Here is a 72089-nt window from a genome sequence, read left to right on the forward strand (position 1 = left end):
ATTCCGATGGTGCGAAAAGAAAAAAAAAGAAAATGCTTGTGTGTATAATCAGAATCAGGATAACGTCGAGTAATTCCAAAATGTCAAAATGTAATCTGAGGCCGTCCACTACCATGCCTCTCATAGCCGTAGTCACGACAACGCTGCAACGCTAGTGCCGTAGTGCCGATCGGGAACGTTATTAAGCCACAACCACACGGGACTAATTGTGCGCGCCTTGCGACGCATCACGCACATGCGAGCGTCAATCGCGCGCGTCACGCAGCGCTTGATTTCGCGCGTGATTTTGCCCGTAAAAGCGACGGAAGCGACCCCTTGCACGCCACCGTGACGTGGCCGGCGTGTATACTTCCGGTGCAGGTTTCGAAACTGGTTGCTCTGGTTTCGGAATTGCGCTGAGACGCCGGTAGTCGCCTCTGGTTCCATGCCGCACAAAGGCGATGTACGCTATCAATAATAAAAACTGGTCGACTGCGTCCATCCTCGGCCAGCACTTTGGCCGGCGAAGCACAAGCACCTTAAGAATAAGCAAGTGACGAGGTGCCTGTGGGTCAAGGTGGCGAGAAATATCATGTCCAGCGCTGCCGTAACAGGTAAGAATTAAATTTTTATTCCGGTGTCATATACGGATCACGTTGAACTACACTCTAGCCCGCTCGGGATCAGATTTCTCGATCGCGATTGCCTAGCTCTTTTTCGCCAAGTCAAGAATAAACTTTCCTCAAACTCAAACGTTCCCACCGAAGGCGACCTAACAGCATTATGCTATGCGCTCACTTGTGAGCGTATCGTGTGGCTGCTCGACTTTCCCTTCGTCACCTGGGTACGGACTCGGAGACACGTACGCTAACGTATATGCTATTACGCTTAGCGAGGCGCTTATCCAGTGTTCCGTATGGTCGGGCCTTTGTACCCCGAAAATCAATGAGCGAAAACATGAGCACAGGTACGTGTCTCCCAGTGACAGGTGTACTGTGTATCTGTCCACGCCATGACCTCCAGCAGCCACCTAAGAGGCGTGTATTAAGCTGTCAGAATAATAACCCTGCTTTTTTGTACTTTGATCACTTCGACTAACTGTTTTATTCAAACAAAAAAATATTCACGGTATGAAAAAGACAACACATTTCATGTCTCACTCGCAGCATGTGATAGTATCATACGGTGACTAGAGCGGGACTGCAGTGTCCGTTGTCTTGTAGGAAAGAGCTCCGTTAGGGTTTTACGTTGCCTCGTTGGGCACGATTTTAGTGCAGGTTTCACTGCAGCTCTCTTGTTCTCCTCGCGTTATTTATTTTGAACGACAGAAGAAAAAAGAAAGTTCTCAGTTCGCTTTGGCAGCGTTTCCGTGTTATTGTCGGGCGAGATAATGTGTCTTTTTTTTTTTTGTCGTCAGTGTGCGTACGTCAGAAATGTAATCGTAGGTTGCCTAACGCAAGGTAAAAATAACTCAAGCGAACAAATCGCGTGACTTCGGCTGCATAATGGATATGTCGCATGTTCGAAGTGCTGTTTCTGGCGTCAATGCAGCGTCTAGCCGAGTGATGGTGACAGGAAAACTCAAGAAAGGGAAAACATCGTACTTCTGTCGTTGCAAAAACTGCATCTCTTTATGTGTAATGCATTCCTGTTGCACAAAATATAAATCATTTTAGTGGGAAATCGACGTTCCTAGAAATGGTGATCTGAATACATTATGCAGTGTTATTCCTGGATTACAACCTCTGTCAGCAACGGCTGCGCTGGTCTTTCGTAAAGTTAGCAAATATTTAAAATTTTCGCGTGACACACCTTTGACCAGAAGGAGGAGAAGGAGAGAAGAAAGCAATTTCAGAAATGGAGACTCGAAAAATTGTTTCTAATTGGTTGAGGTGAAGGAATGACACACACTTCTACATTCCTAATGGAAGTACGGCTCTGGAAGCGTTCCGTTGAGATTATGCGTAAGTTCCCTCTTCTGCCACCATTTGGTGGCAACACCACATGGTGGGGCTTTCTGCTCGTCCCACTTTACCCTCGCACACTTTCACATTCAGCATACGGCGCACGGCGAGGTTGTTATCGCACTTGAACTTAATATGTAACATCACGGCGACGGCGACGCAGAAATGCGTTTAGTGTGTCCATGTAATTGCTACGGGAACCTTTACTAAGTTAGGTTTAATTGCTAAGTTTCGGGAACCTTTACTCAGCCAACGCGGCCCAAAGGCGAAAACATATTTGGAATCCCTGACATCACAGTGACGTACCGGCGTCGTGGCTTCGGCGCGAATTCTAATACTGATAATTCGACCTTTATTTTGTGATCCAATAATCAAACTATTATTTTAATATGACTGCCCGCAAAGTTCTCAAACAACGCTTTATTAGACTAAACTGATTTATTGTTTCGCGTTAGTGTCTCTTTAAGCGTCCATAGGAACAAACGCGCAGTTTAGCCATTTGTTCTGCTAAATTGACTACGGGTATGGCCAGAACTGCTGGACTGGAGGCGCTCGTAGGTGCGCGGAATGCCCGACACCCTCTCTTGGTTGTCGTCTGCGTGGTGCTGCGTAACTGAATCGGCATCGCAGTTCAGAGAAATCTATCTCACCGAGAAGCATAGCCGTCAATTAGATTTGGATTTTAATACCCTAGGTTCGGGGTCCGTTTGCTTACTTGAATGGTGACCCATTGATGCAATCAAACTGCCCAGGAAATTAAAGAGGAACCTATGCAGTAATAACCATATAACTGAAATTTGCCGAAGATAATTGCCAAAGGGCCTTTTTCATATGTCAATCAAATTCTTTTTCATGTGTCCACCAAATGCCCTCACGTATCATACGTGAAAAACCGGTTGACAGGCATCTGTCGACAAGTGCCATGTTACAACTGTACAGGGTGCTTTTTCTGGGATTTCTGCGATACACCTTACCAGCAATAATCAACACAGGTAAAACGAATCTACGCACAATACAAAGTCTTCAGACTCAAACGCTCCGGATCTGTCTAGGCCTGCCTCAGAGTACTTCAACAGTGGCTATGATAGCAATCGCTAGAGACCACCTTGTCAAGACCCACATTGAAATTGAAGTGCTCAGGACTCATATAAGGCATCTAGCCAAGACTCCTCGTCACCCTTAGCCTCTCTAGCAGCGGACAGACCACGCACATCTTTCAGCCAAACGATAACGGCATATGATGAATCATTGCCATCTTGTTTCACTCCGGCTGCGAGACCTTCGATACCTCCATGGTGCCTCGCTCAGCCAAAAATCAACTTCACAATACCTGGCATCTCAAAAAAGTTTGTCTATCATCACCAGCCCTTAAACAGCTCACGCTACTATATTTGTACGAGAACTACCGTGACTCTAGGCATATTTACACTGATGGATCTGTCCTTCCAAACAGCTCCGCGGCGGCAATCGTCATACCAGCGAAAGCTACAACAATCAAATTTAAGACGACCCACGCGACAACGTCGACGGCAGCAGAGCTCGCAGCGCTCCTTACTGCCCTTCATCACATTGGTGATGAACCGCCACACAAGTGGACGGTATTCTGCGATTCGAAGGCGGCACTGCAGTCTCTACTGTCACCTTTACGACGCGGACCGCACGAGCAGCTAATATTTCACATTACAGAGACGTTGCACCACATAAGTGATGCACGCCATGAAATAACCTTCCAGTGGCTTCCAAGTCACTGCGGCATTATCGGCAATCAACGAGCGGATCAAGCTGCCCGCTCAGCCTATATTGAAGAGCGCCACGTCCCAATTCCACTTTCTAGAACTGACGCAGCACGGAAGCTCCGCCTGCTTGCTCGCAGTGCACCGCGTCGCAATGGAATGAGCCACATTTAAGAAATACGCGACTGTACTCACTTTATCCCACACTAAGTCTTCGAGCGCCATCACAGCTTCGCCGTAGAGACGCCATGCTTTTACATCGACTGTGGTTGGGCGTTGCCTTTACCAAAGCCTATGCGTTCCGCATAGGTATGACCGACACCGCAACCTGTGATCACTGCGGCCACGAAGAATTAATTGACCATATTTTGTGCGCCTGCCCGAAGTACAGTCCACAGAGGGAATGCCTTCGCCACGAACTTGACCAGCTGGACGACCAACTGCTATAGGAAAACAAAATTTCACACCATCGAAAGGACCTACTGTCACAGAAGGAGGCCATCCAAGCACTATTGCGCTTTTTGCGATCTACCGGCCTTTGTGAACGTCTTTAACTGGAACGCCTCTTGTGTGTGTGTGTGTGTGTGTGCGTGCGTGCGTGCGTGCGTGCGTGCGTTCGTTCGTGCGTGCGTGCGTGCGTGCGTGCGTGAGTGCGTGTGTGTGTGTGTGTGTGTGTGTGTGTGTGTGTGTGTGTGTGTGTGTGTGTGTGTGTGTGTGTGTGTGTGTGTGTGTGTGTGTGTGTGTGTGTGTGTGTGTGTGTGTGTGTGTGTGTGTGCATTTTCTCTCTCTCTCTGTCCTCTTTCTAACCCCAATCTGCCATCCCCAGTGTAGGCTATCAAACCGGATACTGATATTTGGTTAACCTCCCTGCCTTTCCTCTCTCTCTCTCCCAAATTCTAATTGATGATTAAGTGCGGTTCTTCAAGGGATGTGATTTTTTTGAACTACGATATACATTGAGTGACGCAGCGTCGAGAGGACGACCACCGGGAGAGCGCGCCAGGCGAAGACTACGTGCACTTCCATGCCCCAGATTTCTCTGGATACCCAAGAGTAATGCGAGTAACCCTCTGCGTTTACAGCAGCACGTGATCAAGGTGTTTAAAATAGAAATAATCATGGTAGCCAGGGTATAGCCAATACACGAATTCGCAATTAGACCAAAGAAATGCGCTTCTCTCTCTCCATCTAGCTCTAGCAGGCTGCCTGAATGCTTCCGGTCCATCGTATGCCATTCCCCACCTGGGTCACCACGTTCTCGTCGTCCTATGCTTGAGTGTGCGTCCGATTTCTCACTCTCTCCTTTCTTAACAATGTTTAACTGATTAACAGCGTTTATCGCTTTCTTTTCACTTGTTGCCAAAGCGCGTGCCATGACGTCAACCCTATCACTAGCGCCGACCAATTACGGGCGCCCTTTCCAGCAGGCCATCGTCGAATACTACTCCCCCTGGATGTGTTGGCAGAATGTCCGCCGTTTAAAGAAAGAAAGAAAGAAAGAAAGAAAGAAAGAGAGAGAGAAAGAAAGAAAGAAAGAAAGAAGGAAAGAAAGATAAATGGAAAGAAACTCAGTATAGCTAGGGAGGGATAATTGTACCCTATCGGGTCTAAAATAAAACTTAGCGGTTATCTTAATCGAAAATACAATGCAAACAGTCCTTGCTGTTTTCTTCTCTTGTTGCACGATTATTTTATTCTTTTTTCTTTAATCACATAACCACCGGGAGAAGCTCTTCATCGACTATAGAAAGTTACTTTTGTGCCTTCTGTGAAAATCCCGAAGCTTTCAAAATTTGGTCTTCTTTCATATTCTTTTTTTTTGTTTGGCGATACAGGAATATGTCTTAATTAAGCAAATGAAATTATTTTCGCCGTATTTATTATTTATTCTTTTTTTACGCATAGGGAGAAACAGCATTTTGTCAAGTTACGCAGCTGCGGAGTTTGGCGACGGCAATTTACGATGACAATGGGGTGCGCAATGCCTTAAAAGCGCCGTGGTTCTCATATCCTTCCCACTCATCTAGCTCCAGTTGTGTCGACAATATTGCACCCCGCAATCCTGTGGCCACGGCTGTACAGCTTGTGCAGCGGTTAGCTGAACCTAGAAGTTCGCCAGGGCAGAATGTGAGAATAATGATAAGGAAAACAGCTCTCAGAAGATTAAGCCTCTTCTGAGTCTCTCAAAAAACAAAAAAAAAGGAAACGTACTTTCAGGTTTCAACGTTAGGATGTCAGACAGCTCATCCGGCACCGGAATGATGCATGAGTAGCACAACATGTGCAAAAATGTCTGCACGCCACACCTCTTTTTTGCATAATGAATACTTACCAACTAGCTCAGCTTTCTGTCGTTCGAGCACAAAATAACACAATATTCACCAGAATAAAGAGTCATTAAAAAGGCATTTTATGTAATAAAATTCACAAACGGATACGCGAACAGTATCAAGAAACCAGAGCAAGACGACAGGAAAAGGTCAAATTCACGCTAGAAAGAATAAATGTCTTCCAAGCCGGGTTTACACTTAATGCTTCTTGAACATTCTCGAGACATAAACATTTCCAGCACATACTAAGTATCCCATCTGCTCCTCGTTCAGTACTTTTTGGCTTAAACAAAAAGAAAAAAAAAGAAAGAGAAAAGGCTATTGTTCTTTTTTGAGTGCGATTTCTAAGTAACACCACCAAAGATAGGTTGCACGTTAGGAACGTTGGCGTGACCACAGCCATTTTTCTTTCTTTCTCACTGCACCAATGGCTAATAAGAAACGAGCCCATTGTTTCAAAGGTGCGGGTTTGCTTGTAGTCACAAAACATTTGGCACAACATTCTTTTAGAAGGCTGCAGCTGAGAGCTGTACGATTCAGCACGATGACGAAGACATGCGCGTCGCAGCAGCTTCGTGACGTTTGTGCCGAGTCGCAAGAAACCACGACGCGCGTCATCAGACGCTGCCAACCGGCGATCAGCCGAACAGCGACGAGGAAGAAAGAGAGACGAATGTGTGGCCTTGTCAAGGTGCTTTCACTCGCGGCCTGATGAGTCCCTGATGTGACGTGCTCGCAGCGTGTCTGGTCCCCTTGCATTTCACTCGTGTGCTCATTCTTTCCGTCGTAAACAACGGTTCCTTGAGAAAGCACACCAGTTGTTACACGTGCGAGCGGATTCGTGTTTGGTAGAAGTAAAATAGTTCTGAAGAACCTTTTCAGCGATGTGTAACCGCTTCTTGCGTCTTCTATTTTCGCAGCAACCTTTATCATTCAAGCAAGGTCAGCCCGTGGCAGCATTCGCAATGCCAGCTATGCTCGGCTAGACATACGTGTGGCGACGGCGCAGATTTCTTGTCAATTTTTTTCTCGACTCTGCACCTGTGATCGGAATGTGTTCCGTTTCACCCAATCCTGGGTTCTGCCACACAAACAGCGCTGCCGAAGTGAGTGACGGCTTACGATTTCCGCCAATCAAAGAAAAAAAAAGAAAAAAAAACTACCTTCCGGTGAAACATCCGGAAAGAAGAAGAACCTAATTTCAGGATACCTTCAGTTATTCTTAGCGGTCATCTTTGGTCAGTTGGCACTTGTCCTAAATTAAAGCACACCCTGACGTCGTCGAGCGGTGAAGACTCGGAACGCGGGCACATGTTCTGGCTATTCTTTGGCGCCTGTTTCACTCCTGCTGGCCCAGACGTCTTCGTTGCCTAGAGAACTTCACAAGCGTGCTTGCAAAACGCTGTTGTTGGGTGAGGATTTCGCCTCCTGGAGGAAGAGACAAATAAAAAAAGAGAAGCAGTGTGAGGCAACGCACATGATTTAATGATCATTGCAAGGGTCATTAGTATACATCGTATTGCATTTTTACGATGTAGCAAATTTCATTGCTAAGTCACGGTTCGTTAATTTACTACAGTCCACGACGTTGCACCATCGAGAGCGCAGCGCATGGGACGTATTTTTACATGAAAGTCCATGAAGCATGTGACAATACCGCGGTGCAGACTTCGTTTACTGACACGCATCGTTCTGCAGGTTCGGGACGCAAACGAAACCCACTTTATCTACGCCACTATCAAGAGAACATGTTCATTGTTTCTTTCTGTCTTTTCTTTTTCTTTCATTCTTTCTGTTTGATAAAAATGGCATTTTCGTGATTTCAGGCAACTAGAGCTCGTTATGTGCGACGTGTCGGCCCATTATGAGACGATAGTCGTGCACGCTGTTTTTTTTCCCAAATTGCGGGCACACCACCACATATCTTGCGAACAAGCACCGGTATCATTAAGACGGCGCGCTTGACGATCGCCAATAGTCATATGGTCTCTCAGCGTGATGACAACGTTAAAGAGCGCAAAGCCGCTCATTGTACATAGAAGCGTGTGTTCTTTAGTAGGAACATTAGGGTTCGATCGTTGTGAATTACAAGCTGACGTTTGGTGTCATCAATTTCTTGCTCAAATGGTAGTCGCAAGACTTCGAGCTTCGTGGCCTCAGTTCAAGCTGCTTCACTCGTTTTAATATTACGAGCGCCATCTGTGCTCCGTCGTGCGAAGTATACGAACAAGAATCATAAGGGCGGGATAATACAAGCACGATAAAGCTGCCGTGATACAAGTTCGTTGTAAGTTCCTGCACCAATATGGTTGATCAGCACATCCTTTTTTCTCCTTTTCTTTTTGTCTCACGTTTTCAATAATGTGACAATGTCGTCAGACATGCTGCGGAGGTAAGGTCTAACCCTTTGACAGGGGGCGTTAATCATACGCCGCCAACGTTTACCTATTGCTGCGTAGAGAATAAGAATGTAGCTGAGCGACCCTTTGAGCAAAGATAAACAATGTGGCCTGCAGTGTAGTCTGACTCGTAAATGTTGTCTGCATAGATGGATTTGGATGTATTAGATAAGCATCCCCTTTTAAAAGGGCCGGTGTCTGGTGCAATCAAGTTCGTTATTTCCTTCTTCTGAGACTGTTCTCGGTCTCTGCATGTCAGTGCTTCGTGTTAAACCACCAAATCATAAAAGCATATTATTGAACTAAAGAATAGTTTTCCTTTCCTACTGTGTGTCTTCTACATACATAGCAATAATCCGTGAGCCGTGTTTTTTTATTCTTTAGTGCAGAACCATTTGCCTTTCCCTTACCATCTTTAAAAACCAAGGCCACGGACAGGGTATACTATGTTGCCTTCGATGAATGCTTCCCGAACGCAACGATAAGTCAAACAAATAGCAACAGGCTAAAGTTGCGAAAGACAACAGCGATGCTTGTTTAGTTGTTCGTTAACTTATTTCTTTGCTTGCCGCTTCCTTTGCTCGTTTGTCTGTTTATTAGTTCTGGAAGGAAGCGAAGAACCGTATCGCACCATCCCATTTGCTTCTGCCTGGCGTGCCCTGCGGCGGTTCCTTCGCGCGGACACGAGCGGGCAGAAGCAGAAGGACTGTCCCAGGGCGAAGTTCTCGCTGTCTTCGATGCTCTGAGGCAGCGCCTGGTTGAGGGTCTCGGGTAGGCAGAAGAGCAGCACGCCGGCGATCAGGCTCAACACACCCATCACCATCATGGGCAGGTACTTGTCGTACTCGGTCTGCAGTGGACACGGGAGTGACACAATTTGAGTTATTTTGCTAATCGGGAGTGTGCACACCGTATTCCCCTAAGTTGTGGTAAATGTGAGACTGTGACGCTGTGCATCCGACTGTCTCTATATTTCACGTTACGCTTACAACGGGCCCACGTGTCCTAGGACTCACAGATGCTAGTATCTGAGAGTCTCGTGAGTTTGCGTGAAAGAATCATGACTATATAGAGCTATGGTTCTGGACTTCCCCTTGACGAGGCAATCATTTGTGTTGCAATTTCACGACTAGCCGAGTATTCTGCCACAATCATCTTTCGTTGAATACAGTGAGCCACCTGCAACTGCAAAAATGTCCTGAATGTTATTTAGATTAGCTTTCGCTGTCCCTTTCTGCTATATCCGAGTGGGCGTAATGTTTATAACGAAGGTCTGGTTGGGACACGCCCGAACGAAATGGCAACTTATTTGAGGCAGGCCTGAAAATTTAAAGCTAAATAACCGTTTGAAACGCGGTGACGTACTGTGTAATGCAGGCAGGCGTAAGTCTGTATGCCAGAAAGGGAAGCGCAGAACGCTTACCAAGGACGCGACTTGCGCCCCAAGGAGGCTGCCGATGTCGCCCACGAGGCGCTGAAGGAAGAGAATGCGACCGCGGATCACGGTGGGATACAGCTCCGACGACGTTTGGAATGTGATGTTGTAGCCTCCAGCGAAAGACATCATCGAGATGACGCCCATCACCAACGTCCAGGTCTGGTTCTCTGTCACGTAGAGAGGAGGAGGCTAACGTTAGGACCTTCGCGCGTTTGAAATGTGCGCCCCGAAATTCAAGAGTGCATGCCAAGAAACGTTGCTGTTTCTTCTATTACCATTGTGTTTACTTTGAGGGGTACAGTCCACAGTCAGAACAAATGCGAAGACTCCGTGGTGCAAGCGTATACAAAATCACGCGCAGGTGTGATTAGTGTGTTCATGTGTGACTACGAGCAGAACAAGGTAAAAGGTAAAAGCGAGAGCCAACGTTTCGACAAGTGGACTTGTCTTTTTGGCCTTGAAGAAGACAAGTCCACTTGTTGAAACATTGGCTCCCGCTTTTACCTTGTTTTCGTTTTTCTCATCGTCTTGAATTTCCATCTCCCGCCTTTCTCGTGTTTTCCATGCATGACTATGTAAAATAAAATGTTCACAGCATACACCAAGGATACTTGCTGCTATGACAAGATTCGTACCAAAAGGCGTAGCCTTTGACATTGGTAGCGAACCTTGACTAGTCAGTTAGACACATGTCTAAAGTGACGTCCCGATTGGTGCCCCGATTAATGGAAGATCCGTCTTGCTTTCATAGCCACCCGCTGCCCAATGGCCCTGCTAGTTCTCTTTCAACTTTAGGCTGGCATCAGGTTTTCATGCGCTTTGTCGCACAAGACTAGAGCCAAGCTTCAGCGCCCTGAGAGGCAGACACAGATACCGAATGTGGCAAAGAATTGAGGAGATGACGATGTCTTAATCACCAGAGAGCAAGGAACGCAAGGATTTCGCTGGGCGAATTGAAGACGTAGGGGAAGCACCACTCCCAGTTTATCTCCAACCTGAATATAGAGTATACACCCACAAAGGCTTGAAAATTGCATGTCACTCAATCAGAGTCCCACTGAAAAGAAGAGTCGCAATATTGTCGCGCCACGTCAGAAATAAACCTAACGGCTTGATGTGTTTGTATAAACATAAATAGGTGCTCGACTATACTCTGAGGGATGTTGTGCCCCTTACAGCAAAGTTAACTCTACAAAGGCTTAAGACTGCACCTACAGCTTTCTATGTTTGAAGAGAAAATAGATAAAACTGAAACTATTGTCAGTCCCTAGAATAACCAGTAAAAACTGGAAAGCACGTGGGATAGGAAGGATGATGGTTGCAGCATGGAATATTGTCGCAATCTACGTATTATGCATAAGCCTTCTACGCGACGAAAGCCCTGCAAGTGTAATACGCGCCTGTTATGTTTATACTCTATCTGTCTGAAGCAAGCGTGCCTATAGGGTGTTTTCTTTATCTGCGCCAAATTTTTAAACATTGCTTGTGACAGATAGCACGATTTCAATTTCGGAGCTAAATTGCCCGTTGAGGCGGCCATTACTTCTACGAGAAGTCAAGATGCCTAATTGAGTAATTAACATAATTACTATATTTGACTGTTTAATAAATTACCTTACGGCACTTATTTGAATCTACGAATTGTACCTAGTGAGTTTGCAAGGTATATTGACTTGGGCCCAATTCTGAAGGTGGCACCCGTTTCCAGATACGCGCCGTCAAACTTACGATAAAAATGCACTGTTCCACTTACTTTTCTATGAAAACGCTATCTTATGCACTTAAGCACAAAAGCAACTGGAATACCAATGCATTTCTTCCAGCACATTAAAATTTAATATCTCAAAACTCGTGTAGCCCTGAGCAAGTATACTCACCGGCTATATTTCGTATATTGATATATGCGCGTTAATGTAACTAATTAAAAAAGCTAAATAGTGTAATTGCGTGAAATATTCAATTATGCATTTTGATTTCTCATCGAAGTAATGGCTACCTCATCGTGTAATTTACTTCAATTGCGCTATCTGCCGCAGCCAATTTTTTAAGAAAAGTTGGCGCAGCTTAAGAAAACCACCTGGTATAGTCGTACCAGTTCGCACGATGGCCATGAGCAGGCACACGGCTCCTCCGAGCAGCATGAACCCAGCGTTGGGCCAACGCCGGCCCAGGATGTCCAGCGCCGTGATGCACAGGATGTTGACGGGCATCTCGAAGGCGATGGCGATCGAGTAGATGGCGTACAGGTTGAGCCCGAGTCGGCCCAGGCCGAGAGCGTTCGAGTTGTAGCACAGGCACACGATGAAGCTGCGCGAACGAGATCATCGAATGTATGTGGCGCCAAAGGAGACTTCAGACGTGGGACTTGGAGACACCAGACAGGCATCTGTGGCTAGCTCTATATAGATACTGTTGCCATCTACATGAAACCATTTACGATCTCTACTGGAGCTTCCTCTGTTATCGTTATGACAGCAACAGTACGAAGAACTGTCGGAAGACTCCAGTATAATTTCTATGGCGAAAGTTTGAAGACACCGGATAACACTCTAATTAAGAAAAATTGCTATTTCCTCTTTTCAGTCGTCTTCACATAAGTGCTGGGTGTCTGCACACAGCAGAGGACAGGTTTGTCTTGAAGCAACGTTATAAGAACACCATATCCTCACAAAGCAGGGCACAGACGACACAACTTTACATGACTCTGCGGCCTAGTGTTTTGTATGAAATCTAGATTAGCGTGGCTTCTATCACCGTATCTTCTGCGCAATGCTTTCCCCTTTTGACGTTTTTCTGCCTATAGATGGCGGCCGGTGGAGTGCTTGCGATTTGGGGGATTTCGATTCCGACGCGCTGACCTTGACCTTACACTTCATAATAATAATACTAATAATAATAATAATAATAATAATAATCATAATAATAATAATAATAATAATAATAATAATAATAATAATCAATGTATGTTACAAAAACAAAATTGTCAGGCGTGGTTGTCAGCATACTTTTCTTTCTGTAATCTAATTTTCCTCTGGTCATATGAGCATTCTACGTGCTTCTCTGACAGGTTGGGTCACGATAAGAACAGAGAAGTCGCGTTTCTCCTCCTTTTCCAGGAAAGTAGCTTGTGCTCGCCATTGATATCCACAGAGGTACACGTACTGCAGAAGCCCAGGAGGTCCCACTAATTTTGAGTAGAATCATACAAACAGAACATCTTTATAAAAAGTAGGCGTGTTTGTTTCTTACATGCTAAACTTTGCGTTGTCGATTTAACTGAATAAGTATAAATGTGCCGAAAAGAAATAATTCACAAAGTTGTTTCTGACACGATATTCATGAAGAATGCGCTGTGAGAACTTTCCCAAGTTGACATTTCGTTGAGTTACGCAGACGTCGTAACTTGACTTGCGTGTATAGCTTTCTCAGCATATGAAAATAAAAGCCTAGAAATGTTAAAGTAGTTTTATAGTGTAGAATATATTTTTCTAAACTTGCAAAGGCAACTAAATGAACTGTTTCCAAACGGAATCACAGAGTCTGAAAGGGTTAACCGCCATGACTACATTAGGGTTGCCAACCATTCTGGCTCTAGCGGGACCGTCTCGACTTTTGAGTACGAGTCCCGAGTTTCGACATGACCCAGTCTGGGCGGTCGAATGGCCCGACTTTGGTTTTCTTTTGCTATTATATATAGTCAATAAACCAAATTTACTTTTTTTAATAAGTGACAACTTGGCTGTGTGTTCTTCTCTTTTGTCTTAGTTTGCATAAAAGCGGTTTCCCCTTTGTCGTGGTTATAGTTTTGCTGTAGGGCCTGTCAATTCAGCGTACCTCTATCTGTAGGATTAGGTATGTTAGCTAGGTAACTACAGCACCTTTGTAGACGTAAATCGCGACATGGTAGGACTAAACAAACTGTGCAACTTTGTTGCGCGTACAGACTGGCGGCTTCTGGCACTGAGAGGGTCAGTCTGCACCAGCCGCTCCCCCGCTTGCACCTCCCCCTTCTCTCTCCCTCATCCCGACTCTGTTCACTTGAGAGTTGGCAACCGTAGGCTAGGCATTGGCCCATGAATGAATCTCCGGCAAAGTACGGCGATCTGTACGTGGGTACAGCAATATATACATGCATTAAAAAGCGTGGTCATATTCCACACATACTCAACAGCACATAAACGAAAAAGTGCTAGATGAATAATATTAAACTAAATCATACGGATGCAACACACACAGATAAAGAGAATTAAGCACTAGCTACAATGAAGATATATATATATCTATATATATATATATATATATATATATATATATATATATATATATATATATATATATATATCTGGCCGAGAGAAAATAATGACAAGGGTAAAACACAAGTCTATTTTCACATCATAAATAAGGTGCTCTGTAGTTTAGTTTCGGAATACCTTTTTCCTGTGAATTCTTGTAATACTTTGAAATTCCCGGGAAATTAAACCGCAGGTTATACTAATGCCGATTCTGTCGAGCTGGCTGAATAATTTAGGATGAAGGGCAGGTGAGGTATCTGTTCACTGCACAGGCAATCTTAATGTAGCGCGCATGGAAAAAAAGGCGTGAGGTTTAACATTCGTAAAGTGGCATCCGCTCTTTCATGCTGTTTAGAGTGTGTAATGATGTGGTGGGCTCTTTTCTGTGAACTATGACTGGATTCAAAGAAGCTGCGTCTCTAAATCCCCATGTCAAAGCAAGGGATTTTGGACATTGCCCTTTCGGTAATCTGCTGAACTTCACCATAACACACCAGCGTAACTCAATGGGCAGCAGTTTCAAAAATCATATCTCATGAGATGAGCCTAGTTTCAACAAGTTTTTATTAGCAATGTGCACAGGGCGCTTCCTTCTAAAAACATAAGAATTTTCGACACTTAGTCGGCGCTTAGTGCTGCGTTATACCAGTCCATTGGTCAGGACCAAAACGCTGTTATAACGCAGCACTAAGCGTCGACTAAGTGCCGTAAATACGTGTTCTAATAAAAGAACCTTCTCGACGTTGCTTTTTGCAAATTGTTCAAACTCGGCCGATCTTTTGAAATGTAAGCTTTTAAAGCTTCTTGCCGTTGAGTTACGCGAGTGTATTGCGCTGAAGTTCAAGAGATTGTCGAAGGGGCAATGTCCAAAGTTCCTGGACATTTATCTGCATGCCATAAGACTTCTGACTGTAAAAGAAAAAAAATGGCATTCAACTTTAAGCCTGCTCAAAGAAAATTGGCTTCTGGCTTTCAAGAGGGCGTAGCACGCGCTACTTAATTCGTGCACATATGGGAAATATTAGCCTTGTAATGTCGAGCAGAGTCCAGCACAACACCAAAATATATATGTGAACCAAGCTGGTCGATTGAATTGGATGGATAGGGAAATGGAGCTGCTTAGAAACCGACTGAGCCGGAAAGTACGATATGCTTTGTTTTTGAGATATTCAACGTTGTTCTTTGTCGTTGTCCCCGATACAGAGCACACAGGCAGTGACTCGCGACCGTGCTGGCGCGTTTTGACGACCTGTCGTTTTCGGAGCGGACAGTCCTGGAACGGCGACCTGTACAGTCGTCACACCAAAAGAGAGTGAAGGCACTCTTGAAATTTTTACGTTCGAGTGGCCTATTGGAGAGACTGTAATTCTCATGGACGTTCGCGACTTTCCCTACATTTTTCCCAATGATTTGCTCTTTGTCTCCGCTGTTTTTTCTGTCTTTCCTTTTTCCTCTTCCCCTAGTGCAGGGTAGCGAACCAGAATCTCATTCGGTTAACCTCCTTGCCTTTCCCACCCCGTTTATCTGTCTCTCTAACGCTGTTCTGTTTCCCGAAAACCAGTGTGGCCCTTTGGCAGGATCAATTTTAGCTAAGCTCTGCAGTTCATACAAAATAGGTTATGCCCAGTGACTAGTAGCGCGGCATCGTCAGTATATCTCACTAAGTGCTGTGGCGTCCGAGTGGGAGGTTACTGATGAATAAAACGCAAGGATATCTTTAGAATGTAAACTTGGTTCTGAAACTAAGTGTGTGCAGCGGATGCAGTCTAACTGCATCCATAAACTCCCCCGTAAAGATAACACGAACATGACAAAGTAGAGTAACGCACTTACCAACCAAGATACGATAGAATGACTATCTTGCGTAGCCTGGGATACGTGACCACTGCGACCGTTGTCTTCCAGAATCCGGTCTTCTGTTTTTGGTCGTTGCCCTGCGCATCTTTGGACGCTGGGTCCTGAGTGGATAAATATGCCAGCAAAGTTGTAACTTCTCTCAATCTTAGCAGTCAACATAAAAGTGCCATCAATGTGCACCGCGATAGCCATGAAGCCTGCCTGAACTCAGCTAGGAAGGCTCTCTTTATCGCACAAGCATGCGTTTATGACCAAGTATCATACAGGAAAACAAAAGTGCCTTGAATTATCTATCCGGTAAGGAGGATACCTTATCTCCCATAGTTTATTCCCGCTACGTGTTTATGAAACAGAAAATAAATATTTGAAAATGTAGTTACTAGAAAAAAAGGAAGGAAGGTGCAGCGAATACGCAGACAGAGACAGAGACACAGCTACCTATAGGCCACCTCTTTATCCGGTAGATTATCATGAGGTGAACTGACACATATGGAACTTCAGTTGTGAACTAAATTCATGCATACCCGAGTGTGCAGGCAGTTTCGTACCGTTTAACAATATATACCGCGTTGCAGCGAGTCTGCGTCGCAGAGGCGATGCCATGCAACACAAGGACGTAGCTGGCTTGTTTTGGCTGCCAAGTAAGCCGCGTTCTGACATCTTTGAAGCAGTTTTTAGCCCTGATGACACGCACGAACGAGCCGAGTTGAACACATATCGTTGAGCGAGGGCTATAATGTTGGCCACTGTCAGTCAGACAAATACTGTTTTAATTTTAAATCAAACTTCACGACATTTTAAAGGGGCACTGAGCGCAGCCCAACGCCGCTTGGCTAGCTATAGACCGAATGCCACTCGTTTTGAAGTAAAGCAATTACTAATAAGAATTAACAATTCTATTATTAGTTATTTGTGACGTTGAGATAACCTTCACTTTCATTCAGGGGTTATTGGACGCATGTCTGCTCATAAAAGAATATAAGTAGAGAAACAAGCATTTTATCACACTATTCCTTTAGTAATAGACGGCAGAAATTAGACGATTCCGCCAACAGTAGATCTCGTGAGCGTATCACTTAATTAAGAAGCGGGTCGGAGATCAGTTGAAGCCGGCACCTTCGAACAGCGTCGTCATGAGCAAGCATAACACATATACTGTCTCACTTTGCAAGGCATTTTAATAGCTTGTGACACACATATTGTACCACCGAAATTAAAACTAGTGTTCGCCGCTTCACAGCAACCTTCGAAATCCGCCGACCATTTCACTGCGACAGCAGCTATAAATGGGAAACATGGTTCGCTGCGCGCGTCCGTTCATTCTTTACATTACGCCGTTGTCCTCAAGCGCTCGTCGTCAAGTCATTCCCCGCAGTTGTCAACTTCACCCTCGCCATATGGCACCCACCGCGGTATACCTTAGTAGCTATCGCGTTGCACTGCAGAGATTGAGGTCCCGGGTTTGAACGCGGCGTTTCGATGGGGACGAAAGGCAAAAAAAAAAGTACTTAGATTTAGGTAAACGTTAAAGAACCCCAGGTGAACCGTGCAGAGCTTAGCTCTACTGTGAATGAGTGAAGGAAACAAGACACAAAAGAAAAAGCAGTAGACATGGAGGCGATCCCCTGTTTTCTGTTTCTTCTTCTGGCCTTTACTCATTGTTAGTCTCGCTAATTCAAGAAAACTTCATGGAATAACGAAACGCCCAAACCGACACCCCCGTGTACCATACAGATACTAAAGGTTTCGACGTCTATGCATGCGTTTTGGTGTCCACAGCCGGCAATACTTTATCGGACAATGACCATTGGATGTGTGTGTCGCTAAGAAGTGGTTCAATAGATCGTGGCGTCCGCGGCAAGAGCATATATTGCTGCTGTCGCAGTAGATGGGGGAGAGCCGGAGAAATCGCGCTAGTTTGTTGACTTTTTAAAAGAAACCGAATATTCAGTAAATTAAACGTGTGTAAAATGTTGTTTCAGTTGCCCTTCAATTGTTGTTTCAGTTACCCTTCCGAAGAGGCTGAGGGGGGGGGGGAGGGTGCGATTCAGTGTTGTCGTAGGAGCAGCAAATTGCTTTCGAATTGAGTGCGGCCTTTAATCACTCATGTAGATATAACACCACAAAATACTCTGAAAAGAAGCTTGTACCTGTAATAGTTCGTTGAGGCGCTCCTCGCTGACTTCCTTCCCGTTGAATCGGGCAATTTTCTGAAACGTCTGGAGGGCCTTCTTCTTCTTGCCAACGGAGAGCAGCCATCCAGAAGACTCTGGAAGCCACCTATTTTGTTGGTGCAAGCAGAAAGGCAAAGGGAGTGTGCAAGCGAGTGAGGCACGTGCAAGGGGACTAAATAATCCTTGAATGTACTCGTGCTTACTGTCATGCAGATACTGTTGGTAATAAAGAAAGCAAACAAGTCAGTTTTCAGAATGTTGAATGCTAGGCTAGCTGATATTTTTGACATGAGAACGAATTTTCCTATTTTTCCTTGTAACGGAGCGTCTGCGTAGCTTGTAGGTATACATAACTATGGGTTTGGCTTCAATAAAAGCAGTTGTTAGTTTGCGCCTGTGTTCGCCTTCCTTTCTGTTGTGCCGTACCGTTGCGTGTTATTTCAAGATGGTTCTCAAACAAGTAAAAGGAGTGAGTGAATGTGAGTTTGCTCTTGTGCCAGCGTCTGCAGTGTTGGCGTGGTTCAGAGTGTTGGGGCTCGGCGTATTGAGTTTTGAGGGCTACAGCCACGTTAAAGGAATCCTTACAGAGACACTAAAGAGAAACACTGAATAAGTTGAAGAGGAATGTTTACAGGAAAAGAGGAAGCTTTAGCTCGAAGGCTCGTCTTCTAAATACATGGGAACGGAAAATTAGTTTTTTTCTCTGCAACCACTGCATTGAATTTGATGAGGTTTGTGGCTTTAAAGAAAGGAGGTAAAATCTAGTGAATGTGGGAAGTGGATATTGTATTTAAGCTGGCACCGTTTTTATACAAGTTGCTGGAAATTGCAAAGTGAGAAAACAGAAGAATTCCCAAGTATCAAGTTGACAACTCTGTAACTCAGCAGTAAAAAAACGATACCAAAAGTGTGTGCATGCACGTAAGAGGTCTAAGTCAGTCAAAATTGATGTATTTCTTATTGTACCGTTCTGAAGTATAGCACGAATCAGAGAGTACGAGAGAAACCTCATAATTATCGTAGCGATTTCGCGTAGGCGGTAAATTAGTGTATCAAATTTATCCGCTTCTGATACTCTTACAGATGCACATTACAAAACTACGATGTCTGTTTTGGTGCATAATTACGGATTTGTAAACTCCGTGCTTCAATTTTCTTGAAACTTACCACAATTTAGAATTTTTTTGCAGAACATTCCAGGTCCTACATTGAAATTCTCCTTCCTAGAGTAGCCATTTTCTTTGTCATGCTTTTATTTTTGTCACGCTCTTCTTTCCGTCTTTGCTTCCCCTTTTCCTTCCCCTAGTACAGGGTAGCAAACTAGAGGTTTTAACTCTAGTTAACCTCCTTGCCTTTCTCTCATTTGCATCTCTCTCTCCCTAGAGTAGCCACCGGTGGCATGTGCAGACCAGGTTGGACGAAGCAAAAGTCAAGGCTCGAGCTTCGCGCAGGTTCGCCAAAGCCAGGGCCAGGGGGGTGAATTTTACCCATCGCTAATGTGGTTGAAATTCTTCCTTGAGTCACTAAAATTCAACTATATTTTTCAAAGGCAACAGTATGATTCAAACTGATGAAGCGATTTTTTTTTTCATGAACGCATTGCTGTACGTGTATTTGAACAGGGAAATCCGAGTTGGCCCTGAGCTAATTCTATTGAGGAAACTCTAGGCTCTTTCAGGATGACAATTAGCCCTTTTTGGGAAATCCTACGAAAGAGAACTCAAAATTTGAAATTACCCAATTTCGGCACGTGCATCGCAAAAAAAAAATAAGATGCTACAAAGTATATCAGTCGTAAGGAAAAGGAGGTAACCGCACAATCATCGTGTCCCGTCCACGTTGTTACCCTATGCGTTGGGCGACGAACGGGGAGCACGATGGGCGGAGACAAGGTGAAATTTCTGTCACTTTGCGAGCACTATAAAAGCGGAGAAGGACCGAATTCGCGGAAACACGAAATTGCAATCTGCGCTTGCCCGGATATGTTTCGGTCTGCAGGTAGTGTCCTTCTCTCAACAGGACTGATCACTACCAAAATCAAAACCTCATGACTTCTATGGGTCCATGGTGCCGAATTCACAGTGCTCCTTTCCTAAGTGCTTTTTTTGTCATTGTTTATAGCCGCTTCCGCTAATGATATATCCAACGTTACGATTGACTACATTTTTTAAAGCATGAAATGCTTTTAGTGCCCGTTGTCGGCGACCTTCAAGTGACGTTGAGCCAAAAGCCAAGGCCGTTATCCGGGCATTCAAACGAGAAAATCCAGGCAAGTTGCGACAACAAAAAGAGATAGCTAAATTTGTGCTTCGCACTTTTTATGACTTTACACACGCTGACGACCAGACTATCATCAATTTTCACAATTCACAATTCATTCACAATAACATTCACAATTCCTTTCTCATACGGTATATTCCCTGGTCTAGCAGGTTTCTTACAGTGATATTTAATAAATCCTTGAAAACGAGTAGCGTTCCACCAGCATGGAAAGTTGGGAAAATTATTCCTTTGTACAAGTCTGGGAATAAACAAGACCTATGCAACTACAGACCGATTTCATTAGCCTCTAGTTGCAGTAAACATTTAGAACATGTTGTCTACAAACATATTATTGAGTTTCTTGAGGCCCATAATATTTAATACTTTAACAGTCTTCCACCATGGATATCGCAGTAGCCTCAGCACCACTACGCAAACACCTGAATTTGCTCATGACATCTGCCACGAACTTGACCTAGACCTTCAAATTGATGCCATATTTGTAGACTTCTCCAAAGCTTTTGATACAATTGTACATTCCAAGCTCCTGCATAAACTAAATAGTATTTTAAGTAATCCTAGCCTAGTTACCTGGATCTCTAGTTTTCTCTGAGGTAGGTTGCAATACGTATGTTTAGATTTTGCAAAATCACCTACGGTGGCCGTTACCTCTGGTGTTCTGCAGGGTTCTGTTTTAGGGTCGCTTCTCTTCCTCCTGTACATAAATTAACGACCTACCTAAGAACGTGCTACCAACTAAATTCCGTTTTTACGCCGATGAATGCGTTATCTATCACACAATTACCAGTCATGAAGATCACGCCATTCTCAATAGAGCATTTTCCTACTTTTACACTTGGTGTAACGAGTACTACACATCTGTGTTTTCCTTATTGTTTCAATGTTATTCGTCTAGAAAACGTTTCTGAAAATATAAGTATCCTGGCATTCTATTCACACACGATTTATCCTGGTCCAAACATATTGAAGCAACCTATTCTAAAGCTCTAGCACGTCTAGGTTACCTAAAGCGTTCTCTGCGCTTAGCCACCGCCCCCCCCCCCAAAAAAAAACAAAAAAAAGAACACGCACATAAAATTGCTCACTTATATAACCCTAGTGCGGCCCATCATGGATTACGGGTGCGCGATTTAGAATCCATACCTGAAATTCGACATAAAAAAACTTCAATCCGTCAAAAACAAAAAGAGCTATTAGATTTATATACCGGCGTTGCGATAAGGACTTCTCCCCCTCTTCTAACCTTTCGTGCTTGAACCTCTCTTTGCTAGTAGAGCGGCGCAATGTAGAAAGTCTTAACCTGTTTTACACCACTGTCAACTGTGAACATTGCTCATCAGTGGAATACATTAAGTTCGCTAAAGCGTCTAACTCACGGAATTTTCACCCTCTAAATATAGCACTCCTGTACGCCCGCACTGAAAAATTCAAATATAGTTTTTCTTTCCCCAATTTATTGAATTGTGGAACCAACTTCCCCCTAACATACGAAAACTTACACCTCATAACTTTGTTAAAGCAATCACTGGTTCACGCCCATGATTCCTAGGACCATGTATTATATACCCTGTTTATATGCGTATATGTATGTATTGAGATCATTTTTTTTCTTTCTCATATTTTCTTCACTAATGCTTTGCTGTGTGTCTTGTACCCTTGACTTGAGTACCCCCTTTTGCTGTGTGTGTGGCACTCTTCATTTTGTACCCAACCCCTGCGATAACCCTCTTAGGGTTGCAGTATGTATAAATAAATAAGCAAAATGAACAAATAATATCATCCTGGTAACCAGACAAGACCGCATTGCATACGCTAATGCGCTAGCTACTTCCCAAACAAGCTTTAAAAAACATTACTTCCGAGTTCTTTCTAATGTTTGTTTACGATATCGTTCAATCTGGAACTCCTAGTACGCTGAAGTTTAATTTGTCATTTCCAATAGTGACGTTCAAAAGGAAGATACAGGGGATATACACTTCAGTGTCACCTTTCGGCACTGAGCGCTGTTTTCAACGCCAGCGGTCCGTGAGTTCTGCGGCGCGTCGGCAGCGTCCGGAGCGCCGCGAATGGCTGTTTGACCGAGACGAGATTCGCAATGAGGTTCTGTCTGTGACAGGAAACTACTGCGTCCACGTGGACCAGTGCCCAGTATAGCGTGGTGCGCTGTGGTGCGGTGGGGTGTGGTGGTGTGTGCCGTTACGAACATGCGCTACACCCACTTTAAGATTGTGGCTATAGTACCATCCCCGACAAATCTGCCTCGCCGGCTTCAAGCATTTCATGCTCACATCTACTCTGGATTACGGGAGAGCCAGGATTTTTTTTTTTCTTACGAGCAGCTTCAACGCTAGAGCTAGCTTTCTGTGAATACGGTCCACGGCCTGTTAGATCGCCACGACGCTGACAAATCTGCCGGTTGACATTCGTCCTGCGAATGTGCGGTATAAAGCCCAAGTTCTAAGTCAGACTTTCAAAGCCTCCAAGATTACCTAGCGGGGACAAGGGGACCCAGAAGGTGCTTTTGCATTCTCAGCGGCGGGCGTGAATAACATGTTTACTCAACGGCGTGCCATGCTGTGTATCAGTGAGCTGTACACTCGATCACGCAAAGTGTAACAGCCTTTTTACGGCCAATAAAATCCGTCCGAATGGCACCCACCAGAGGGACAGAAGCAGGACAGCGTCGACAGCGGTGTTGGTGATAAGGAGGCCCCTCCAGCTCTGAATGAGATAAGTGTACCAAGGCAGCGCAGTGGCCAGCACGGACCAGTTGATAGCCCACAGGAAGGCGACGAGCGTCCGCCGCTCCTTCACCGTGTACTCCAGGGCTGTAGCGGGGCACAGGATGGTATAAAGACAGAAGAAGAAGGATGCAGCAAGAAAGTTTCCCGAACCGATATGTTGGGACGACGGCTTTGTGATCCCTTTCGTACACGCAGTTTCTCTCATCCCCATGGTTCCTCATCAAGATAAAGAACTAGAATAAGGACACACATGTGCTAATGTTAGATAAACGAGTCTTGTAGTTCCCCGGTAAGTACAGCACTTAATAATCGAAACGCGAACAATGCAGAAACTACTCTAATACGTCGTTTCGTTTCCAGGTTCTCCTCCACTTATAACAGCAGCCTAAAGACTTCAAAACATAAGCTCACGTCTAGAATAGTTACTCGTAAAAGGCGTTCGTTGCTGTTAGCGCATCATTTCTTTAGCGCTGTACATTGCACTTTGCAAATAATCATCTTATCTATATAGTCGTGTCATAGCATTCGTTCCAGGTGAAAATTGCACGCAGCGGACATGACAGGCATTCAATAAATCCGTGGAAAATGTAAGTTCATCCGCCTGTTCTTACGCCTCAACACATTTATCTAGGCCGCTTTGCGCCGTAATAAGCCGGTGTTCCCAGGCAGTGCGACACCTTGTATGTGGATTCAGCAACACCAAAGAGAGCAAACTGTTGTACAAGTGACCAAGCAGAAAAGCTCTAAGTGGAAATGCTAATGAAAGCCGTCAGGAGACAATGGCGTTCTACCCATCTTCCTATTGCGTCGCATTTCTCACTGCTGTCGAAACGACAAGTTATACAATTGTAGCCATACGGGTAAATCTGCTGGATACTCAGCGCAAAGTACAGCGTCTTTCTCTTAGGCATTCATTCTTCTATGTAAAGATGTCCGCAACATATTAGGCAGTTGCGGTGGCGTCCTAGTCTAATTAAACAGATTACTCCCCTCTGCCATCTCTTCAAACAACCACATGACCGTCTTACCGATGACGTAAATGGTGGTGCATACAGTGTCAGATCCCATAGACGTCAGAAACCTCCAAATCGGGAAAGTTGTGAAAGTGGGAAAGAATGTCCCCAGCAAGTTTCCGGTGGCTCCGATGAGCATGACTAGGATTACTGTCTTCTTCCTGCCTATTCTGGAATCAGTAAAATATAGAAAGAAGAAAACATCACATAGTCATAAAATTGCTTCATAAAATGGTGTTCGAAAAGTTCCGAAGAAAGTTTTAACCCTCTTGGATATCATCAAAACGTTATGCAAGCAATCTATTTAAGCAACCTGTTTGGGCGCGCCGATATCTCACCTGTCGGCAAGGAATCCAGACAGTAAATAGGAGACTATGGACCCAGTGAAGTATGCTGTGTGGACGGCGTACATCTTCCAGCTGTCTCCGCACACCCATTGGTTCTGTTAATATTCAACATAGCGACGAAAAAAAAAGAAGAAATCATGCCAAATATGACACATAGTACGTAAGCGCTTACTTAGTTTTTCTGAGAACTATACTGCAGCACCGTTCACGAAAAATGAAGGCAAACCGGTCGTCGCCAGCAGCGGCCGGCTGGTCTTAAGATTTTTGCAATAGGCTGTACATGCCGAGTGCCCCAGCTGCACACACTTTTCAAAAGACGTAATGACTTCTATTAAAAAGGAATCATTAACCAAGGGATGAACGCCAGGCGAAAAGTGGTTCTGTCTTTATTGACGGTGTACGCTGCACCGAGACAAGATATGCTGTGGACGAGCGAACTCACTTTGTTTTAAATGTCAAGTTGCGTTTTACTGTAGTAATATTTAACTTGAATGGGCACCTTCTTTTCCTGCAGATAAATTTTCTGAGACGCACGTGATTTCATTGCTAATAAATTTCATTGCGTTCATAAAGCGCAGAATGCAATGGGGTATTTTACGAACGTATAGTCACTTCTGAATGCATAGGCAGTGCTAAATATCGTGTAGGACTATCGTTAAGTACTTATGCTAGCATAAACAGGATGCAATCGTAATGATTAAGCCAGATTGTTACTGCTAGACCCACTTATTATCGTCAAACAGTTATAAAGCTGTTCTTCGCGACTTTTGTAGAGCGGCCAAGCACTCTGAAACGACCAGCTAAATATGCCTTAAGTGTTTCAGAGGTTCACGTCTCAGTGGCCGCTGGAAAAAAAAGTACATATATTGAGGGAGGCGTGTGGTGCTTTGGTTCGAACTATACGAAACGTCGGCCATCGGAAATATCCAATCGACTTCGATATACGCTGTATTTCGGAGAAATCCTTCAGAGCCGTGACGGAGCCCGGTTACTCATGTCTCCACAAGGCCCCACGATTAAGAAATGGTTCATCATATATAGGCGGCCAGTACAACACTTAATTTGACCAAGTTCAATATTGTGCAAAAGCAGCGCGTCGTGAAAGTTGCACTATGCTTCGCAAGAATTCTACACCAGCAGGTGAGAAGGAAAGACTGACGATATGCTATGCTGCTATGCTGCCTGCGCACGGTTCATAAAGGCAGCATTGAGCGAGTACGATCGGCGTGAAAGGAGAGGTTGCATAACGCTTCGATAGCCTCTAAGACCAAGTGAGAGGTGGAGCAGGGCCCATTACATCTGTGGTGTAATTCAATGCGTAAGCGACGGGTACCGTTGTTAACCCCCCCCCCCTCCCCCGAAAAAAGAGAAGCTTCCATATATGAACAGAGTAATCTAAATGCAATAATGCAAAGCAAACAACTTTTGTCTCCAATAGCGTCTTTTCTTTTTTTAACTCACCTTTCCTCTGAACACACGCGACGGACAGTGCTGTTACGTTGGCTCGCAATTCGACGACGACCACCTCAAGGGTGTTTAAGGAACAAAGGCAGCGGCGCACCCAGAAGAACGGTAACGCATGCTTTATTGTTGGACTATATCGTGCGCTTCCCAGTGTAACTTCAGGACAAGAGTCGAAATTATTGGGAACTTGGTGCAAGCATTATTGTGGCACTAAAAGAATCAATAAATCAGTCTCGACTGATAAAGTTTACTTTCAGAACTCTTATTGGAATAAAAGGAACACCAATGTGTTGCGCTAGAGCTCCAGCGCTGCTACATCAGTGGGAGGTCATCACTTTTGAAGTAAAATTGCTTATTTGCACAGCTGTGGTCAGTAAAAGTTAATGAAGCTTGTTTACTTTAATATTTGTCTATATTTGGTACACGCTGTAGTCTATCTTTACGGATAATGAATTAGCTATACCAGCGCAGACATCGTCAAAATCTCTGATGCCTCGGTGAGATGTTGCGGAAACTTTTTTCGGAGCGTGTTTTCTTTTCTTCTGGCCTTTCAAGTCTCATGTCACTACAAGAGTGACTTCAGTGGCATTTTAGAGAGAGAGATAAATGATGTGGGAAAGGCAGGGAGGTTATTTAGTTAGTTAATTATTTAGGAGTTAATTCTGGTTTAGTACCCTGTACTTGGGGAAGACTAAGGGGAAATGAAAGACGGAGAGATGAGGCTGAGAAAAAGCAAAGACAAAAATAAATAGAAGCGGTTGGGAATGCCCGTTCGAACTAGAGTCTCTCTAATATAGGCCACTCGAACGCAGAAATAGAAATTTCATTTAGTAATACACCTAAAATATTTTTGCTGTCTTTAGTGTCGCTTCAAGCAAAGAAAACACGGTTTATAACACATTTTTTACACAACCCAAGAATTCGTAGTCTCTGTTGTATATTTAATGGATTTCTCGAGCGTGTAATCAAGCCAACTTGCCATTTACTTAGGGGACTTGAGGTAAGAGTGAAATGGATCAAAGGCTCGTACGGGCCAGCCGTCTGACACGACCGCTTCATCAACAGAATGAGTGGGCACTGATGGCCACTCCCTCGGTTGCCCTTCGTGACGGATGGCAGTACAACTTTCATCCGGGGCGCACGCGAGAAACCAGGATGGCTTGCGAGCTCAAACAAACAACGTATGGGAAACGTCCGGAAACGTTAACCCACCTCCATGGTTACGGTGGTGTATATCTCGCTGTTGTCGTAGTACCATCTCGTGGGGCAGGTGATCCACTCGCTGCCGCTGTCAGTGACCGCCGAATCATTGCTGCTGTATTGGCCATCGGGCTGTTGCCGGAGTACCTGTAAAGGTTGAAAGCGAATTTTGAGGATTTGTTTTACAGCACTGAGGATATGACATATAGCGAGGGCTCCCAATTTTTCATTAGCTTTACCTCTTTTTTTGTATTTTGTCAAATATTTCGAGCACGCAAGAGGATCCATAAGGTACTTCGTATATCTGTGTTAAATGTTCCCGTGTAAGCACTAAGACATCCTAACGATTGCTGACTGAATGGCGACAAGGTCGCCGTCTCTAGCGATTATGCTAAGCAACTTCTGATAACTTCGTTAGCTGCGGAACCTAGTGGAGAGGCTAGAAATGTTTGTATCTTGCGATTCAACGTCCCTTTCTCGATGGACTCGACAATACGACACCTAACCGGATGCAAGAAATTCCAGATCCCGGAAAGGAGAGCACTATAGCGCTATGAGTGATAAATGTGACGTATTACCTTACTTTCTATTAATGTGTTACGTTCTCAAGCGTGCTGCATAGGCGGCGCCAGCGCTACGTTGAGTGTGCATACTCACCTGGCAGCGGCCTCGGGGAAGCTGCGCTAAATCCACAGGTGGTGTCGAACCGTCGCCGGTGTAATTGAGGAAGCACCACTGGCTGGCTGGCGTGATGTGGATGAACACTTGACCGAAGTAGCAAAGTGTCGCGTGCCATGCGGACAGCATCAGCGCTGCGGTGACGATGGTCTTGTTAAAGAGGCCATAGCCTCCAATTTCGCGCAGAACCTTCTCGAACTCCATGGTCGCCCCTCACTGTCACCTGAGCGATCCACTTCGTTCTTCGGTACTAGACTGCATGGGTGAAGCAGAGACGAAGGTCGCTCAATGAATTTAGGCTAAGGGTAATGTTTTCGCGATAATGTGCGCATCCTTACGTATCACTCAATTCGGCGACTCACCGAAACGTAAGCCCTATAGGTAAGTTTCAAGGGAACATTATCCAGCATGATTATACGTGAAGCTTTTCTCCAATATGACTACATGCATTTGTTGAAGTAGCTATGTTTCACTTACAGATGCTGTCAGTGAAAACAATGACATCGCAATGGGGAAACAAAGTTGGTCATTTCTTCCATCACACCCGTTTCCGGTCGCTTAGTTAATCGAGGTAAAATGAAACTGGGAGCTACGAAAGGGATTGATAAGAAGAGTACGGCAACCATGTAACAGACCACGCATCCTTGTTCTCCTCTCCTTGCTCTCCGAATTCCTTACGTTTCATTATTTCGTAACGCTTATGAAAATGAAGAAATATTTGGAAATTAGAAGAATACACAGCACATCAATCGCTTTTGTATTTTTTATCTTTTACGCCAAGAGTTTCTATAGGAAGCCGCCTATTGTATGAAGATGATAAAACTGAGCTACTTAAAGCTAGGCCACGATAGGTGTGGCGCACGATAGGTAGCGCTTGTGCACACTGTCTTTAGAAGCGGCAAGCTTACAATCCTCTTGGTTCTTACTAATGTTCCGATGTTATAGTGCGTAGATCAAATGCGGACTATTGTTCTCACAAAAGCATGCCACTTGAGTTGACCACAAACGAAGTGCAACACAATTTCCTCTCCGGGGCGAGAGTGTTCCTATAAAGCTATAGGCGTAGTGCGCGTAAAGCCCCTTAAACTTCGTAAAGTACTGCCACGCTTTGAAGAATGCCGCTTCCTCCACGCGCACTCTGGCCTAGGCCGACGCCGCGTCGCTATTGGCCTAATAGCATCACGTGGGCCCTCGCGCCGTGCATCAGCGCCATTTTTGCTCGAGAAGCGTCTACGGAGTGGCGAGGAGCGCATTTGGCGCCGTTGCTAAGCTCGAGCAGTGTAGGCGGCGCCACGGTCGAGGAGGGAGCGGGAAAGAGAGGAGAAACGAGGAGGAGTGAAGGCGGAGTAGGAGAGTGTCGCTACTTTACGAAGTTTAAGGGGTTTTAAGTGCGCGCAGACGGACGCGCCACTGGCGGCGGACTTGCTAAATGCACTCGGGAACGGAGGCAGGCGTCCGCCGTACTTTTCTGCATCGTTGCTCACGCTTTTCTGTTTAATTCATGTCTTCGTAGCAAACTAAGCAATGTCCGTCGCATGTATCTAGAGGCCAAAGCTTCAAAGTATGTCGAAGAACAATTGCTGCGCACTTGGACGTTCAAATAGCGTGTATAGGCTCGTGTAAGAGCCACACCCGTGTAAGGGCCGCACCCCCAACTTGGCCGCCGAAAATTTAGAAAGAAAGATTGCCAACGGCGAAGAAATCGCGTTCGGTGCCCCGATGCCACGCGCGCGCATCGGTAAACTTTCGCGCGCTGCGTACTTCCGCGTGCCGCTACTAGATGGCGAGAGCTGCTTGTTGACCTCTGATGCAATGTTACGTCCAGGGATCTGGGATGTGTACAAGTCGCAGGCTGAGGTAGCACCGTTTGCGCAAAAGGTTCGATACCCTGTTAGGGACGCACCTCGTCAAAATTGTGAAATTACGACCCTTTCACGAGTCCATGCGAGAACTTCTCGGCGACATAATTCTAATAATTCTCGTGAGGCCTCATGAGAGAGTGCAACAGCAGCAATGAATCACCACCATCCGGCAGGAAAGTTCTTGTTATCACGCTTTCTTTTGTCATCTCGGTGTTTGTTGCACTCGACCATGTTTACACGGGCAAGCGATGAAGTTCATCACCTCCTATACCAAGGCTTGGTTTGGTTTGTCCGCAGTGCAGTATGCGGGTTAAAGACATTTCACTTAGGTTCTGCGTGTCGCTTGCCGCCTCTGTTGTTTGTCGCTTCATTACTGTGTTGCTCTTACTGGGTGCACGATTGAACGAGTGCATAGTGTTGGTGTGTTAAAGCTGTTGAGGCTTGCAAGGTTCTGATTTTATGGATTTTATGCGGCCGGCCGTTAAGTCGTCACACCAGCTGTCATGCACAGTTCAGGTATTTTAATCTTTTTTATGCGTGGCTTCATGCATGTTAAACTGTCGGCAGTTACTTCATGCAGAACTGTTTTCTTTTTCTTAATACGAGATTCTCGCCTAACATGGCTTGTAAGGGGCCTAAATCACGCTGTGTTTTATCGGAATGATCGCATGCAAGCAGTGGCGTAGCCAAAAAATTCGTTCGGGGGAGAGGGGGGGGGGCGCACCCAGCAACTTGGCCTCCCATAGAATTTGTCGAGGGATCAAGTACATTAATAATAACCGCATTGCCATTGTAAAAGATTCTGCAAACGAATTCTTGAACGCTACGCATCGTCAAGGCTTGTAAAATATGTAATACTTCATAAAAGCGTATGCTCGTATGTCTCAAAACTTGTGCTCAAAATAACTTATGAGTGCTTCCATGTTTTCTGTCTCTTTAATACGTAAAGAAAATATCACACAAATTGTAGAATTATATCAGATTGAAACCAGCAAAGCAGCGCATGACGCTGATATGAAAAATGTAAAGGCCATGAAATGAACAAGTTCAGGACAAATATTTTAATGAAACTTTGTTAACCGCCCTGCTTTTCTCTCATTTGCACCTTTCTCTTTGTGCCATTCAAGAACCTTGTTTACATTTTTGTACACATGCAACGACCAGGCGAAGATCTCAATGAAGCTGTCCTTTGTTAGACTGTACTGCGCAGGAGCTGCTGTCATCGGTCGTGTATTGGGAGTAATTGCACCGAAATTAAAGTCGCAACAGTGAGTGCATATAAAAAGCAGGAGTTCCGCAAAATATTCGAGGGCGAGTGAAATGAAAGTGAGCCAATGCGAATTTATGATAATGGCGTACTTTATTCAAAAGTAGTATCCATGAGCATTTAGACATTTGTCCCACTGACTAAAGAGTCACGTGATTCCCGTTTCACAAAACTCATTGGGTTGCTGCTTCAAAAGTCTGTAACTGACTCTTTCACGTCATAATCCGACACGAATCTGGTTCCCTTGAGCTGTTCTTATTTTCAAATGACCCAAAATTTGGAAGTCACAAGGCGACAGGTCTGGGCTGTATGGCGGATGTTGCAGCGTTTGCCACTTGATCTTTGCCAGTTTTGTGTTACCCACATCAGCGACGTGGGACGGGCATTGTCGTGGAGCAAGATGACCGCATTCCTCAAGTTTCCATGTCGTTTGTTCTTGATTGGGACACGCAGACGATCCGACGTTCTGCAATATCAGAAACGATTGATAGTCTCTCCAGGTTTAGCAAATGGCCGCTGACAACTAAAGAAAGTCAACAACACCTTTCCGGCGGAAATGGCGGCCTTTGCTTTCCTTGGGGGTGGTGAATGCAGATGTTCCCACTGTAAGCTTTGCCATCGTGTTTCAGGCTCGTAATAGTGGCACAATGATACTACTCCGGTTCAATTGCAGACAAAAAGTCGTCACCCTCATTGCGATACCGGATTAGATGAGTCAAGGGAGCGCCGAACCTCTCCGTCGTCTTGTGGTGGTTCAAAATCTTGAGCATCCATTGCGCACACAAGATCCGATAACCCTGGTTGTCATGAACTACGGTGTGACCTGGACCGTGACTGATGTTCACACGCCCTGCCAATTTATCGATGCTTGTCCTCCGTTCTTGTCTAATCAGCCTTTGCACTTGTGTTGGGGTGCCTGCACGGTGGCTTTGGCGCGGTCTTGAATCGTCTTTGCAACGTTCATGTCCTTTGAACCCTTTTCTTCAACGCTTCACAGTGGCCAACGAAATGCAATGTTCAACGTACACAGCAGCCATAAGGCGACTAATTTCTTTTTGGGAAACATTTTCAGCTGCTAAAAACCTCACGACACCGCGCTATTAAATTTTGGAGTGTCCAGTATGCCACGAAACCAAGTTCAACTCAGGGTACGAGAGCATTAAAGGGCCCCTCACCAAGCCGTATAGCAAATTTCGGTTATACGCTGGAACTTGTTACGTGTCCTCTAGGGAATGTTTCGCCGCAAAAATTTTCCGAGTCGGCTCATTATTAGCCGAGATAAAAATATATCGGTTCCGCGAACCCATGATTTCAAAAGGCGGGCTCCACTGCATATATGTGACTCTCTCTCCACTCGCCCGGTCTAACCTCCACAAGCGAAATTCCTTCCCTGCGTTCCCCCCATGCCGGACCTCGAAGATCTCGTGAAGCATACGTCATAAGCCCCGCCTTCAATTTTCCTCGCTTTTTTTTTTTCGGTGCCGCGCACTTTCGTTGACGACGTTGGGCGTGAGCTGTTATCGTTTCGCGCAGCGCACGATTTTACGCACTGCTGCAGCATGTGACAGGACACATGAGCAGCGGTATAATTCAGTGCTATACGAATACTGAGGCCGAACAAGCGGATCGCAGAACATGTTCACGGGCGTTGGAATACGGTAGAAAATGGCATAGTTTCGGTTCCTGCGCACGTGACCGCACGACCGTGGGAACGAGCAGACGAAGCGGAAGTACGTCTCTCTTGCTTCGGTGCGAAGTAAAACAAAACAAAAAAACACGCAGACATTCCGTTTGTGTGTTTTATTATTTCTCTAAACTTCAATTCGTCAATTCAAGCAACAGATCACACTGATAAGATATGTCTTGAATAATTCTCGAAGTCACATGTCACCACGAGCGACGTCACACTGCGGACACCAGTACGTAGGCGCGGGTAACAGGTTCGTCATCCTCCGGCTTAAAGCGCGGTGGCCGCGAGGAGAAGGAAAAACGGCGTTCAGTTTGAAATTCCAGATCTTTCTGCGGCGCGTATAGCGATGTAATTCTTTGCGAACACGATCGTTTGGCGTAATGTATGATGTTTGAGCCGACGTACGCAATGTACGTCGGCTCAAACTGGCCAGATCTGGTGAGGGGCCCTTTGCAGAACCTTTATCCTCACACCAGAGTGTCACTTTTGTAAATGACAGATGACTCTGTGTCACGCGCATGCCTCGCGCATAATGAACCGAACCATTATTGCGCGGGGTGGGTTGGCTCATTTTCATTTGACTCGCCTTCGTGCATTATGAATGCGAGTATACCATGAAATATACAAAAAAGGGCAAAAAAGTGTCACTGGAAACAAAGTTCACTGCACGTATACAGAAAACCTCGCAACAAGATGTTTAAATATACGTGTAAGTCTCCAGTAAATCTACGTATCTAAGGAAAAGTCACTGTATATAATGCGTCAAACAAGGCAAATAAACGTCTTGCGCAACAACAAATTCACAGATCACAGACACATTTCACTCGACTCCCCTTGATGTACCGCGCGCGACAGGAGGCGGCGCACTTCCTCCCCGCTTTTCTCCTTTGCGCACAGAAGACTGAGCCACCATAATAGGCTCACCCATGCCACCCCCGCCCCCTTACGCTTTCACTCGCACATACAGCAGGTCGCGCGCGGTCGCGATGTTATCGCCCTTGGACTTCATACGGAACATGAGGGTGACGTCGACGGCAGGAATGCGCCTAGAGTGTCCATATATTTGCTATCGCAATAATATAAGAGCATCCGGCAGCTGAAGCATCCCGCGGCCCATTATTTTCCGCTAAAGAAGAAGTAATTAAACTGAACTTTCACCATGCGACAATTTGCTGCGCCGCAACAATGCCTTTTTTTTCTTTTGTGGGGCGGGGGCCCGGAAATGAAAAAAAAAAACGCTAGGAAAGCACGTTGGCCATAATCGAATGCCTACTTTGTGCACCTGATGTGGCTTCACAATTACGAAGCAAATTCGTTATTACTCTGCTCGAGGAGACTTTGACGGCACTTATTCGGCAATGTCATGTGTATTCATCGGTAGCAAGATCGCTACAATCTGTACCGGCATCTCATCGTGCGGAGTCATTTGAAATATAAGTCTTCCCGAAGAAAACGTGAGACGCTTGGTCCACAGAGAACCATAGGCATACTGCTCGGTATTCTACACCGGCGAGAAAAGAATATTTGCTGAGAGGTTGCGCTCAAGCGAACGCGTTGCAATCCGTTGAGTCCCCGCAGTGGTGGCGGCGAGCGACCATGTATTGTTTCTTTTTCTCGTCTGCTAGCGAGAAAGCGTCCAAAACTATGCCAGTGAGGCGAAAATCCACTAGGCCAGAGAAAAACGAACGCGCACCGAAGCGCACCGCGCGGTGGTCGGGGCAACACAATAAAAACGCATGCGCTCTGGCTGGTCACGGCAGCTCGCGGGTAGCGAGAACAAAACAAAACAAAAAGAAAAAAGAAGCTTAAGAGCCTCAATGTGTCCTCGCGAATAAAAGTAAAAGTAGACAAATAAATAAGATCGTAGTTACCTTTGCAGGTTTTAGTGACTTCACATTGATGCTTTGGGGCAAGTGAAAAAAAAAATGTTGATATTCTTTTCTGTGACATAACGGCACAAATGAACCACCACGACGCTCGTCTCATTGAACCTCGCTGCGTGCTTTGTCAACTTGTCTGATAGTGTGTTAATTTGGCTTGTCTCGTTGTATGGTCCGATGTACGACTTTAGAGAAGTCAGTGCACCTTTGACGTCAAATGTTTATAACAACATTAAACCCACAATGTTCCGGAGTTGAAAATCTAAAGCACTACTTTGGAAATGTCGATGCAGCATTCGCATCAAAAGTTTATGAGAACTTTATACCCATCAAGTTTCAGAATTGAAATCCGTGCGCTCCGTAGATTCCGCGGCCTTCGCAATATGCCGCGACGAGCCCCCTCGCCATCAAGACGCCCTTGAAACTTAGTGCTCAGATGGGGCTCCTTGCGTTACGATGTGTGACTCCCGGTGCATGTGCGTTGCCACTAAATCCAGCCCGATTTCACAATGTTCGCGCTGAAATGCCTTTTCGAGCGTGAAAAGGACATTTTAGACAAAATCCAGCATGATTTCCGGCGCCGGGGTTTGTTTTGGTCGGCGGCGCACGACAGCACGATCAAAATTTTTTGTAGGGGGGGGGGCTGAAGCCCCATAAGCCTCCCCCCCCCTGGCTAAGCCCCTGCATGCTAAGTTCATTAGAGTGAGATTGCCCGCAGTACGTTCCAATAAAAAAATAAATAAAGGTGGGGGAGGGGTGACAACACTGCTACTGAGCTTCTGTGCCATTTAGTCATTACTGTAAAACGTTGTTATATGTAATGCTGTGGTAACTCGTGTGCAAATCATGAACTCCGTCCTCAACAGTACTGTTCCCATTAGATAAAGCTGGGAGCACAAGGTCAACAACTTGGTTTAGAGTAGCAGTCTCCCGTTTTCTTTACTGCTACTTTTCATCTTTACCAGGTGTACTGACCGGTATAAATACCGAACAAGCTCCAATTCCGTCCTGCCTCGGAGCAGATATCGCACAAGGAGAACATACTGACGGTGAATCCTGCTGCGCTCTCACACTGTTAAACGCTAGCTGTGTCTCGCTTTATGTCATGCACATTTCACGGTGGTTTGAAGATTAAATATCATTACTAAGTCCACCGTGCGCACCTCACCTGGACCTGTTGGCAGCCGCAGTATGCTCCAGCTGTAAGTACTGCACTTTGTACGATTGGACACCACAACTTATTTGCCTCTAATTTTTTCTCAGGTGCCACTCATGCCACGCAATCTTTCTCTCCCCGCAGTATATAGTCCTTTATCCCCGAGGTCGGCAAAATTAGGATCCTAGGCATGGTCATCGAAAAGCACAGAATAAACGGCTAAACCATCACCCGTCTCACGGCAAAGGCGGCCGACGCGATTCGACCCCTCAAACGAGTCACTTCCCGGAAGGCTGGCATGAGAGAGGAGAGCCTAATTAGGCTCGTCCAATCCTTCATCATCAGCCACGCCACGTACGTTGCAGCCTACCACCGATAGCTGCAACACGAACGTAACAAAATCAACGTGATGATCAGAAGAGCGTACAAGACGGCGCGGGGCCTGTTCGAGTCCACGAGCACGACCCGCTTTTTACAACTCGGAATACACTTTCAGCTTGAAGAAATAGCCGAAGCGAAAGGGACCTCTCAACTGGAGCGGCTGTCCATGACGAAAGCCGGGAGCAAGTTACTGGACGACCTGGGAATAGGACGCTCGAACGAGGCGGAGATGAAGCTCCCCGTCCTCGAAGAGGTCCGACGCCAGACCGGAATCGACCCCGTACCCAGGAACATGAATCCCGAGTTCAAGAAGGGAACAAGAGCGGCGAGGGCCAAGGCTCTCTTACAGCTTCGAGTGTAGGCATACAGTCCAGCTATCAGCAAAGTAAAGGACAGCGGGAAAAGAAAACTTTCGTTTTAGGCAACTTGTTGTTTTAAGTTCATACCACCTTTAACATATTTCTTTTACAGGTAGCGGCTGCGCGGTTTACGCGCAACATAGTTCTCCACTGCGTAACGCAAGGCCTGCCAATGGCCAAGACATCAACCCTAATGACGGAAATGTCTTTGTATTGACGTTTCTCAAGATTTCTTACTAAATACAGTTATTTATTTCTTCACCAGGACTTTTCTCAAACTGTCTCATCTATGCACAAACCATCGCCGCTCTCCAAGCCGAGATTAGCGACATAAAAACTAAGCTACAAAGCATGAAACGGCAGATGTTCCTGTCACGACGAGAGAAAAACAGAATGCTGGAGGAGAACCTTGTATTGAAGAGGCAGTTGAAGCAGTTTATTGCCCCTGGTAAGCTTGAAGCTATGGAACGAGAGACCATGAAAGGAACACGGTGGAAGAAGGCAACAATTGAAAAGGGCCTAAAAATGCAACTTTCCTGCTGTTCAAGAGGCTACAATGTTCTCAAAGAAATCGGCGCTCCGTTGACTGCAGAGAGGACCCTCCAGAGGCATCTTGAGGGGTTCAAGTTCCTTCCCAGAATACTTCAGGACATCCTTCGTGCGCTGCGTGACAAGGTATGTTCACGTTCTGTGATAGGCTACATTTTTTAGGCGCTTTTGGTGGTGGACAGTAGAAGGAGAATGCAAAAGATGATGTTTTTAGAAAGTAGTAGGCCTGTAGGCGGCAAGCCAAATTTGAAATCTCCGGCTCTCCTTAGTATAAAAGAGCCCTACAGTCACATCAATTTCAAATAACTTTGTTTAAACATAGTGAGCTGCTCGGGTGCACGCTATAATTTATACGTTTTTCCCATAAACACTGCCGTGATGACCTATATTTGACAGGTTTGAACAAAGAACAAAACTTGTCTCCAGCGTTTACTTCAATTTCTTTCAGGTGGAAAACATGCAGAACTATGAGGACCACGCACTCCTGATGATCGACGAAATGAAGATCACACCTGGGCTTGCTTTTGATCAGACAACAGGCCATGTGATCGGAAAGCCCATTGTTCTATCGAGCGATGGGTCGCTTCCATCGGACACCATGGCTACGCATGCTCTTGTTTTTATGCTGGGAGGCGTGGCCACTCGCTGGAAGCAGGCATTCGCGTACCACTTTTCAGGAAACTCTTTTTGCAGTGCGAGTGTCAAAAGTATTATTTTCGATATCATTGGTGCTTGCGAGGAAATTAGCATAATTTTCGACGTTGTAGTTAGTGACATGGGAGGCGGCAACCAAGGCTTGTGGAAGCTGTTTGTTATTGTCGTTGGCAAGCATTCTAGACGCGGAGTGTGTTGTGAACACCCTTGTGATCCCAATCGAAGTCAGTATTTCATGGCAGACACTGCAAATTTGCTTAAGAATTTACGGAATCACCTCACTCGTGGACAGCCCTTGTCATTGCCCGAAAACATTGCGCAAAAGAACCGCTTGCCATCCACTGAAGTGAACCTCGAATACGTAAAACAACTAGTGGGGATTCACTCAGAACTACAGTTGAATATTGCGCCACATCTGAAGTCAGCTTGTCTGTATCCATGCCATTTAGAAAAATGAAAATGCGGTTGGCATTTTCTTTATTTACCCATGACACAGCCGCGGCCTCGCGTTTTCTAGTGGATAGAGACGACTTGCCAAAGGATGCACTCACAACATCCTGGTTTTTTAAAGTGGTCTTTAAATAGTTCAAAGTGATGACATCTCGAACTAAGAAACTCGCTGTTAGCAAATTTGACGAGCAAAAGTACGATGAAATACTTGTGTTCCTAAGGGAAATCATTGTATTCTTCGAGGTGCATCCGCATTGGTGACGCTAAGAAATGCGCCTGGAAGCCAGTCCAAACTGACATCATCCTATCCACTACAGTTGCCCTAGAACTTCAGCATTACTACCTCGACACGAAAGGGTTTCTCTGTGCCCCGTTGAGCCATTTTGGCCAAGAAGCACGAGAAAACGTTTCCTCTGCACTGAGGTCAAAAAACCCAGTTCCGAGGCCGCTTGAATTTCGCACTGCACTTAGGGCGGCATCAGTGGCGCAGTTCCTTAAACTAAACAAGAATGGCAGTTATGCTCCCGATTCGGGTTTTTTTTTCTTCTTATTGTGAGAAAAGAACGCGAGCACTCTACTGCTAATGAAAAAGCTGAAGTAAACCTCCCTGACGACATCACACTACTAAGTGTGCCAGAACACGAATCATTAGAATATTTAGCTGGCTACCTAGTAAAGAGCGCGCAGAATAGTGTATCTACATGTCCCGCGTGCATGGAAGCGATGACATGCAACAAAGCTAGCAAGCTCACGCAGCTGAAATCATATTCAGAAACTATGCGGCTGGCTGTACCATCACCAGCTATTATACAGTTGTTAGAGACAGCAGAAGGCTGATTTCGAGCGAACAGCGACGCACTTATTCAGAATCATATAACTCTTGCGCAAATAGAAGCTTTTGCTTTGCAAGGTGTAATGACAGTTAACTGCTTTCCTGAATGCCACAAGGTTGCCGACCGAATACCGCGAGTGTTTTTACGAACAAGGATGCACATCCTTCTCAGGAAGCAAAACCAACGAGCAGATGAAAATGGAACCGTGATAAAATGTGGAAGCCGCAGCATCGGAAAAAAGATTCCAATTAGCAATGTAAAATAACAGCAAGGAGTTGTCGGGGTTAGAGCAAGCTGTACATTTTCTTTTCAAATTTACTTTTCCCACTACGTGCACCCTGCACCAGTCCGCGCGATTGAGTTTTTTTTTTTTTGTCTGAAAAGTATGATAGATAATCTGTGGCATTAAGCAGCTAAGTACGTCGTTGCCTATTTTAAACATATTCTTGGATATTTCAATAAAACATGAATAACTTCACTCAAGTTGTTTATGAAAACCTGATGTTTGGAAACCTACTCGGTTTCTTCTTCAAGGTGTCAGTGCAGGCGGGTTGCAGCGTGAGTTCTTCATGCCCACGTATGGTCAAAGGCCATATGAATTCGCAAAAACGAAGAGCGGCAAGAGTTTAGCTGTTCGGGGAGGTCGAGGACCGGTCTGAGATGAGCGTCGGGCTGTCGATGTCGGTTCCGCGGAGTGGTTTCTTGCTGGATACGCACATAGCGACGAGCCGACCACTTCTCGGCTTGCACTCCATACGCACGCGCAGTGAGCTAGCACGTCGCCACTACGAAAATCTTCACCTCGGACTACATTCCGTAGTTCCTGTGCGGCACTTTTCTCTCTCATCACGTCCCAGGGCAGCTCGGGGCCCGGGACCGACGAATCAGAGGCTCCGACGAAATGTAAAACTCTCCGTGCCGAAACGTCTCGTCTCGGGCAGCCGGCCGGGCTCTAAAGGACTTTACACCGGCCAGCTCCGGTGAACCTGCGCTCGAATTCCACGAACCAACGTTCATGTGCGAGACCACCACGTTCTCACGGTCGGAAGCCAGGCAAAGGAGAAGGGGAGTTTTGTATCAAAAGGCGGCCGTTCGAGAAAAAAAAAAAAACACTCCGTTAGCTCCCTTGCGCACACCACCTCCACCGCTTACACCGCAATCAAAGTGATCGCAGCGGAAGGAGCTTCGATAAAGCAATGTAACGCGGGTTATTGTAGTAACTAATTTATGAATCTCTCCTGTCATAAACGCAGCAACCAAATCCTACAGGCGCGCAGTGCGCTGCGCGCCAAAAGTGCGAACGTTGGGAGCGTATGCTAGCTGTACCCAGCCGAGGTGCTGCCACCGTCGGCGGCCGGGAGGAGCCAAGAGAAGGAGCGCCAGCATAGGAGGAGGAGAGAGATATCGTTACATTTAGATCACTTAGAGGCTTCAGGTGGCAGAGGTAATTGGCGCCATCCATCAGGAGGGCGGGAAAGCAACTCCGCTTCTCTTGCACGGTCTCATAGATCGCGCGCGGGCGCGCGCCGATCCAAGAGGCGCCCGCAGGCCGGGCGCCAGCTTAGCCCTCTGCGTGGTTTCATGTTTCGTTATCTGCTGGTTATCGGGAAGCGTGCGCTGCTGTGCGTTGACCGGCGTGAGCAGTTTCGTGGTCCTCGATAGCTGTGTGCTTGTGCTCCTCCGCGATGTTTCACCCTTTTCACGACTCGCACCGCTCGTGCATCGTGCAGTGGTGCACGAATGCCTCAAAAACAGGCCCTGCGAGGTTCTTCCGGGTGCCTGAAGACAACACGTGAGCGCACAGACTCATTGACATAAGAAGGCGCATGTACACGAACGCGGCCCTGTGCACGTGTGTGCTCCACGAGTTTCCGGACGTCGTTGCCCCTTGGTTGTGCTACACTTCCCTCTTACCGATAGAGAAAGCTGACAAATAGATGTTCCTCCTCATTGTTACCAGGTCTATGATTTGCTTTTCTGTGCCAAGTCTCATTCTACAACTTCAGTAACTCGCGCAGCTTTCCCTTCCGCCCTCAGTGATTTTTCTATCTGTCACCTTTCTACAAACGTACTAATGGCTGAAAAATTACTGCCCGTGTTTATGTATTATCTCAGTAATTACCGACGAGAAAACTGCGCGAACAACCTTCGTGTGTAGGTATGATAATCTTCTTTTTTTCTGGAAAGCATCAGCATTGCAAGTGTCCTATATGCAGATTTTTGCCGTTCGTGTTTATTACACATAGGAGTGCCCAGTAGGTATGACTTAGTGCCTTAAGTGACGTAATTTTACTGATAAGCATTGCATTCTTGGTGAAAGAAAAGTCGTGTTTTTGGCTTACTCACCTGGTCTTAGATTGAAGAATAGACATTTCTGCGAATGTTTTTTATGTGCTGCTGCAAAAGCTGACTACGTTCTGCCTCCCCCTAGCCTCCGTTACTCAATTTGTGGCCAAGTGCAAAAAAAGTGATAATGTGTATTTCCTTTTTAGTACAATGTTATTTTTGTTCTGCCATGTCTTTTTTCGTTTTGTTCAGTAGTAATGAACATGTCATGCATTTCATACACTTTTGTGGAGGTTTATAAGTAAGTTTATGCGTTTTTTTCTTGGTATGGGCTCTCGAAAAAACAATGTGAACATTTTATTCTATTTTTATGTATTTTTCATGTCATGGTTTTTGCCATTACCAGTAAATATCACCTTTCTTTACTTGTTATGACTATATCATACACCTCATCCAGTTTTGTGCAATATCTCCGTTAATATATCAGAAGCTCTTAGTGCGCACATCAGACGCTCTTCTATACTTTGGTCTTTAGGGCATTATATAAAAATCTTTTATATATGTGTACATAAAGCGGCCTTCCAGTTTTGTTTAGTTTGATTAGATTTTTGTTATTTCACTATCTGTGAACTTTTATGTTGTTTAACTAGTCACGTACATGTCGTGCATTTGTCACTTCTGTTCATTTTCTGAGCGTGTATCATACCAAGTTATGAGAAAATATTTGTTTTCGGAAACGGAAGTCAATGAAACAAGGCCAAGATCTCTTGAGTTGGAAGTGGAATCTATATGTGCTGTGGCATATGCTGGCATACTCAAAGTATGGACAAGACTGCGCGCCTGCTAACGTATAAAGAACCCGCGGCGCACAACGCACTAGTTCACAAGCCATCCCTGGGGCAACGCGCGGCAGCGCAATAAGAAATATATATATATATATATATATATATATATATATACGCGCCGCGGACAGGCAAAAAGAAAGCAAAAGTGAAGGTGCGCGGGGCATAGAGAAGGAGGGTTGAAATCCGGGCCAGTTGGTACATAGTTGAAGGAAAATACAGTCACAAAAGACAAGAAAATCCAGTCGTTTTGGTGTGAAACTTTGTTCTTGTGTTTTGTGATTGGTTTTTTTCCTTCAGCTATGTACCAAATGGCCCGGATTTCAACCATTATGCAAAACATTTCTTCTTCTCAGGGCGTCTTTCTAATCAGTCGTTGTGTTGTGAACCTCTCTTCTTCTCTTTTGCCTTTTGTTACGTGTTTTTTTTCCCTTTAAGCATGGAGAAGGGTGGAGAGAGAGCGGAGCGGGTCGTCTTAATGAAAAAAAAAATAACAAAGAGCGCTAGGGTGAAGAGGTGCCGCGAGGCTGCGGTTCCTGTTGCCATGGCAACGTAAACAATCGTGTGTTCCGCCATTTTGCCAAAGTATCGCCCTCCTGCTACGGCCGCAACTGAAGGGGACTTTGGCGCTAGCGTCGAAAGAGCGTCTGCTTAAAAACAGCCAATGGCAGCCATGCGAAGATTCACCCCTGCGGCGTGGTTTCTGTCGTGGTTTCGGATGTGCGAGCAGCGGTGGCTTTTCCCCGGGTTTCATCATTTCCCACGTTTTTCGCTGCTGCAAGGTCCAACCGTGCAGCGCTGTGGATTTTCCGGTTCCTGTCAAACGATTGCATGGTAAGTTCGAAATAACTTAAATTCTTTGTTGTGTCAGAAAGCTGTTCATCTACGAATCACTGACCCACTGCCTACCCGTGCGCCTGCCTTTCTATATGGCACGCTTCCTTGCTATAGGTTAGTATTCTAGACCTCATGCGAATGCTTTTGTGACGTTCAGCCGTCGTAATTCTTTCTGGGAATGCAAGTGAACGGCGTAGCTTCCTCTATCACTGCTATGAAATTAAAATGTGTCGCCGAATCGCCGGCCGGTGCTTGCTTGTCACTTCGTCTAGCCGCTCACAAGGCCGATATGTGTAGCTGATGTGGCCGTGTGGTGGCGATTTGCACGGTGTGTCGCGGCACGAGTTTGTATCGGCATTGACGGCGCGCTCATGCCTCCTGCGTACGCTTCGCAACCGCTCGTGATAGCGGGCGAAAGCACGGCCAAAGATGCCACTTGCGCCTTACACTGGCTCACCGGCGTTAGCTTACGAGCCGCTACTCAAGACGCGTTCGACTAACGCTGGAAAGAAATTCGCAAGCTAGCCGCGGTTATCACAGCGCGGTTATCCTTTGTTGGGGCATCGCACATCGTTCTCAACGATGGCGGCAAACGAGGTGCCGGTAAGGCTGCGCTACATCGACAAAACCACCACCCCATATGACCACTCGTGGCCGTGGACCAGCCGGCATGGATATCTTGTTGATCTGTTTTTCTTGTTCATCTTGATATTTGCTTGATTTTTTTTTTCCGCACGTACGCCTGCAGGCGTCGTTGCGCGCAAGGCGAGGCACAAGGGAGGAGTGACTGAGCGCCACGACTCGCGTAGCACGGTTGCTTTTCATGACGTCTCGTGCGCACAAAGAGAGGAGACGAGGAAGTGGCACGGGGCGCACGTGCCGGGCGTTTCGAAGAGCGGGCTGGCTTTGGAACGAGAGATGTATGGTCTAATGGTTAGAGCACCGGGCTCCTGTGCTCGACGGCCGAGGTTATTAAGGCGAGAGGCTCGAGTGGCTCACACCCACTGTGGTCCGGAAAACGCGGCGTGCGGTACAGAAAGTCGTTCGAGTTTGCCTCGTGCAGACATGCTCGCGGCACAGCTCGCGCGTTCATCGTCTTCTTCCACAGCTGGCTCCGCTCATCTTGCCAAAAAAAAAAAAGAGGCAAAGTTAATTAAGAGAGTGAATTCAGGCATTCGAACCCTCGAGGCTTATAGGACTCGAACCCATGAAGTTAATTAAGGCGTAGTTGATTAAGGTAGCGTCAATTATATCACTGAAACCCACGACATTTGGCAGGATAAAATAAGTAAGAAGTAACAACGCATTAAGATGAGATGGTCAAGTTTATTTAATGAATGTCTCTTGAGCGCGCATCCTTTCGCCTTTACCCCTTTTATCGCGTGCTAAAGTCACTGTCAAGTTCTTTTTTTTTTTCAGTTTGGTGGGGCTCTTCTTAAAGAGCATTCACCCAGACAGAGCGAAATCCTGGTTGGTAGGCTAGTAGCGCTTTCGCACTAAAATAAGCTCGAAACCGAACTGCGTTCTGGATTACTTGCGTCGTTCCTTGATACTCGCACCACTTTCTGTAAAACTGCTAGCATATTCGGCAACAGTAGGACCGAAAATAAAATATTCCTGTCCAGTCTGGGACACTCGAATCTATTCAAAGCCCTACAGCTATATTTATTTATAACGAGTATTTCTACTAGGGTATCATCTCCTTACAGACTGACTTTCACGACTTAGAAATAAGTCACAAAATTTCCAAGATCCCTTTTTCTTGTATTTCATATTCTTCCTCTCTTAACTTTGCGATTTTGCTTGTACGCCGCCACCTCACCATTAGAGTGCGTTCGAGTAGCGTTACTAGAGCACGGCCAATTCCGCTTATACGTATAGCCGTGCCAGCATTTAACCCCTTCGATGATTGCCTATACTGCCGATGTAGATGTGTTAAGACAAGCGCGTCAATTATTTGAGAGCGTGTGGACTATTCATGGCGCGTGTAGACGCCACGATTTCATATCGGACAGAACACACAGCTCTTACCCCAGATTAGCGATTCGATAAGTGCGCTGGCAGGCAACCCTTGTGAAATGGCGTGTCGTGTTGCGTCCAGTGGGGAAACGTACGAGGCAAAGCTTAACTGCCCTAATTTCCTCCATGATAAGCAATAGCTTAACAGCAATAACAGAGGCTCAGTTGCAATTAACAGCACGCTGGTGACTGCTCTTTGCGTTTAGGCTACCTAACAGGATATACAAGGGTGTTAGATGCGCTGTGATGGCAGATAGCGCGACGAAGTCTGGTCTGATGGACAGCATTGCGAAACTGGGGAAGAGTGATGATAGCAATTAGGCTATAAGAGCGAGACAGCGAGATAATGCAAGGGGAGTGCCACAGCTCACAAACAGCTAATTAGCTTCAAGAACGCTCTAACGGTTAACACGCTCATTGTAGGCGATTGAAATTTCACAAGTTTTTTTATCAGCTTTAAGACTAGTGTTTATAATCGCAAAGTCCAGCTATTATCGCATACAAAAGATGTGATGCATGAAGTAACACGTAGCCAAGGTATGAGCAGTGGGCTAAAAAATTAAGCCCAATCCTCGAGGCATATCATGAGTCGCACAATACTGCCGTTACGGAACAGGTCATCGACGCTTATGCAGTCGGGCTATAGGCTGTTGCAATTGCAACATGGGGCGGGATGTCGCCATCGTAATCGAATAACATAAATGGCCGAGACATCGCTAGCAGAGCGGGACTCGTTGTCTGCAGATTCGACTGCTTTGCGCTTTTGGCCCGCTGGTGATATAAAGCACTGGACAGGTGGTGATCGTAAGTAGATACATAAGACGGATTCCGAGAATTCAGAATTTAAGTATTTAATATCAAATAATATTTTTTTTAAGTTCTTAAAAGTGCTTTGGTCGGACTCTGCATTCATTCTCTTTAACAATAAGCAGAAGGTCGTCGTATTTTTTTTTTTTTTACGCCTAAATAGCTCCTTTCTTTCTCTGTTTCCTCTGTGCTATCTCTTTGACGATTAATTACCTGATCAGGATGTGGGAGTATCATTATGCCCTAAAAATTATAGCCCGTTGTTGTCGGAGGCAGATCCGCCTCGGCAACACAGAGGTGACTGCAGCGACAAAGTGTTGAAGCCACTTTACTCTTCAATGAAACGTAGTGAAGGTTAGGCGCCTTATCTGGGGAATGCGACCTCGTGTCTGGAAGAAGAGGCAGGAACTGCAGAATTTACAGGCCTTGCTGTTAGCGAAACAGATAACAAATATTAGCACTTAGCGGTTACACTTATATCAGTTGCACTCCTGCAGTATTCGCAGTGATAGTGCATGCGCTAATGGACATCGACGTTCGACTGCATGCATGAATATAACGGATTAATTTACGCCCGATGCTTCAACGAAGACTACGTTAGTCTTAAGAATCCAGTATAGAGGCAAGGAGCTGAGTTCTTGAGTTCAGTACCTTGAGGCGTAATTTACAATTGCGTAAATTAAACGTTCTATACATAATAGGTATACTGAGGCTACCACGTGCTTAGAGTATATCAGTCGCCCTAAGCTACCGTTTGGGTTTAGGGTTGGTAATATAGATGAATAATTATTCGGTTGAATGTGTCCCGCAATACTATTAATCGTCATCAATGCCCACCTTTCATTTAATCGACTTGATCGGTTACTCCTTTTCGATTAATCATTTTCGAGAGTTTGACAGGAGTGGAGCGAAAATTTTGAAATCGTACTGGGAGTAGCGGCGCACGAGAAGTGACGGTGCGGCTGTGATAGAGCGACTGTGGACTGTTTTTCTGAGTCGCGAGTGATGCCGAACCGAGTAGTGCTCCCCCCTCCCCCTCCACCCCTGCACATGCCACCTCGCCACCCGAAGCCGGAGGCTTGAAATGCCTTCGCAAATCAAGTCGTACTATATAGCAACCCACTCTTTGGTCGTCGTGCCACTCCCAGTCCACTAAAGACGGGGCACAGCATACGCGCCCGTTGGGAGAAATTATTTGGCGTAGCGATTGGGGGCGTTCACGTTGATTCCAGCAAACCTACTGCGTCCGAGCGCGTATTCTCGCATGCTGGTTTTGTGGATATTCAAAGGAGGTCTCGGTTTCACCCAAGCGTACCCGCTAAGTGACATTCCTTCGCTCTGTAAAAAAGAGCACGTGGTTTTAAAAACCCGAGCAATTCATTCTCTTTTCCCATATCGAAATTTCTTCCATTTTTTTTTAGTTGGACGTCAGCTTTCACTTTTGCAATTTTTCTGATTTCTTCTTTAACTATACTGTACAGGAATTCACTACTTCGACGTTAAATCTTACATAATTCCGCACTAAGTGCCATATTATAATATACATTGTTTATGTCTTTAGAGGCTCCTACGGCCGACTATATTTAGTCTTTAACAAGTTAAATTTTGTCCTTTATCAAACCTTTATAAATCTGTGTTTCAAACGTGGTTCCGCCTCTCAAACATTAAAATAGGGTCCTACAAAAGCAGGTAATTGTGTTTCAGCCTGTTTAGAAGTGCCCGGAAAAATTTTCATTTGATCAATTAATCGAGGGGAAGCCCTGTATAAGAAGCGACTAATCAATTAAAGGCTAAAGTGATGAATGATTAATCTTTAATCGAATAAAAATTAATGAACCATCCCTATTTGAGTTCCACGTAGCTTTGTCCCGCACTCTATAACGATTGCTTTCGGGGAGCGTAATGCACATAATGGCAAGGATTTCACCACATGCTTGTGGAAATTTGCCCTAAGATGTGAATTGGCGAATTTTAGTCAATTACATGACACATTCCCTATTTATAGGATATTTGCTTATGTTGGCCGGTGCTTATGATGTACCGCGTAAGACGTAACTATTTTTCTCTGTACTGTTATTTTCTTTAAGAACTACTTGAAGTCTTCGCCGAAGCCTCTTGCACATGGGGTACATCAGGATGTAGGAAATATAAAAGCGTCCTTTTAGGCTGTTTTTACGCACATGACAGCAACCGCGTGCGTAAAAAGTAACTGCGTGCACGTGCCAGTGCATATGTTAGTCTTAATGAGAAAGCTTATTGGTAACAACTTGGCTGAGGATATGAAGCTATACGTGCCCTCGGCTTTATGCTATTGGAATATCCTCGATCGCACGCACAGTTTGCACTGCGGTCAGTACATGCTGCTGCACACTATTTTACATGCGCACTTGCCTTACGTACGCGAGACAGAAAACTAGAAATAACCTTCGATTACTTGAATTACTCGTATTCATCCGAGTAAGTTATATTGGCAACGTGACTAGACCACCGAAGTAGTCTAAGGTCCAGGACTTCTCTTTAACAATACTGCAGAAAGACAAGGCACAAATAAGAAGAAGGCCAAGAAACACAAGGACACTATATTTGCATCTTCCCTTTTTGTGCTGTTAAAAATTCAGTAATGCCAACTCGTCCAACTTTGCATCCTTTTGAGGTCTAGGCATGTTTGGGAATAATCTTGATGAATGCTGAATGGGTCCGAAAATATAAGGGTAGATGCCACGTCTTCGTTCCAAGAAGCGCTATTATTTTCGTCTCTATTTGCTTATTCATTTATTATACGTCAAAAGTTCCAAGGATTGGGACGTCACATGACGGCTGAGCACATAGAAAAATGACGGGTCAGATTAGGTGGCGTGACTTGACAGATGGTATTTTTGAGTGGCAGTTTTGAGACAAGGAATTTCGGTGATGAGGGCGACGTTACAGGGAAGGTTATTGCATTCTCGGGTTGTGTGTACAAAAAAAAATTTAAAAAATAAATAAAAGAAGGTTGATATGCACTGTAGTGGAATGCACAATCGCAATCGAAAATACGCGGCCCACGGTTCTGGGCGCAGGAGCAGCTGCGGAGACACACCCCGGTGCTGTTATCTCCATCGGGCGCTTGCTTTGAGGGTGCACTGAGTGACGCCAATCGTCGCCCTCGCTCCCGTGCGGCCAAGTCACGCGCTTGATAAATTTCTAGCGCGGCGTTCGGCTGTTTCGCAGCTGATGGTCAGTGCACAGGAGGGTGCTTCCACTTTGCTTCGTTTGCCGTGTCGCCGTAGTTCTGGCACGGCGGCGGCGGACGGCTTCCGGGCACGGATGGCGGGTTCATCGGTTTCTGCAGTGTGAGCCTAGTAACGCTTTCGCCTTAAACGAGAGTGGACCATCAGTCAGGACGGGCGTTGACGCCAACAAAGTGGCGGCACTTTGCTTGCTACTCCTATGCACCAATACCTTGCCATGGCGTCTTTCGTTGAGAGCCTGCATGCACGTGCGTCCTCCGTTCAAACGACAGGCACGGAAATGTGCCACACACGGGTGCGAGGCACACGTAAACAGGAAGCGTGAAGCTAAATCGGAAGCTGCCAGGCATACGTTCCGTGCGCTTAGCCAAACGGCCGAACGCGAGTTGGCGTGGGGAGGAAGGCAAGCGCACACTGGAGAATCCTCTTTCCAACTCACCGTCAACTATGAAACAGCGGAAAGCCGCGCACTTGAAATGGAAACGAACAGAGTCTGCATTTTGTCCAGTTATCACAGGCCTCATGAGCAACTGGTACATGGGATAAGAGAACACCGCCATTAAGCTCTGGATAAAGGGCTTGAAATTATGCCTCAGTCTGGACACACCGACAGGGCTGGTTATGACTCCGTCGGGGACACCGCCCATGCAAGAGCCCGAACCCTTCCAATCCTCCTATTCAGAACCGACCCTGCAGAAAACTTCATTTCGTGACTAAAGCTATCACACACATACTGTTTTTTTATAAACTCCTTAACTGCCATCTACATACACTTTATCCATCCCTAAAGCTACAAGTGTCGTCAAAACTCCCCCCCCCCCCCTTATGGCGACATTGTTATGCCGCTTGTAACTCGGTATGGCATTTAGGCATACCAAAGCTTACTCGTTCCGCATTGAAATGGGTGATACGCCCATGTGTGTATCTTGTGAATCGACAAAAATTATTCAACACATTTTGTTCCATTGTCCCTGGCACGACGTCGAACGTGAATCTCTACGGACACCATTAAAACGGCGGGATTCTATGTCACTTTCGAAAATGAAGATCCTTAGACCATGGCCGTGAGCGTCGATGACACAGAAAGCAACGAAAGTGTTATTGTAGCACCTCAAGTCGAAAGGTCTCTGCAACTGTTTATAGGCTCACTGCGCTCCTTCAAATGCGCGCGAAATTATGCTCTATCCCCATCTACCTATTTTTGTCCCGGTATCCCCTTCTCCCAGTGCAGGGTAGCAAACCAGACGTGCGTGTGGTTACCCTTCCTGCTTCGATCTGTTCCGTTTCTCTCTCTGTCTCTCTCCCTCTCGTGCTGCCTGATTTACCCTGTCTAAACTCGGAGCGAAATCGCTTCTTTAACAGGACACCAGAATATTTGCGTTAAATATAAAAGGAGTTGTTGGAACTTTCCTTTCTTTAGAATGTATTCCTCGTCTACGTCTCTCCATTTATTTACTCCCCCTTTTCCTCTCATTCAAAGCAAAGTCGGGTTCCGTCCTGGTTAATGTACATGTCCTTCTTGTATCTTCGCGTCTTGATTTCATAAAGGGGCACTAAAGCAAAGCAAAAGACTAAATCAGTTTAGACGGATAATGTGTTATTTGAAAAACTGTTTTGTTTAACTTCGGAATAAGAGGTTGATTATTAAACGAATAAATGGTCAAACTTTCAGTTTTTTTTAAATTCGCGCTGGAATCCCCAACGCCAGTACGTCACCATGAAATCTGGGATTTCGAAGTATATTTTGGTATTTAGGCTACGTTGGCTCAGCATAAAGTTCCCGAAACTCGCCATGTTCAATGTTTGGCTCCTTTAGAACACAATGTAGCCTATTTTTACCGCTAAAGAATTACCTAGGCCTTAGAAGACGCTGTCATAATAAATGACGCCAGAGCGAGCTTATGAGGCAACTTCAAGGAGGCGTCTTCACCCGTTTTTTTTTATCACGCTTTTTCTGGCTTACCAAGTGTCTTATCGTAGTAAGAGTGCTGTTTTTGATATTGTAGAACGGTAATTTAATAATTCAGAAGAAAGCATGTTTTTCCTTTAGTGACCATTTTAAAATAGTTTGATACTTCAAGTCATGCTGCTCCTCCATGCTGCACTTAGTACAACGACCTGGGCGATATAGAACGCTTGATTTGGTAGCGCAAGCGCTTCTTTTCTCAGAGGAGGGTGCTTCTGGGCAGCACGAGAAGACCGTTTTCTTACGAGCTTGCCGAGCAGTTAGGTCTTCCGGAGGAACCACTGGAAAGTGTGCGTGGAGGTGTCGAACGTTACACTCAGATTTCGGCGAGGTAATTGATGAACCCATGGTGAACGCATACTGACAATACCGAAAGAGGCACTCAGACGGAGCAATAAACGGGAAAGTCTGCTAGGTAAACCCTGCTTGTAGCAACACAATTGTCGCCACCACCACAACTTGCTGAGGCCGACCACTCAGCTTCTTCTTTGTAATGAATCTCCTTGTATGTTCACACCTTCATTTTTCTTCGTTTCTAACCATGATTTCTAACCGCCTTGTCGTTGGTGTCTCCTTTAAATGAAGATCTGTTCAATGGCTGCCAACAGTGCCAATTAAATCCGAATAAATCACTGCATTCACTCGGTCCTTCAGCCTAACACAAGACCTTCTTTTCGTGGGCTACGGGTTAAGTTTAGCAATACAGGAATTCGTAAAAAAAAAATTAAAGAAGGCGAAAAAGATGCATGTGACCAGAAGCTCACCACTCGTGGGAGTGAACGTTTCCGACGGCTTGACAGCGGCGACGGCGGCAGCCCACATCCCCCGAAACGAGACTGCAGGTGATGAAACCACACACGCCTTGTGCCGCTGCTAGCGGCGAGTCCTCTCCAGTTTCTCAGCACCAAGTCATGCGCGAACTGCACGGCCCTCACTTTCACACACACACACGCACACACACACGCACACACACACATACACAAGCACACACACACGCACACACACACACACACACACACACACACACACATACACAAGCACACACACACGCACACGCACATACACATACACCTTGTTCCTTCTGGCCGTCTTTTCCCGTGCGAGAGTCGCCGGAGCGTCGTCCGACCGCCTCCACTTTATTACCGTCGTTTGTCGAGTGCATAGTGGCCGCTGTAAAGATAATGTTTACCGTAATTCGGCGGTCGTTGCAGACGATGAGAGCTCTTTGCCTCAGTTTCACCAGCAGGAGCTTGCGTTTTGTTGACGGTTGCGTTCTTTAGCGTGCTCAGCGCGGTGTAAGGCAAAACCGATAAATGGGCAAGGTGGCACGCTCATAATTAAGCAATTCAGTTCTTCCGGTCTCCCCTCTAAGAAGAGTTTCTTGAACTAGAAGTATGCAAAGTATTCGAAGCTATAGAGTCGTAGGCACCCACGGCTTCATTCAATTAACTTAGCCTGTCTCTGAAACGAGATCTACATTTGTCAGAAACAAGCTTTAAGTTTCCCGTGGTACTTACTGAGAATTAAAAATAAAACAACGATACAACGTTCAAAACTTTTTTGAAGCTTACACAAGCCGCCTAAAATTTTAAATTTACGAATTTCCATTGCTGCTAAGCAGTTGTACGAAAGTGCTCTTGTAAATTTTTCTACACGTAAGCGCGACCCGCTTCTCTCGCGTCCCCTCGCCCCCATGGAAACGCCCTGATCAACACGATCGTGACTGCAGATCGAAACATTCTGATAAAAAAAAAAATGAGCGACCCACGACGTTTGCCGCGTTATAACTGTAAGATTAAACACTCTGGTCGGTAAGCATTCCGTTGCACTAAACAAAGTAATAGAAAAGAAAAGCGAGTACCATAAAAACGTTCTCGGTTTCTTTCAAGACTTACGTAGTCACTCCGTGCGAGAGGCTTGTGGCAACTGTAGGGAAGGACTAGATGCTGGTTTAGCGGTCGTGCAGTCTCATGTTTGTGGTTTGCATGGGCTGCATGGGCCTATCTGAGCCCATGCATGGAGGGGTACACTTACAAAACAAGAAAAAAAAAATACAAATATTCAGGAAGCAAAAAAATTACAAACTCTAAAATTGTGCCGTCAACAACTGATTCGTTATAAAGAATCACTACTCTTTAGCAATCACAATATTCGAGTGTTCCCTTCACCACGAGTGCGCGCAAAAAATAAAAAATAAAAAGAAAAAATTTGAAAACGTTACTTTTTGTCTGATGGGGAGATTCAGAGTTTTGATGTCTGGTTAAACGTGATGGTAATGGGTGGAAAAACCGAAGAGGTGGTCTAGTTCGCTGTGGTTGCCCCCTCCATCCGCCGCGAATGCGAGAGGTACTCGGACCAAATACCGGTGCCCCCGGAAACCCACTGGCTCTTCTAATGAGTGCATTAGAAAATTATAAATGCATTAGCGCGCCGGAACGACCTTATCGATTGAACAACTTTACAAGTCTCACGTAATATGGTAGTACGGAAAGACGTGTGCGTAGATCAAAGAAGAAATTTGTGCCGAGGATATTCTAGTCGGGATCAAGAAAAAAAATAGATGGTCATTGAAAAAAGGTACGCGTATTGACAGTGATCTTTATTAGGTTGTTCTTATCCTTGTGATCTTAATAAAAGTCACTCCGTCTAGTATGTGGGCATACGCGTAAGAGTTGTGCAGCACTGTCATCGCCACAAACACGCCTGCCGAAATCAACAACTGGGCAGCTATAGGCACGAGCACATGTGCTCTGGTTCGCAGCCAATTTAGGGGCAGCAGGCTAACGGATCATAATACCTGTCTTGTTATCATGTAGCCCACCGAATTCCTAAGTAACCCACCGAATTCCTAAGTTTGCTTTCGCTAGTGTTTGAGGTTCTTTACTTTAGGTCAAACCCTTCTGGGTTCTCAGCGCTAGCGGTTTTTGAGCTAACCTGCGTCGCTTCTCCACGTAAGCGTTCATGATGTCACCCTGCAGGAAAAACAGAACCAACAGAAATAAAGCTTCATCGTTTCTTCGGGCTGTAGATGAATTTTAATTCTTGTCCTCTCATAACTTCGAAGCTTGGCCCCAACCGGCTGCTTGCGGAGACAAAAACGACTGCCATGTTTCCGAGGCCCCTCAGCAAGAAAGTGAATAAAGCAAACAAGTCGAAACGAAAGACGGATTGCGAGTTAATAGTCAAAACTTGTTACCAAGCTCAAGAATGAGCCATCACGGACTTTGATAAGTTGTATCGGCAGAATTCTCTTCATTAAAAAAAATTCCTCTCTCTTTCTCTCCTTCTCTCTTTCCTCTTATGACCTGGGCGCCTCGAGGTTTCCAGTGTACTGCTTACAAAAGCTCTCCATATTCCTCTTTCATCATATTCGGAATACAACTCAAAACTTGATATCCCTTCTATAGTTCCATTTCTATGATAACCCATCTAAATTTCCCATGACATGTTCCGCTAACAAAGCTACTATACATCATGGCAACATATCTGTTGTGCTCTGCCAAGTTGAAGCACCTCGATGTCATACACCGAGACATCTATCGCTTCGTTTTGCTGAAAACATCAGTCTGTGCCACGGCGCATCGTGAGCTCTTTGTCACAGGAGACTTTCGCTGCAGATGTTGGCAAAGGCAATATTTTGTAAGTCGACTGCCTAAGTATGATATCGCACAGCCCACAAATAAACAATCCGGTGTTGTGTCTGAAATCGTTTCGCTGAGCATGCCATCACCTTTCAGCGTTTACGTCCATGCAGAATAGCCGGTGAAAATGAAATTTCCCCTTTTCGTGACAATATCCAAATGCCAAACTAAAGAAAAAAAAAACTCGGTTCTTTTAACACGTATCATCGTGGTTGAGGTCAAATTCTTCGTTGTCCTGGAGTTGAACCCATAACAGCCACACTGGGCTGCCGCTTTGTGAACTGTGCAGCACTGACCTGGGCAGAGCTTCAAGGAAGCCTGGGGCTTTGACATAGGATCCGATCGCCGGGGCACATCGTAATTCAATACAAACGTAAAGGCTGATTCAGAAAGCAATAATTAGGTTTCTATGGCAGCATTGTACTAACAAGTGTGGAGAGCACATTTGTTCCCAGAGTACATTCTGCAACTTGTCTGTTTATCCGGACATTATTTCTTCATGAAAGACGGAGAGAGACGTTTGGGAAATTCACGTCAGTTCATCAACGCCAGGCAGTGTTCGACGTCGCAAATAAGGACGTTAATTGTGCATTGAGCTTATTAATTTTGTTTTTATTACCATGGTGGGAACAATTGGCCATTATCAGGTCATGACACGAAGCACCAACACATCGGCACAGTTATAGGGTGACCAACGTCCCGACGCAGAGTACGGACCGCGCTGTCGTACTTGGTCACGCACATTTTTACGCTGTAGTAAGAAGCCTCTGAAAGATTATAAGTTCTGGTTTTTCGACAGCCCGAGGAAGCACCCTACCAATGTCATCTTTGTCACTATACCGTATGTACCGATGACCGCCCCTGTTTTGTGCCCTACAATTCCATCTCCACTGACGGCAAGCGTTTACTTCGGACGCGCAGTAACTTCTTGCATCCATGAAAGCTCTGTGTCGCACTGGGCCGCTTTATAAACAATTAATAACTTGACCAGCCGTAATAAAGCTAAATTAGAATTCTACACGTAAATAAATGAGAGAGAACTTGAGACTACTGCATTAATACAAAAAGAACACTTATTCGTGCTGCAGTTTATTCTTTCAAATATATATATATTTGTTAACATTTAGCAAACACGTATCTGGCATTTCCATATATGTTGTTGCTGATTGCGAAATCCGACAATTGCGTAATTATAATTACGTAATTGTATGTATACATACGTGCACCCGCGAGAATACGCGAGAACGTCCTTAAAGCCGAAAGCGCAGCAAGCAGATTCTCAGACCGCCTTTGCGGAAGGGCAGCCCCCGGACGCTCGTGCAGAGGGCACCGTGACAACGGTGGCGTCGACACGAGCGTATTGCCTCCAATAAAATAACGGGCGCTCTTTCGCAAAGCGCAGGCCAGGAACAAAATGCAGCTTCGACTGGCGTCGGGTCGTCAGTTGCACGCGAACAGAGAGCGGACGCTCTCTTTTAAGCGCGCAACGAAACATCGACGGGAAATAATAAGCGACGTCGACAAGTAAGCCGACCTGCACGTACTACCTACTTCGAGAAAGCGTTGCCCGATGCTGCGGCGACTCAAACTATATCGAGGCCTTGTAGTGTACAATGAGCGGCAAATGTTTAAGGATTGCGACATCTGAGAAGAAGCAGAATACTTAAGCAGCCTGGGCACGGCGCCTGCTATTCAGATTTCCAGCTTGTACTAGAGCGTATGGTTTTACTGGCCTACGGTCACGAAGGGCTCGGGAAGTCAATGCTTTGTCAGTTATCACGGTCCGTAATCGTTCAGGCGGACTTTAGTTGTAGTCGTGGGTGCAAGCCGACTATGGTAAAGAAAATCCCGAGAAATCGACTTGCACACCTAAAAGCATGTATGGTTTTGGTGTCTGCAGCGTTGCCATACCTCATAGCACCATTTGCAGACAGAGATGCCGTGGACCAGGCGGCATCTCGTTTCTGTTTCAGAAAAGACGCCATTCTTAAAAAGAACTTCGTCTCCTTCGCTGATTCGCGTGGCGGCGTGGTATAACGGGGTTGAGAAGCTTTTCATGGAGAGAAAATTCATCCGCCTGTCCTCGTGTATTTACGTGCCTATCCGCCATGGTGGTCAGATCAGGCCCAGCGAGGCAGATCACTTCCTGCGGAGTTCTGTGGTTAACATTCCTGCCTTCCCTTTTTCTTTCCTCCTCCTCTTCCTCCTGTCGTTTATCAGAAATAGTTTCGCGCATGAAGAAAAATGTTTGCTAAACCTTGCTTTACACCGATAGAGCCCAATGAAGATGAAGCTTCTCCGTGCTTCGCGACAGCGTTTGTGCCATAATTTTTCTCTCCTGGTATATTTCCCATTTTCTGGGTACTTTGCCATGCGGCAACTGCGCTTTCTTTGCTTGCCTATACTTTCTTCATGCTTTCTGTCGTTCATTGATCGCTTCCCGTATCTTCCTGTTCCACCAGATTTTCGTTTTCCTTTTTCCTTTCCAGCAAACGTGCTTCTTCTCTTTCCTCATTTCTCTCATCATTACACATAGAAGCTCCCTATGTCTTAGCTGAAGTCAAGAAAAAGAAATGGGGCATGGGCAGGGCATGTAATGCGGAGGGAATATAACCGGTGGTCATTAACAGTTACGGATTGGTTTCCAAGAAAAGGGAAGCGATAGCAGGGGGCGGCAGAACGTTAGGTGGACGGATGAGATTAAGAAGTTTGCAGGGACAAGATGGCCACAATTACCACATGACCGGGGTAGTTGGAGGAGTATGGGAGAGGCCTTTGCCCTGTAGTGGGCGTAGCCAGGCTGATAATGATATTCCCGACCTTTGCTTGGCGATTTGCAATGTTTCTCGACTCTTGTGACTATATTTGTTATTTGTTCAGCGTTCAAATTTCCTAACTCCATATCCCATTTTCAATATGATGCGCTCATGGTCACTCCCTGTGTTGCTATAACTTTCCTCGTCAATGACCATTTCTCTCAACTTATAAGTTCTTGCTGTCATCAGACACTGATCAATGGTCGATTGCATATTCCCTACTTCCCATGTTATTGACCACCACATTTAGACACCGTATTCACGATATTGAGGTTACGTTCCTCACAGGGATCTTCCCGTTGTTATCGGTATAACCATCTAGATTCTATATATGGGCATTCAGATCAGCTAACAGGGCAATTTTAGGCATCGTTCCCGTTGCCCTTATTATCAGAACTGAAGCAGTCCACTAGTTCTTGATTCTTCTCTTTGCAATTGCGCCTCCGGGCAACCGCGGAGCCCAATTACAGCGGAGCGCCATCTGGCGTTGTTGCAAGGAACCCAGCGGCGTGCGTGGCGCGTGTGCTGAGCTGTTATTGGTTGGTCTATTTGGAAGAGAACGGTCAGGCCGCGGTCACGGTGACGAAAACCTGCGAGGTTCGCAAAGAAAAGCTTCTCTCTTAAAACGTTGGTGGTGGTGAGTTTCGAGCCTACGACCCCACGCTCGGAAGCTGAGTGTCTTACCCAATGGGCTAAAAACCCACGGTTTCAAAAGGTGAAGGTATCTGAACCGTATGGATGTCTTGTACCGGCGGTAAAAAAAAAAACAAACGTTAAAAGAGAGCAGTTTCTATGAAAACTGTGTTGAAAGATTTAGTGATGGTGGAATAAAAAGGGGGGGGGGGCATCTTAAGAACAATATGTACAGCTGACTTCGAGCCTTTCGACATCAAGAATATTCAGATATTGCGAAAATTTAATGCCAAACACGCGACATCCCTGATGCGTTTCGGTGGTCGTGGGATACGCCTTCCGTTTTGGCGTTCCTTCACCGACCGAAATGCCACTGATCTCGGAGGGCTCATGCGCTTCGTGTCCTGCAGCACTGGCAGATAAACAGTCAAGGAGTTGATAGAGATGATAAGCAGGGATAAAAGCTTATATGGGTCCCATCACTGTTGATAATGGTTTTACGCGGATGGATAAGGTGCTAAAGAGCGATAAGAGCGTCTAATGGTCGGGCAATTTTGAGAGGTTGATAAGGACCGATAAGGGTTGCAAAGGATCACATCGATTGCGACAAGGCTGCTAATCAACTATAAGGGCATATAAGGGTCGGGTCGAGTCCGACAAGGTTGATAACAACCGATAAGGGTTGATAAGGGCCGTGTCGAGTCCGATAACATTGAGTACAACTGATAAGGATTGATAAGGGATATGGGGGACGCGAGAGAGGGAATAGAAAGATGAGATAGAAGGAGGGGTGTGGGAGGAAAGCTACGGTGAGCTCACGCACACACACGGAGGGCATGAGTGAGTCAAAGGTGTTCACATAGGCCAGTCGTCCTCAAGAAAGTGCCTTCACAGCTTTGTGGGCCGTCGAGCGATGCCGACAGTCTTCATGCAGCACCTGCATAGAGAACGGCCGATCGTCCAGTCACCGCAACACGATTGATAATGTTTGTCTTTCTGACTGAAATAGATGACATTGGCACAATAAATGTTCGATGTTCTCTTCCACGCCGCAGACGTCGCATGCAGCGCTGTGGGTCAGTCCAATCAAAGTAGTGTACGTCTTCGTGAAAGCCACTCCCGGCCATAGCCGGTACAGAAGCGATGCCTCACGTCGGTGAAGCCCGTGGGGAGGTAACATGTGGAGCGAAGGGTTCAGTTCGTGCAACCTGGTGCACCTTATATTTGGGGTGTTCCACTCTGCTAAAGAGAACTCGTGCGCCAGGTGTCGAAGCTGCATTGCAGCTGTCGGTCCTGGTAAGATAAACGGGAGCGCTGTGTCGTTCTTGATATGACTCTCGGGCAGCTTTGTCCGCTCGATTATTTTCACTGATTCCTCAATGGCCAAGTAGCCAATGGAAAATAATTTCGCAGTCTTTCTGTTTGACATCGTAGTGAAGTTTGACAATTTCGTATGTTAGCTGTTCGTGAGCTTCCCGTCGGAGAACTGACAGCATACTATGTAAAGCAGGTCTCGAGTCGGAAAACACGGCCCACGTACCAGGACTTTCTGTGTCAATAAATTGAAGCGCATTGCGTAGAGCCGTGAGTTTTGCAGCAGTGGGTGTCGTGACATGTGACGTCTTGAATCGCAGTGTTATTCCTCTCGTCGGTATAAACACAGCCCCACCAGAAATGGTCGCTGTAGTCGATCCGCCAGTATAGATGTGTACGTGGCTACTGTATCTCTCGTACGACAGGAGTAAGCTCAATTGTTTTAGTGTCGATGGTGGTAGATCTGGCTTTTTCTGAAGTCCTGAAATTCTGAGGTGTACTTCAGGACGGCACAAACACCACGGAGGAAACACCGACCTGGCCGCAGGTGCGTGCCCCGATGTGGCAATAGTTTCAGCCGTTGACGCACTGCATGGTAATCCAAGGCATGTCCTCAGAACTTAGGCTTGAATGCTCTGAATTGTACGCAAATAGGTTTTGCACGTGTTGGATATAACAGGTAAGCTGTACCGGAGGAATCCAACAAAGAACCTCCTGTACAGTTGTAACATGGATTGTGTGGACACGCCCCAGTTCTTTCCTACAAGGAACCTCAACAGATGACAAATAGCGAGCACTCGCTTTTTGATGTGGTTCACGTGAGGAGTCCAGGACAGGTCTCTATCAGTCACAACTCCCAAGAACCTGTGACTTCTGCTGGACGATATCACTTGTCTGTTGATTGATACGCCGTCTGCAGGCATTGGCTTCCGGGTAAATGCCACCACTGCGCACTTCTCCCACGTCACCTCCAGCCCTTGTTTGCGAAGACAACATGATGTCGATAACCACCGTGATCTAGATGATCTAGATGATCGTGTCACCACCGACAGATCTAGATACAGATGTCGTCGGCGTAGATAGAGAGTCGCAGGGTGTTTTACAGGTCCTCGAGCAGTCCAATAAGGGCTAGATTATAAAGCGTTGGGCTTAGTGCTTCACCCCGAGGGACTCCCCGACTACTGTAATATTGGATTGACAGTCCATCCCCGGTGAGCACGTAGAATGATCGCATCTGTAAGTAATTACGAACCCAGAGATATATATTACCACCAGATCCTATTACTTCTAAGGCTTTAAGGATGGCTTCATGGGTAACATTATCGTAAGCCCCTTTAAGGTCTAAAAACAAGGCAGCAGACAAGCGTTTATGGGCCTTCTGGAATTCGACATACGTTACCAAGTCGACAATGTTGTCTATAGATGAAGGGCCGCGCCTGAATCCTGTTAACGTGTCCGGATAAGTTTCATAGCGCTCTACAGGTACCACTCCAGACGTGTAAGAAACATCCGTTCCTTTACTTTTCCCACACAACTAGCAAACGCGATCGGACGGCATGACGAAATGTCCAAAGGCGCCTTTCCAGCTTTGAAAAGCGGAATCAGGCGACTTGACTTCCATTCCTGGGGAACCGTGCCAGTCTGCCACGAGTCGTTGTACAGGAGCAGGAGTGCCTTTCGAGCTCGTTCACCAAGGTTACACAGAGGGCGGTACGTAATGCCATCTCGCCCTGACTCTGAGAAACGCTTGCATAAAGCAAGCGCAGCCTCTAGTTCGTCCAGAGGAAAAGGGCACTTCATACGGGGAGGACGTGAGAATGGTGATTGGTCGAGAGTCTGCGTTGTAGTCGAACTTGCTTCATCGGCAATCCTTCAACAGAATGATTCTGCGACTTCAATCTCTTTCTATTGTAGGTAAAGAGCCAGGGAATTAAACGGGTGGCGCTGTCTAGGGGCTGCACAGAGGCCACGAAGAGTTCTCCATAAAAAAGACAAGGACTTTCGGGGATCCAGAGACTCGCAGAAAGACATCCATCGTTGTGAAGCCAGCTTATAATTCATATGGCGTTGTATTTTCTTCTTTGTACATCTGGCCAATCTCAAATCACGAATGGACCTTGTGCGCCTATATCTTCGTTCCGCATGGCGTCGAACTGCTCGAAGTTTCTCTAGCACAATGTTGAGTTCGGTGCGTACGGAGCTTTTTAAAATTGAATGTGTGGCGACCTATAAGGCACCTTTTATTGCGTCCTCAGCTGGGTGGATGGTATGTCCTCACGACAGCATTCCTCCCGGATCGATTTAAATGTCGGCCAGTCGATGCATTGGACGCCTCCGGAAAACTTGGAGCTAGTCAGCCCTTCAATCGTGAGAGAAGTTGGGATGTGGTCACTTCCTCGCGTTTTCAAGTCCGAGAACCATTGAAGCCTTCTACTAAAGGAACGCGAAACAAAACTAAGGTCGAGGCAGCTACTATACGCTGTTCCTTGCAGATAGGTGGGGCTTCCATCATTTAACAAACAAAGTTCTCGTTCAGAGCCAATGGACACCAATCTTCAGCCTCTCGAGTTAATCTTGGAGCTTCTCCAGATAGTCGTGGGCATTTAAATCTCCAGTGATCAACCACGGCTGTGTAGTCGCAAAATTTCCCGTAAGCGCTCGCAATTTAGACGACTTGGTGGCGATAAGTAGGCTCCCAGAATTGTGAAAGTGACCTTCCTCTTCTTCACAGTCATGCACACGTACTGGCTTTCATTGTCCGGTGACACTAGGTGACGAACATACGTCAAGTCATGGCGTATGAAAACAATAATCCTTCTGCATTGCCCGAGTGGCGGGCATAATGCACTCATACCCGGACAGTCTGATGGGAGATGATAGGTTTGGCTCGCAAATGACATTAATGGGAAACTGATTCACGAATGCAAACTGTCCAAAGTCGGACATACGCGACTTAAGTCCTCTGGCGTCCCATTAAAAGACAGATGCATTCTGGACCTCCTCTCGATACGATGACATCTGGCGGGCCATTGATCTACCCTAGAGCCGCAAGCACCGGATCCAGGGTGTCCAGCACCTGCAGCCGGCTCTGCACCGACGGGGTTTTCATGATGCTTAGCAGAGCGCACATAGCATTCATCAGTGACCGCAACATTATTATAACTTCGCGATCATCAGGCGTCGTTGCATCAGCGGTTTGTGAGGGTGACGATTGCGGCAGTATTCGAGGTGTCTCCGTAGCCGCTTGTTCTCTTGGTAGTGCTGGCCACTCTGCAGCATGATCAAGTCTTGCTACTTTCTTCGTTTTCGCGGTATCTTTGATGGTGGCGCACCGCGTTGATGCAGCAGCCGCCTTTGCGGAAGACAGCATGATGCTCGTTGCGGCGTTTCGTTACGCTCTTCGGTGGCGATACCGTCGCCGCCCAAGTGTAGCGGCCACCTCGCTGTGTGTCGAATGGTCCCGAACCATACGCTTTAGAACAGCGAACACCTTCCGGACCCGCGGGCAGTCCTCCTTAGATGAGGCTTCGTGGGAACCACGGCAATTAGGGCACTTCAGAATAGTCGCACGGCAGGCGTATTCTGAATGGGATTCAACACACTGAGAGCACACAGCATTGTTCACACAGATGCCCTTTACAAGGCCAGTCTTGAAGCACTTGTGGCATTGCGGGGGCTTCGGTATGTAAGGTCGAACTGGATGGCGGACATGGCCAACTTTGATGTGAGAGGGAAGGCAGTTTCCATGAAACACAAGCTTCACGCACCTTGCGTTTACCATGGTTCCACGGCCAAACTTCCATGGTTGCAAGAAGAATTCTGACTGCGCGTGGACGTCAAAACTTTCGCTCGGGCGTTAAAGTTCGCTTTATGAAAAATGACAGGACGCAGTCACTCGCAACCACGCGTTCACAAATATCACGGATGCCGAAAGAGGCTACTTTGCAGCACGGTGTTTCCCGTGAGCTGAATTCGTATTTGGGCTACAGAAGCGCTACCAGCGACGCAAAACATTTTAAATCGAAAGACAATTGACCCTTAATGTTCAGGTACTCTCGTAATTTTCGAAAGAACGCCGCTCTTGAAGAAAAAAAGAATGATTTGCTGTCAGTTGACGATTTGATACTGCAAGGATCATTTTCCTTTTGTTTGTTATTGTTAATTATTTGAGCAAAGCTTTGTCACATCGCACTATTTCTTTTCTGAATCGAATTAGGTGAAGGCGTAAGGTTTTTTTCCCCAACCTTTTTAAACACCTGAGGGCAGTTCAGATATGCCAAATGCGACGACCCCTGCTATTGAAATGCTTGCGAAGTTCGCTTGGTATAAATTTCACAAGGTCACCGGAAGCCGATTTATAGGAGGCTAAAGGCTAAAGGCTGTTCCACATGGAGTGTTTTTCAGTCAGCGACACAGCGAATGCCGTCGCTCAGCGACCGCCACGACCTCGTGGGCTCTCCGCGACTGGATTCCAACAAGTTGGTCGTGCCGTCGCTGAATCGCAGCAATCGGCGCGATGTGGGAGGGGCAATGTGTGACGAAACAAAGCGCCGTCAAAATAGGCACTTTCCTGTTTTACCGTGCTTTGGTAGCTCTGTGGAGCGATGTCGCGCGCCAGTTTTAGTTATGTATTAATCGGCAGTACCCACCAGCGCCTGCGGCTTAGGAGCTCCATAAACATTCCTTTTTTCTTCCGCTTACACAAATCGCTTAAAAGGAGAAGCTGCACGCTATCCACGTCGGCAGAAGGACGCCGCTTCAACATAAGGCACGTACCCACTTGATCGTCACCGTCGTCAACCTCTTCATCGCTACAAATTGTGCCAGTTGCTTATACATGCACACTCAATAGTAGCTTGTTCTTCTGCAAAAGCAAATACTCATCCAGGAAAAAAAGTTATGGCTTCCATGGTAACAGCGAAACTAGAGTGTACTAAACGGAACCAGTCCACCGACGCCGCACAAGCCGCACGCTCATACTTACGGTGTTATGCAGCGTCTCACTCACCGCATCTGCGAGCTGTCGTAAAGTCTCAATGCTCTTAAACGTTAAGAAATGGTGTACTTATTCTATTATCAAATAATTAATAGGAAAATTCGAATATTTGACTAGTTTCTATTTTGTTCTTTTTTAACGATGCAGGCATGGAATTCGTGAGCAGGGGGCGGCTTTGCGCATCGCTGCGACGGAAATCGCGCTGCCGCGAACGCATGTGAAAGCTGTCAGCGAAAATCGCTCTGCGACGTGCGCGGCAAAACTATTTTTTTTTCGCCCCAATCGCGCCATGTGAAATAGCCTTAAAAGAAACGAATATATCATGCAGTGCACATGACCGAACTTGAGCAGTGCAGCCAACAGATCAAGTGGAGCGAGAGGCAGAACAAAATGGTAGAAAAAACTTCCGAATTCTCGTTATAAACGTGAACACCTGGCCGGTGAATGCCACCGTTGCGTAGTCGACCCCGTCCATCGTATGACTCCGCAACGGCTGCCTCCCGCTGTAACTTGATATTCGCTAACACTTTCCCTTATCTCAGCCTCTCACCCACAGCTCTGTGCGGATTCTCCTTCCTGTTTTCTGCAGCTCTGGATAAGTTTTTCTTTTTTGGGTACTTGCACGTTCCCGTGTTTTATTTCACGCTTTTGGCTTCGTTACGTCTAGCTTTTCCATCACATCTCATCAGCGTCAGGCATTAACGAATGTTCTTTCTTTTGTTTTAGAGGAAGGCGGCTTGGTAGTTCCCCAGCAAATTTGGGCCATTGGAGGTTGCCGTCAATCATGACTGACTAGCACATGCGTTGCGTTGCTCGGCATGGACTTTGCTGTAGCTTTCCGTTCACGTAAACGCTCAATGAGACAAACGTCCATCACGTTGCTGGCCCACAACACGTCCCTTCTTAGGTCCAGTCACTCTTGCTTCTAAATTGAGGTCGTGTTAATGGTACTGGGCTCATGGGTTATAGATTTTGCCAGCAGCGACAGCGAACGCGCACACCACGTAAAGCACGTGTTCTTCTGCACTGTAGGCATGCCGCTGCCTACCCCGCTGATAGCACCGCACTTCACCGCATGGTACAGAACAACGCGCGGTAGGCGCTGTCGCGTAAGTCACACAGGGCCCACACGTCTCGTCTCTCAGGACATCATCTGGACCTGCGTGTAATAAGAAGCGCGCCTGCGCTGGAACCCCATTTTGCAGCAGCGACAGCCAACGCACACACACCGCCTAAGCCGCGTGTTTGTCTACACTGCAAGTTGGTTTACTGACCTCGTTCGCCTGAACTTTGTTCCTTGATTTCTTGCTGCGGCTGCTGCCGTTCAGTACTATTAAATTTTCGACTGTTTACACTGTTACTGTCTGCTAACCTATGGCTAATTTCAAGGCAGATAGAGAGAGCCTAAATGACGCGCGAGAACTTCGCGCTGAATTGAAGCCGGTGACGGACAGTATGAAATTCATTAGCGCTGTGTTCGAGAATATGGAAAAAAGAAAAAAAAACTGAGAGAAGCTTGTCAGGAGAGAGAAGCCTTGAGAAAAGATAACGACAACCTCCGTGCAAAGTACAAGGATAATGAAAGTAAAATTCAGCAGCTGCAAAAATGACTTGTTCTCTGTATGAGCAGTATTTGCACAACTCCAGCATAGAGATAAAAAGGACTTGTAGATAAGTGAAATGAGAATGTGGCGAAAATCGGTGAAGTGGTTGAAGAGCCTCCTGCTGCCTCAGACGTAAAAGTATGTCACCGAGTGCCTACAAGAGAAGCAGGCAACTCTTATGTTGTCGCGCAATTCGGAAGCCGACAGAAAAAACGCAATGTTCTTGAAGAAGGCACAAAAGGCCAGAATAAGGAACAGTCAAATTGGAATTTATGAACATGCGCAAATATTCATAAACGAGCCTCCTTGCCCAGCTATGAAAAAGCTTCTTTCGTTGACCATAGCAAGGAAACGCGAGTGTCAATGGCGGTTTGCAAGGACGAGAAATCGGAAGCTTGCGCGCAAGTCCGAGGCAGCTACGGTAGTGCACATTCAGTCAGAGAGTGACTTGCAAGAAAAATGGTGCAAAATGACAATATCTGTGGTTGTGACGTTTCCTTTGTTTCTTTTTTCGAAGCATAAAAAATGTATCACGCATATGGTTAGCCGTCTGAAATCACACTACCTGCTCATACGCAACCCGTTGGTGTCATAACATAAGGTACTTGGTGCCATTTTTAATGTAGAAATGAATTGAAAACCTCGTGCTGACGTGTTGGCAAAGTCCTTGGCATCAGCAACGGGTGCACTGTCACGTTGTCGTAATTTATTTTCAGGAAAGGTGAAATTACAAGTTTATCAAGTGCTGTCTGCGTCGCGCATCAACTGTTGCACGCTTGTATAGGGCACCACAACGAAGACTAACACAGATAAACTTTTTTCTTCTTCCGAAACTTGCACTTCAAATCACATTTAACGTTTCGTGCTTCCACATAACAGCGCGGCTTTGCAACAAATTTAGCATTGTCAGAGTGACTGCTGTTTATGAATTTCGCTTATTCTATTCATACTTTCTTCCTCAAAATAAATTCCCATCATCCCTGAAGTGGCTGTCAGGGCTGCAGCGACAGCTAAATGACTCGCATACCCGCAGCCAGGAAAGGTGGCTCGTGCCGTGTAGGCGTCTTAATTATTTAATGCAATTACTAACCTACAATGGGCCTTCACTTATCAATAAGTATGAAAACCAAGGCATTCATATTGCTGCCTTTAACCGGGGGCAGACGCGACTGCATTTTGTACATAAGATTGCTCTGTGTTTTATTTTTTTAATGATATGAGACTACGCGAAAACTCGAGGATGTATTTTGGCTAATCTTATGTAGACGTTAATACAACGCAGTTCCATTCTGTCTTTGATGTGCTCAATGCGTTTATGCTAGTTGCTTGTTGCTGTCACCTTCCTTCTGAAGAGTAGGCAGGCGTTGTGCCCCTTCCGGTGGCAGTTGCCAGCCTGCTCCTCGCTTTCCCTTTCCTGTTACCTGTGTATATGTGTTCAAAACAAATAATAATAATAATAATAATAATAATAATAATAATAATAATAATAATAATAATAATAATAATAATAATAATAATAATAATAATAAAAATATGCAATGATAATGTGCGTTTATTTCTCATCACTTTGTAACTCGGTAAAATCAGCACTGTTTTGTCCACACGAGCTAATACTAATACGTTTAAATTGTCTTATAGAATGTTCACTCATATGTTCGCTTCCTTTTCCTGTACGCTGACTGTTGTGCTGCCATGAAGGGTCTTCAGGCACTTTCAAGCTGTTTGAAACAGCTTTTCGCCTGAAGGACCCCAAACAAATTGTTGGAAATAAAGTTCTGAACGTGAAGATATTCGGTATGACAGTTGGCCTTAAATAATGTTCAAACAAAACCAATACGCGAGTACTTTCCTGCGGCTTTAATTACGAAACCACGATCCCATTCATTGCTACTGCAGCGCTCACCAGCCTCAGCTTCCGCGCTCACCTATAGTTTGGTTCACAAGTCAGATAGGTTCGAATTCTTTGCACGTCTACAGGCAAGTCTAATATGCCAAGTGCAACGATCACGACCATTGAAATACACGCTAAAGCTGACAAGGTTATTCTTTCTGTAACGTCACTGTCATTTTTGATCACTCTTGTGCGTTTTTGTTTTTTAGAGATGGCAACTTCCGGGCAATAAAAAAAAAAGAACTGCTACCGTAGCCTTTTTGCTAACGCACGTACCACGATACCACGATTGAATCCATGGAGACAGCACCACAGCCGACATGAAGCCTTCTCTTCCGTAGGCTTTACTTTATTGACATTTTTCCTGAGTGATTTCCTTCTTTTACATTCCCAAGAGACACTCGTTCGCTGGACATACGTTAACTTATCCACCTGACGCTGCAAGACACGCGCAACCGCCGCTGTTGCCGCCCTCAATCGCAGCTATGACCACTGCCTGTACCTGCCCTTCACCACCATCACCTCAGTGGCTTAAATCTGAGCCAGCGATGACGTCAGCCTTCTTCGTTTATGCTGAGAGGCACTGCGCTGTTCAGACACGTGCACTTTGCCTGACATAAGTATGGCGCTAAAGTGGAAGTTAAATCTACCATCCGAAATAAAGTTACTTCACTCACTCACTCACCATCAGTCAGTCAGGAGCACGACGTTCCGTACGAACGTGCCCTTGCGCTAGGTGTACCCCTGCGCCAGGGCGTCGTTCGCTTATTAACGAGCACAATCTCGAACACCAAGGCCTGAGCAAGGTCATTATTGTGAAACGTAGCCTAGTAACAACCAGACTATTTTGTGTCGAAGCGGTCGCACGGCAAGGAACTGGCGCAATCTACGTCGATTCTGGAGTTTCCATGGGCTGTTACACTTTCGGTCTACGGTCACCACCGTTTTGGCCTACGCTGGTCTCTTAAAACGTGTTCCGGCATGCATACAAATGTTGAATGTTGTTCAGGCCCTCCCAGTTTGGACGCAGCAGCTTTCGTCAAGCACTATAGAGTGAGAATCCTTCAATAATAAATGAGCGGCAACACGGACAAATAATTTAATTTATACGAAATGTTTCAACATTACCAGGAGTGTTAAAAACTACCAGACGCCAGAAACTGGAGAAGTAAAAGAAAAAGACGGCCACCGGCACCATTTTTGAGTCCTCGCCCCAACCTCCTCTGGGGTCGCAGCTTTCGGTAACATCTCGCTGAGGCTATTTATCTGTTCGTTAAGAGGAAAGAACTATACATTGCAACAAAGAACGAAGAAAAACCTGGGAACTGAACGTGGCAACTCTTAAATTTTTCATCAACTGAAAGGGCTCAAATTATTTCATGCCTGATGACGTCACCGGTGTTGCCTGGACGCGACATTTTGAGCGGGTAGTTCGGCGGTCGTTACTCCGTGGATAACTAAGCCATATTTTATCCTAATAAGCGCATAAAAGGCGTCGAAAGAGTATATTCGCCAGTCTCGATTGACTTAGAAATAGTGAATACTGCTTCAACCATTTTACGTGTTTCCTTAGAAGAGACTATATGCTGCCGAACAAGCATCGATGTCACATGATGAAAAAGTATAGCGGTGATTACAAATATAAAGCGTCGAAATTTTCTTATTATACGAAAGTGATTGTCTGCAACAAGTCAACGGGAAGCTTCTTAAAATTTTATAATGAGAAAGACAGAAGATAAGTTTTGTGTGCCCGCCCTTTGGAAAGTGCACTGCGGGACGTTGAAGTTATAATGTGACGTTGACATTGTATTTGACATTATGGGACGTTCACAGACTGTATGTGACTTCTATATCGTTCTTCTTCTTTTTTGCTTTTTCTCGCATCTTTCGCAGACATTTTCCCGTCCGCAGTACAGGGTAGCAAACAGTAGATGTGCTCTGGTTAGCCTCCCTGCATTTCTTTGTTTTCATTTTTAATGCGAAAGGTTTCTATGCCCCCTTACGTGAATATCCGTCGGCGTAGTCGGCGTGACCGAAAGATGGTACCAAAAATGGGCGACGGCGCAAACAGTGACACGTCAAAGAATGATCGGATTGGCGTCAAATTTATAAAGGACGTTCTTGTAAACAAAGTAAATAATTGACTTTTTATTTTAAATTCGTAAGTTTCGATCAGGGTGAACCTGGGCCTCCGGGGCGCGATACGAGCACACTTCCCCTATGCCACGGCGGCTCTACGATTCTGGATGACTAAATGCGTGCCTATTGCGTGCGTCATTGAGCACGTGACGGCGCATCTAATGATAGCGCCAAGCTATGAGTGTATAACATGAGTGCGTTCGTGGCTTTCCGAAGTCTATAAACAGCACAATGCTTTCGCATTCCCACAAGTAAGCAACCTTAAGTGTCTCTGTCGAATTTTTCCCTCTCTTTCTCTCAGAGAGTAAAGTACAACGAAGTAAGCAACCAGACGTTCAATAGCGAATGGGCTGTCTATTGAAGAAAAAGAAAGCCTTAAATGCGAATTGTGTTGGCAAATTCAAATTATTTGCATTGTAGCATATGTAAATAATAATTCGTTCTCCTATGAGATTCCCTTCTCTGTATAATTGGTTGTCATCGACCGATTGAGCTGTTTCAGCTGCTTCCAGATATTTACCCGCCGCGGGGGCTCAATGGATATGATGTTCTGCTACTGAGCACGAGGTCGCGGGTTTCATTTCAAGCCGTGGAGGCCACATCCCGATGGGCGCAGAACTCGCAGCGCCTGTGTACCGTGTTTTAATTGGTGCGCATTAGAGAAATCCAGCTGGTCAGCATTAACCAGCATTAACATTAACCTCCTTGCACTACAGCGGCCTTCATAGCCCGCTGTCCTATTTCGACGAGTTAAACCCCGCAATTACGTTTTCCCCGCTCAAACAACTAAATCGTAAAATGCAATTTGCAGCGCACCTGTGCGTACCTTGCGGCATCTCAATGTTGCCCCGGTTGATGAGGCCGATGCGGTGACATGCGCGCCGCTCCAGCGACGTGCCGCGCGACGTCTCCGATTTGAGCCACGCTGTCGTATGCCCGTGGCGAGCACTTGCATACTTCCACGGCGCTCTCTCGGCCGGACGGCACGTGCTGCGACCGATTGACAGCCGGGGGATGGCGTACGCCCACAAAGACGCGAAAGGGATCCCGAACAAAAGACCGCCCGTCTAAATGGACAGTACAATCGTGGATGCATTGCCAGAATTAAATTTCGCTAGGGATGACGTGTGCCCTAGCGGCCGTTCTCGGTAACAGGCGTGAGGCATTTCGTTGCAATAAATCTTTATGGCCCGTTTCTTATTAGTAATCCCATAAAGACCAACAAACAAAGACGACAAGGACAGCATAGGGGAAATTGCACGTACTTAATACTTGAATAAAAGAAATGATAAATCAATGGAAGTGAAATTGGATGAGAAAACAACCGGCCGCAGGTGGGGCACGAACCCATGACTTCGCATTACGTGTGCGATGCTCTTACCAATTGAGCCACCGCGGCACAGTTTTCCCATCCACTTTCCGAGTGAGGTACATGAGTATAGGGTAGGATATGAAATGCAGGCTTGTAACATGCATTTTGTACGACAACATTCTCTCTGCGTCTCATCTTGTCACGTCCGTACAGAGAAAAACAGATCTAAGTGATAACTGTAAGTTCAACCTGACTTTCTGTATGTGAGATTCACGTGAAGTGAAATTCGTGTAACAAGGGGACCATCAGACGAGGCTGGCTCACTGGGCAATCACTGCCAAAATTGTTCAGCGTATTTACTCCGGACAAGAACACCACATGTGATACCGCCAATATCTCACGATCGCTCACGGCATCACAATTAGGCATTGTTTGCTGAGAACTCACCCCCCCCCCCCCCACACACACACACACCTTTAATTTTTTCTACAGGAGGCCGCGTTACGGCGTCTTGCACGAGGCTTAACTACTTCTGTGCTGTCCAAAAATGTACCACTCCACTAATGATAGTAATACCATGTACAAACCCACACGTCATCTAAGACATAGGAATACTCAGCAGCCCCGAGTCAATGAATACAAGCAGTGCGCAACTTTTGCGCAGGTTCTTGTCCCGCCTCATTAACCTCCGCTGTGGGAATAGTCCTCTCGTGTCACGGTGCTGGCCACCCAAAGCTACATTTCGTCATAATTGTTTCCTTGTTTTACGTTCAAAAGTTG

The 72089-nt window shown here is 45.9% G+C and overlaps 1 protein-coding gene and 1 non-coding gene across 2 annotated transcripts; both read right to left on the minus strand.

Moving 5' to 3' along the window:
• Positions 1-6063: 6063 nt before the first annotated feature.
• Positions 6064-51882, minus strand: LOC142572416 (organic anion transporter 3-like). The gene is made up of 12 exons (XM_075681508.1): positions 51728-51882; positions 27875-28150; positions 27230-27364; positions 24545-24648; positions 24222-24376; positions 23109-23277; positions 18143-18272; positions 15969-16093; positions 11936-12150; positions 9829-10010; positions 9037-9255; positions 6064-7434 (listed from the first exon to the last, which is right to left on the minus strand). The coding sequence occupies exons 2-12, from the start codon at positions 28097-28099 to the stop codon at positions 7387-7389; spliced, it is 1707 nt and encodes a 568-aa protein (XP_075537623.1). The 5' UTR covers positions 28100-28150; positions 51728-51882; the 3' UTR covers positions 6064-7386.
• A 19441-nt stretch (positions 51883-71323) lies between these two features.
• On the minus strand, positions 71324-71396 carry TRNAT-CGU (transfer RNA threonine (anticodon CGU)). The gene has a single exon. It is a non-coding gene; the product is annotated as a tRNA-Thr (tRNA).
• Positions 71397-72089: the final 693 nt, after the last annotated feature.

Source organism: Dermacentor variabilis, chromosome 2 (assembly GCF_050947875.1).
Source record: "Dermacentor variabilis isolate Ectoservices chromosome 2, ASM5094787v1, whole genome shotgun sequence".
NCBI classification, from domain to species: Eukaryota; Metazoa; Arthropoda; class Arachnida; order Ixodida; family Ixodidae; genus Dermacentor; species Dermacentor variabilis.

Coding starts and splice junctions, on each gene's coding strand:
- LOC142572416 (XM_075681508.1), bottom strand. CDS start 28,099: ATGGAGTTCGAGAAGGTTCTGCGCGAAATTGGAGGCTATGGCCTCTTT. Junction 16,094..18,142: donor GCCTCAACGAACTATTACAG/GTACAAGCTTCT, acceptor TTATCCACTCAG/GACCCAGCGTCCAAAGATGC. Junction 9,256..9,828: donor GGGCGCAAGTCGCGTCCTTG/GTAAGCGTTCTG, acceptor TGTCCACTGCAG/ACCGAGTACGACAAGTACCT.